Source organism: Hypomesus transpacificus, unplaced genomic scaffold (assembly GCF_021917145.1).
Source record: "Hypomesus transpacificus isolate Combined female unplaced genomic scaffold, fHypTra1 scaffold_127, whole genome shotgun sequence".
Lineage (NCBI taxonomy): Eukaryota > Metazoa > Chordata > Actinopteri > Osmeriformes > Osmeridae > Hypomesus > Hypomesus transpacificus.
In genome coordinates, this window is record NW_025813704.1 from 369,834 (window position 1) to 436,957 (window position 67,124).

Consider the following 67,124-nt stretch of genomic DNA (forward strand, 5'->3'; position numbering starts at 1 on the left):
TACCTGTTCTGTAGCCTAACTACCTGTTCCGTAGCCTAACTACATGTTCCTTAGCCTAACTACCTGTTCCTTAGCCTAACTACCTGTTCTGTAGCCTAACTACCTGTTCTGTAGCCTAACTACCTGTTCTGTAGCCTAACTACCTGTTCTGTAGCCTAACTACCTGTTACTTGGCCTGGCTAATATTTACCTGAAGGCAGGTGTACTGACCTAACCCTGACCCCAACCTCCACCTCAAAATCCTTATTCATCTCATTTTTGCTCTCCTCACCCCAGGGGTGAGGGGGTCAAAGTAAGGAATGGTCGAAGCTGTCAGTAGAAAACAGTGAAACTTTCAGCAGGAAACAGTGAAACTTTTGCGAAGACCCTGCGAAACCTCCTCTGGTAAAACAAAACTAATCTATTCATAAATAAGGGAGAGTCTCCATTGTTTCCCTGAGGCATGAGCTGTGTAGTCAAAGTGTCACTATAAAATAAAACAAACAAGTGCAGTCAAATCAGTTGTGCTCTGTTGTGGTCTTTCCCATCAGATGAAACTAAATGTTCTTTCCACTTTAACGTCACCCTAATCCCTCCAGAAATATGAAAAAAAAGAATTCCCAAGACTGTTTTTTTGTCTGCAAACATGGGTGTGAGAAGAGAGTTAAGTTTCAGTGTGGAGTCTGCAGTAGAGGTGTAATTTAATATATAGAACTGCAAATGCCTCTTATAGGTTCACTGTCCGGGATGTAATAGGCACACTTGTTATTTTAGTGGATCTAAAGAACATGTACGATGATTAACGGTTCTCAAGTAATTTCTTGAAACTTATCCAAAATCATAAACAACTGAACCTAACACTTGAGCTGTTGGCTTTGGTTTCCTATTGTTGCATAATCCAGGTCAGTGTTTGGGAGTCAACAGCGCCCCCCAGAGGCCTCCAGCAGGAATCGTTCTGTTTTGGACAGGAATGATGGGAGAGAAACCAGGCGATAGTTGTTGCCTTCCCAGGGGTCTAATGTTGTTACCAGCAGACTGGGGCTGTCTGGAGCAGGATAGGAACACTGAGTGGGGGGGGGGGGCATTTATGACTGAGGAAAGATGAGGGATGATCTCATCGCTTGTGAAAGTGGACAGAGCTGGTGTGAGAATTTTTGGAACATTTTATTTGTGTATGTAATTTCATTTCAAAAGGTTTTGGAAGCTTTTAAAGCTTTGCGTGCTTTAAAATGTCAAACTCATAAATTAACAATCACTAACTTACTTTTCAGTTTTCTCTAGACACATCTGTAACACAAATGGCACCATTCCTTCAATTGTACCTGCCAGGACAGACTGCCAGTGGAGGAGGCTGGGTCACAGTCTACAGAGTATGAACGTGAGGGACAGCACCATCAACCAACTGCCACGGAAAGTTGCCGAAGCTCCTATTTCACACTGGCAGGGTCCACGTGCAGGATTGGACGGTGCCGGTGTGGGGGTGGGCGCAGGACACATGAGCAATTCCGCAGTGGATTTTGAAATGACATTGTCTTGATCCATCTGTCCTCTCTCCAGAACCCAGTAGAGGTTATCCTTGAAGAAATATGCATTTCCTAGAGGACAATAAAAAACACATAGGGCTAGTCAGCATTTGGGGTAGTTACAACTACACACCTCAATACCACATCTCCCTCCTCAGACCTCACCTCCTTCCCAGGTGATGATGTCATCAGGGTGCGACGGTACCCCTCTCCAGAGGGTGGTGGGTTTGGGGTACCCAGGCTGTGGCTTCCCAGGGGCGTCCCCCTGTGTCTGGGTCTCGTCGAACCTCCAGTACTCGCCCTCGCTGAACAGGTATGTGTTGCCGTTGTGGGCCCACACGAAGGCAGCCTCCACGCGGCCTGGCCCGCGGCCGTCACGTCCTCTCATGCCCCATTCAGCCAGCGACCGGGGGAAGCCAGGCTGGGACTCCGTGTCCTGGAACACCCAGTACTGGTCTCCTACAGGGACCACGACAACGTACGCAACATCATTTGATCTTTTTACGTTATGTTATTTATTTGTCATGCTTCATTGGACAGTTTGTGAGAGAAGTGGGAGGGAGGGAGGCTGGATTCAAACCCAGGTTGCTATGGTAAAGTACACTCACTAATCAGGTGAGCTACACGGGTGCTCATCATCCACTGCAGACGCTTATATCCGAAGCAACGTTACTAATGGTACACAACGTACAGCTGAATATCAAGAGAAAATCTTCTAGCAAACGGGTAGAGTATGTTCCAGGTGTGGCTGTGGGGGGTATGGACGTGGAAGTGGGCGGTACGGGCAGCGTATTCTGTACGAGGTCTTACCAATGAAGAAGATGATGCGGCTGTCCCTCTTCCTCTCGTAGACGGCGTCAATGTTGGCGATGCCGGGAGGAAGGCCCAGCCAGAAGTTGGAGATCAGGGCTGGTCTCAGGGAGACCAGGGAGCCGGTCCTCTGCAACCTCCAGAAGTGTGGGCCTGAACAGGACAACAACAGCTGAGTTCTCTAGACCAGGGGTGGTTGAGTCCTGGTGCTCAGGGTCCACTGCCCTGTATGTCTTAGATGTTTCCCTGCTTCAAATGAATGGGTTGTTAGGCTTCGACAGAGCTTCATAACAACCCATTCCTTTGAATCAACTGGCCTTAAGAGACAAGTCTGTGCTGTTTCCTCGTCCTACCCTTAAAGAAGAACACTTCTCCCCGGATGTTAGCCACGGCGTCAAAGCCGCCCCCACAGCGTTCCTGGAGCGCAGGATCTGGACTGGGACGAGAGAGCAGGTTACAGCACCAGGAGGGGAGAGGATGGTTCAACTTACCATGGTTGCCGGATCGATTGCCGGATCGATTCCCTGCCGTGCCACATGATGTTGTGTCCTTGGGCAAGGCACTTCACCCTACTTTCCTTGCCTTGGGGGGAATGTCCCTGTACTTACTGTAAGTCGCTCTGGATAAGAGCGTCTGCTAAATGACTAAATGTCTAAATGTAAACTACAACCAGTAAAGGAAGTGAAATGAGAAAAAATACAAATTCTAATACAACAAATTCCCCCGTCTCCCCTCTCCCTAAAGGACACTTCAAAGTGCTGAATGTTAGAAACACTTCCCCTTTGTTATTTTAGTGGTTGTTGACATGCCTGGTACAGCGTTCCCTGAACTTACTGCAGTGTGGGGTGGGGGCGTGGGGTCTGGGGCAGCCTGGGCAGGCGGGGGGTGGTGCCTCCCTCTGGCCCGGCTGTGGCTCGGCCCTCTCTCCTCCCTGGGACGACGCACCGCACCAGGAAGGTTGTGAAACACACCAGGACAACTCATTTGTGATGACACATTGATCTGAAATTTAGTTTATCTGGAAATGCTGTTCCTGGATCATAATTGCAGAGTAACTGTGTGAGGAGAGTACAGAGAACTTGCTAGTTTGGGGGATTTTTCATGTGCTGAAACAGTTCTATTGGATAGATAACACTAAAGGATAGATAACACTAGTTGGAACACTAGTTACAACACTAGTTAGGACACTAGTTACAACACTAGTTAGGACACTAGTTACAACACTCATTGCCAGTTAGAATAACAGGGGTCGTGGGGTCAGGGGTTACCGTAGAGCTGCTGGATGGCCAGGGAGTCGTCCACAGGCAGGCTGTATGAGGCCACGTCCCCAGCAGACCCCTGGTAGTACGGCCTCATGATGGAGGGGCTGGAGGATGAGTGGGACAGACCCAGGGCGTGGCCGAACTCATGCACCGCCACGGTGAACAGGTCTGTGCTGCCATCATGTCCTGTTGGGGGTCAGGGAGAGGGGGAGAAGGGGGGGAGAGTTAGGGTCAGGGGGAGGGGTGATATCGGATTCATTGGCTTAGGAGTTGTTCATTGTTCCAATCCCTGTGTGTTGGTGTTTGTCTGCTTGCTTGCATGTCTCGAACCCTAACCCTTACATGTCTGTTAACCCTCGCTACCTGCATGTTGACCTTCCTGCCTGCATGGATGCTTATCTACCTGTCATGACACACGTGCCTCTCATGCCATAAATTTTTTGTTACAAGATTTAAACAGTGGTTATTCTGACATGCATCATGTCCTGAGGCAGGTATGTTTATGCTGGTCTGATCACGCCTTTGGGCTGATCAGTCAGGTGCACCAAAGTCGTAGGCACGTGGTTTGTTCAACCGATCACGTTGTGGAGTCATGATAGAGGTGCCCCACACTGCAGAGCATGTGACAGCCGTGTCATCACAGCGTGTGTAAAGAGACAGACATGAAAGGAGAAGTGGGAGTCAGCATTATTAGGATAACCTATTGAAAGCCTATATTTCTGTACTTTCTCTCGTGGTTTACTGCTTTACCCTCTTCACCACCTGCCCCTCGGCACCCTCACCTCCATAGCTCCAGACCTCGTCGTCATCGAAGTGTGTGTCCCCAGCCACCTGGTCCCTCCCGGGGAAGAAAGCGTGGGCGAGAGTGCCCCCCTTCCCGTCGAAGGGGTAGCCGTCATCGTGGAGCGAGCGAACAAACGACACCCTGATGTCCCCTCCGGCCCCCGGCCCCCCTCCGGCCCCCGGCCCCCCTCCGGCCCCCCCAGGGGTCTGGTGGAAGCTCAGCGGTGCTGCGTCGCTCCAGGCCTTGAAGGCCCGGACCAGAAGGGTCTCCACCAGGTCAGGGGGGAGGGAGGGAGAGACGGAAGGAGAGGGGTAGCTGTGGATGCTGGAGAGTCAGAGATAGAAAGATAGTGAAAAGAGAGAGACAGAAGGAGAGAGAGACAGAAGGAGAGAAATAGACAAAGAGGAGAGAGAGAGACAGAAGGAGAGAGACAAAGAGGAGAGAAAGACAGAGGGAGAGAGAGAGACAAAGAGGAGAGAGAGAGACAGAAGGAGAGAGAGAGACAAAGAGGAGAGAGAGACAGAGGGAGAGAGAGAGACAAAGAGGAGAGAGAGAGACAGAAGGAGAGAGAGAGACAAAGAGGAGAGAGAGTGACAGAAGGAGAGAGAGAGACAAAGAGGAGAGAGAGACAGAAGGAGAGAGAGAGACAAAGAGGAGAGAGAGAGACAGAAGGAGAGAGAGACAAAGAGGAGAGAGATATACAGAGAGAGAGAGAGAGAGAGAGAGAGAGAGAGAGAGAGAGAGAGAGAGAGAGAGAGAGAGAGAGAGAGGGAAGCCCAGTTGTACAGCCTGTTGCGTGTCCTGCCTGGTGTTGCATCAGGGCTGTCACCAGACCAGTTATGCCCTGCAGGAGGTGCAGGTCTGGTGCTGAGGTGAAGCAACTCGCATGGTTCTGGACCGTTTTGTATGCAATTACCACATGACTTTCTGCAAGACTTTGTAATGCAACGTTCTGCACGCAGTGGGGGGGGGGAGGAGGCGGGACACACACCTCCAGGTCAGGTCGGTCTTGTCCCACTTCAGTCCAGAGAGGGCGTACCTCTTCCTCCTCTTCCTCAGCATGTCTTCATGACCCACGATGTCAGGCAGAGAGCACCTGGGCACCGACATCAGCCGGAGGGTCTCACTATCTGGCAGAACATGAAGCACCACAAAGGACGGTTTCACTAAGCGTAGTTAGTTACCAGCTCTTGTTAACAGAGTAGTGTAGTTAGTTACCAGCTCTTGTTAACAGAGTAGTGAAGTTAGTTACCAAGCTCTCGTTAACAGAGTAGTGTAGTTAGTTACCAAGCTCTTGTTAACAGAGTAGTGTAGTTAGTTAGCAGCTCTTGTTAACAGAGTAGTGTAGTTAGTTACCAAGCTCTTGTTAACAGAGTAGTGTAGTTAGTTACCAAGCTCTTGTTAACAGAGTAGTGTAGTTAGTTACCAAGCTCTTGTTAACAGAATAGTGTAGTTAGTTACCAAGCTCTTGTTAACAGGGTAGTGTAGTTAGTTACCAAGCTCTTGTTAACAGAGTAGTGTAGTTAGTTAGCAGCTCTTGTTACCAGAGTAGTGTAGTTAGTTACCAAGCTCTTGTTAACAGAGTAGTGTAGTTAGTTAGCAGCTCTTGTTAACAGAGTAGTGTAGTTAGTTACCAAGCTCTTGTTAACAGAGTAGTGTAGTTAGTTAGCAGCTCTTGTTAACAGAGTAGTGTAGTTAGTTACCAAGCTATTGTTAACAGAGTAGTGTAGTTAGTTACCAAGCTCTTGTTAACAGAGTAGTGTAGTTAGTTACCAAGCTCTTGTTAACAGAGTAGTGTAGTTAGTTACCAGCTCTTGTTAACAGAGTAGTGTAGTTAGTTACCAGCTCTTGTTAACAGAGTAGTGAAGTTAGTTACCAGTTCTTGTTAATAGAGTAGTGTAGTTAGTTAGCAGCTCTTGTTAACAGAGTAGTGTAGTTAGTTACCAGCTCTTGTTAACAGAGTAGTGTAGTTAGTTACCAGTTCTTGTTAACAGAGTAGTGTAGTTAGTTACCAGCTCTTGTTAACAGAGTAGTGAAGTTAGTTACCAGCTCTTGCTAACAGAGTAGTGTAGTTAGTTACCAAGCTCTTGTTAACAGAGTAGTGTAGTTAGTTACCAAGCTCTTGTTAACAGAGTAGTGTAGTTAGTTACCAAGCTCTCCAGTTTCCCTGAGTCCTCCAAACCTCTGCATCACACGGATAGCCCTCTCAAGCCCTTCCTTCGTCTGCAGCTTACTGGTGCGCGGGTCTGGAGGGGGGAGGTACCCGTACCTGCTCAACCAATCCTGTGACAGACAAGGCAGAGAGGCTGTCAGCTATGATGATTGAGACAGGTTTAGCTTGGTGAGCATTTGGCTGCAGATAAAAAGGTCTCAGGTTCAATTCCTGTATTTTGCTTGGGGTGAAAGCATCTGTTGAGCATCATGATCTCAACTAAGTCAAACTGTTATGGACATCTTTATACTTTTCATCTTAATTATAAAAGTTCACAATGTCTGACTTTGGAAATGAAATCTTCTGGTATGCTCCGTAGTTTTAATTGCCCTTTTCATACCAATAAGACAAAAAATGCATGAACACTAATTATAAATAAAAAAATTGTATTAATAATACAATTATGAAAAATTACATATATAACTTCTTGATAATACAATAGATTCTAAGTGTCAATATGCAGATGTTCGAGAACCAGTGCATGTCTGAAAGGAAGACAATAATCTCAGTTTCCTTTCTCTGATGAAATTAAACATGACTTCACTGGAAACACACATCATTCGCCACGAGGTCCAGTTATGAATGTACTGTTCATCATCAATATACACACAAGCTTTTTCACACGCATGTGTATGAGACAGAAGTTCTGTATGCATGCAGCTTATTGATAGGAGTATAAGTGTTTGTATACATGAGCAATTCCCTAAACTGTATTCACTCCTGAGTCTTACACCACAGCCCTTCTTGTGGTTTCACCGTTTTGTGTTTTCGACAACAGTCAGTTGGGTTGTGATGTATCCTAACTAACACGCGGCTCCACCCTTTCACTCGTGCCCACATCCTTGACTGCCTCTAAGATCACTAAATATTATTGACATTTAGTTTCCGTTTTGTAACGTAACTCAACTGAAACGAGGATCTAAACATTTTTATTATAATAGACTCCTGATCTGCCTTTCCCCTTTAGATTAGTTTGCTTGGATGTTTGTATCGAACCTTCTTCTAGTAAATAGGCTGATTTGAATGAACTTTGATTCGGAGTCCCAGTCCTGTGGTTGCTGCATAGGCCAGCTGTGATATAGTTAGATTTCAAATGTAAATGAAATAATAAAAAGTCGCTAAATATAAAACTTTATGAATTTAGACCAAATGCGTGTTTATTGTTTATATATAGCCTATATATAGCCTAATCTACAACACATATTATAATGTGTTTTTAATGAATGATCATGTCCTAGACTTGGAACGAGTTAAATTTCGGACAAGTTTGCAAAAGTCAATCCTTCTGTCAATGCTGGTTAAATTAATAAATAACAAGAGGCATATTGCTGAGATGTACAGTCATATTTAGATTTATAAACAAGCAATGAGAAACTCACCAGTCCTCTAGTATATTGGTCAGGCAAGGTCGCAGATTCTCCGGTTGGGGTGAACACGGGGAGAAGCACGAGTAATAATAGTCCGGACTCCATCCTAAACGTCAGAGAACACTGCCAAACAACCGTTAGCTTTTGGTAGACATCCATGAAACTAAAAAATATTCTAAGCGGAAAAGAACATTTCGCAATTCTTTGGTCTAATTATTATAATAAGTGATGTCATTGATCAACAATGTTCAGAATTTGTATCATACACATTTCTCTTGGACTTTTGCAAGATTCCTGAAGCTAACAAGAGAGATGCTGTATCTTACCGTCTCAGTAGTCTTTCGGCGTTGGCAGTACCTCTGGGGAACAGGATGCTGAACAATCAATACAGATGCTCTCTTTCTCCTCCTCACCCCGCCCTTCCCTCCTACTCACTCTCTCGATTCACGAAGCGGCACATCCTAAACATTTTTGACACTTTTTTTAAACATTTTTATGAATGTAATTTTCTTATTACAGTTAGTATCTAGGCCTATAACCGTTAAACACTACAAATCTCCTTTGTTAATACTGTGTTGTGATATGTTTTTACAGGAATGTGGAGGGGTGAAAGAGAGAAAGAAATAGGTTTCATAAACAGAAAAAAACAGAAGTGATTTTTTTCTCCAGCAATTGCAGCATCTGACCTCCCCTACTCATGGCCCTGATCACAACCATCCTCAACACAGTCGTCTTGTCATGGTCCTGATTACTGTCTTGTTTGCCCTCTCTGCTCAGCATCACTGGTTTCATCTTTCTCTGCTTCCTCCTCATCCTGCACTCCCTTCTCTCTCTCATCCTTCTATCCCCCAGAGCCCAGGGAGAGTAACCATTACACTGTGCTGTGTCTGCAGTGAGGAGAGGCTCTGATGATAGAGGCCCAGAGATGGGCAGGACAGAGAGAGGACAGGAAACAGGAAGGAGAGAGGAGGAGAAAGAGAGAGGCGAGGATGGAGAGGAGAGAGGGAAGGGATCAATGAGAAAATATATTAGTTATTTATGTCCTGATAATATTGTCCTCTTTAGCCAGCTGCTACACATGCATTTAATGACACTATGAAGCAATGGCAATGAACTCCTAATGAAGCTCCTTATGAAGCAGTAACACTCTTAATGAAGCAGTAACACTCTTAATGAAGCAGTAACACTCTTAATGAAGCAGTGACACTGTTAATGAAGCATAATAATGACGTCTGCTTGAGGTGAGATCACATCTTTCACAGACACTGACCTCCTTCACACTTCTCCCACATCGCTACCTTTTATAATAATAATCATAGTTTGGGGTACTTTGGGGAGGAAGAAAAACACATGGTCCAAGTGTGTCATTGCTATTAGAATTGTATTTTCATTAAAGGGTTCCAAAGTCTTCACAAAAGGGTAGACTTCTCACACTGAACTAACACGTCACAGTTTAACATGAAGCACACAAAGGATCACATCATGACAACAGGAATAAATAATAATACAAAAAATAGAGTTATCAGACATTTTATGAGAGATGAAAATGAGATATGCAGACATAGAGTAGCTAACAACATTTTAAAAGGAGGGTGAACATTGGTTTACAAGTCAGAAACAAATCATCAGTAATAATGTACAATAGTGAATTGATTGTAGTAAATGATAGTCAAGGTATGTCCTTTGGTCATGCTCATTGGTCACGTCCATTAATGTGGCAAGCTGTATAGATAGTGACTGATCATTGGCTCTCTTGTAAACTGCTTTGATTGTCATTGGCTCAGGTCCCTGTTTTCTGATTGGTTGCATTTCTAAACAACACTTCTTATAGGCTCGTGGCTCATAGTGCTTGATTGTCATTGGCTGATTGATATGCTCAGGAACACGTCGCAGTGAGAAGATTCACTTGCTAGATTGGAAACTGTGTCTTATGAAAGGTTAAATACTCGGTTGTCTGGACGTTGGATATCAACTACGTGCTTCTTCCATCTGTACAAAAATACTCTGGCTGACCCCTGGTTGACCTCTGGCTGACCCCTGGCTGACCTCTGGCTGACCTCTGGTTGTAGCTGATAGAGATGCTTCAAACAGGGTTAAAACTAGGTCACAGTTGATTGTCTTCATGATCTTCACAGTTTCTTCACTATAAACAACCGTTCACCGTTAAGTGTTTAACATGGAACAATCTGGAACAAGCTGGTCGCAAAGCTGATTCATCTTCGAAAACTCTGATTACATTTCATTTTAAACAAGTGAAATTGGCTGCGTTTCCCAGATTCGTTAAGAAGCTCTTAATGTTCAGAGCTACTTAAGAAGCTCTTAGAGTAATAGCTTGGCGTTAAAAGCTTCTTAATGAATCTGGGAAACGCGGCCATTGTCAGTTACTGCATGTACCAGCTATTTTATAGTAAAATGGGCATTTATCACACAATAAAAGAATTAAGTGTTTTTAACATAAGGATACAAGAAAATGTACAGTTTGGCACCAGTAACCTTCACCCAAATACTGAATAATTTAGAATATAGTACTGTATATTAAAATGTACTTATCGTTATCATATATAGATGTTTTTGGTGCGTATAAGTAAACATGTAAGGTAGGTAACCTTTCATACCAAACAGTAAAATAAAGTGCAACCAACAATGTTCCAGGTTTGTTTGTTTGTAAACATTGAATGCATATTGGGGTGTGCATTGAGTCCCCCCAGCCCTCCAGGGCCCCTCGTCCCCCCAGCCCTCCAGGGCCCCTCGTCCCCCCAGCCCTCCAGGGCCCCTCGTCCCCCCAGCCCTCCAGGGCCCCTCGTCCCCCCAGCCCTCCAAGGCCCCTCGTCCCCCCAGCCCTCCAGGGCCCCTCGTCCCCCCAGCCCTCCAGGGCCCCTCGTCCCCCCAGCCCTCCAAGGCCCCTTGTTCCCCCAGCCCTCCAAGGCCCCTCGTCCCCCCAGCCCTCCAGGGCCCCTCGTCCCCCCAGCCCTCCAAGGCCCCTCGTCCCCCCAGCCCTCCAGGGCCCCTCATCCCCCCAGCCCTCCAGGGCCCCTCGTCCCCCCAGTCCTCCAGGGCCCCTCGTCCCCCCAGCCCTCCAGGGCCCCTCGTCCCCCCAGCCCTCCAAGGCCCCTCGTCCCCCCAGCCCTCCAGGGCCTCTCGTCCCCCCAGTCCTGGGCTCCCTGAACCCATGCATCCTATTCACACTCATAATTTCTCAGTTCCATTTTTTATTAAAATGTTTTCCTCTCCCTCCCGGTTTGATCCTGTATGCTGGTGTCTAAGGTTGTTTTAGGGCACCCCCTCTTACCCTGTCTTCCCCACCCTGCCCTCTCCCCTCACCCTTTCACCCTGTGTTCCCCACCCTGCCCTCTCCCTTCACCCTCTCACCCTGTCTTCCCCACCCTGCCCTCTCCCCTCACCCTCTCATCCTGTCTTCCCCACCCTGCCCTCTCCCCTCACCCTCTCACCCTGTCTTCCCCACCCTGCCCTCTCCCCTTTCCCTCACCCTCTCACCCTGTCTTCCCCACCCTGCCCTCTCCCCTCACCCTCTCACCCTGTCTTCCCCACCCTGCCCTCTCCCCTCTCCCTCTCCCTCACCCTCTCCACCCTTCTCTCTTCTCCTCCAGTCTTACTGCAGCCGGGCCCAGTACTGCCCCAGGCCTTGGCCCATGTTCTGCTCCCCTCCTGGGACCTGCACTGGGACTGACACCCCTGGGGATATGAGCCCTGGAGAGGCAGGAGAGAGAGAGAGAGAGAGAGAGAGAGAGAGAGAGAGAGAGAGAGAGAGAGAGAGAGAGAGAGAGAGAGAGAGAGACAGAGAGAGAAGACGTTAGTTGAAAATGGTGATTGTGTGTGTAGGTGTGGTTAAGGTTACAGTTGTGTGTCTGTGTGTGTCTGTGTGTGTCTGTGTCTGTGTGTGTGTTAGAAAGCTTCACTATGCTACTGAAGCTCCAAGGCAGCAGCCAGACTCACCAGTACTGGAGTTGGAGGAGGGCGGAGGGGGCAGGTGGGGGGAGGCATACGAGGAGGTGTCATAGCTGCGCGGGGTGGAGGGGGAGGGGGGCAGCATGCAGGAGTAGGAGCTGGTAGACTGACAGGACAGAGGTAACGTAAGAGGAAACAGGAAACACATACGAGAAGGAGAGAAGGAAACAGAAGTTGAGAAGTTGTGATATTGGAACTTCATAAGACAATGATGAACACATGTTCATCGAATCCTGTGGTTTTGTCCAAGCCGTATGGAAGTAAATCAGTGACATCATGTTTTGAATTTTAAAAGGCATTGAATTCATATTTTCATATTCTGATCAAAAGAAATTTAGTTTGGAAATTCAGGTTGCTCAAATTTGAACAGTAAAATTCAGATTCCAAAGATTTAATAAAAAAAATCATGCTTCAAAAATTCAAATAGAAATATAGCTGCAAGCAGCAATGTGGTGGCCAAGCAGGTCAGATGACCCAGAAGAAACTTTCGACATCTAGTGACTGCGGTTTACCTGGCTTTCTTTGCAGTGGCTTATAGTCTCGCTAAACAGAGAATCAGAGACATGACAAGCTTGTCAGCTTTGGCTGGATTTGAACCTCTGACGTTGCCAGGACACCAATTTATCCTAGTGAGCTATTCTCAGTGCTGGAAATCAGATTTCAGTGACTGCGTAAAAATATAAAGAATTTTTCCTGTGGCAAGCGGTTGTCAGATTTGTCCCAAGTTTAAACAGCTGTAATTCAGTCCTATTTTGATATGTCAATGTGATTGTGGTCTGAAGATAATCTGTGTAAAAGTTGGTGAATATTTGATACATTTTGAGTAGGACAAAAACGTTTTATTAATTAATGAAAATGGCGGCATCAATTTGGCTGGTATCACAAGTTAACATGTGTCAGACATGGGATCGCCCCCCTAGAGGTTAGAGGACACATATCTGTAAAGCACAATAAATCTGACTCTTCTTGAGTATAGATCCCCTGAGATTGAAACATTATCATTACCATTATGATTATACTGTTAGACAGCTACTGTGGCATACCTGGCTTCACTAAACAGATAAACAAGTATCATGACATGCGTGATGACTTTGGCTGGATTCGAACCTATGACCTTACACTTCAGAGGAACCCGTCTTATCCCAGTGAGCTATTCTCAGTGCAAGGAATTACTGTGTTCAGTTACTATGTAAAAAAAAGTAAGCCGTTTTTCCTGTGGAAAGCGTTGTCAGATTTGAACCAAGTATAAAAATTTGTAATTCAGTCATATTTTGACAAATCGAGGTGATTGTAGTCTGAAAATGATTTGATTACATGTCCATGAAAATAGGAGCAACGGCAAACGAGGAGTTCAAAAAAGTATGTTTTTATGAAAATTCCAAATGGCCGACGCCCAAAATGGTGGACACGGGACAATGTGATATATTTCGACTTGGTATGCCACGTAGAATCAGAAGAGACCAATCTTGTGATTTATGACAAATCTGTTCAGAAGTTATGATGCAAGAAATCCGATGCACTGGCTAGATGTAGATTCACTATATCTACAAAGCACAATAAATCGGATTCTTCATGAGTATAAATCCCCTGAGAATGAAACATTATCGTGGCCATTATGATTATACTGCTCGACAGCTACTGTCACATACCTGGCTTCACTAAACAGATAAACCAGTATCATGACATGCCTGAGACTTTGCCTGGATTCGAACCTACGACCTTGCACTTCAACAGAGCCAGTCTATCCCAGTGAGCCATTATCAGCACTGGGAATTGCTGTGTACAGTTACTGAATACAAAAAGGAAGCCGTTTCTCCTGTGGCACGCATGGTCAGATTTGGCCCGAGTTTAAACAGCTGTAATTCAGTCATATTTTTACATGGCAAGGTGATTGTGGTCTGAAGATAATCTGTGCCAAATCTGGTGAATATTGGATACATTGTGTAGGAGTAAGGAAAAAAGTTTTATTCATTGATTCAAAATGGCGGCCTCATCAATTCGTCTGGTATCACGCGTTAACATGCATCAGACGCGGGATCTCCTAAGATATCACGAGACATAGGAGTTGCTTAAATACGCCAAACAAATCAACAGTTATTGGTCAAAACACAATCCTACCTATTGTAATGCCCCCTAGAGGTCAAATGACACTACCTGTCTCAAACCTCTTAATAAGAGGGCCTTGAGTCCATACACCAAGTTTGGAGTCAATGCATCAAAGCTTGGCTAAGATATTACCTCACTTCCTTTTTCCGGATCAGTTGCTTAATTTGATTGGCTGTAACTAACAAACGGTTGCAGAAATCAAAACGCCATGTGATGTCTTTTGTGAGGCTTGGTCTGAAAATGTTTGCCTATTGCAGCGCCACCTAGAGGTGAAATGGCATGACCTATTTTGGACTTCTTTAGAACAGGGTCCCTCGTCCCTATACCAAATTTGTTGTCAATGCAGTAAAGAGGTGCTGAGATATGACCTCACTTCTTTTATGGTGGCTTGGTTGACGATTTTGATTGGCTGATGACTTTGATTGGCTGTTCCAGTCGAGTGTAGAAAGTCTAAAAAACATGTGATTTCTTTTGTGTGGCTTGGTCTGAAGATGATCTGTGCCAAATTTGGTGAAGATTGGACAAACCTTATAGGAGAGGTAGCGAAAAAACGTTATATTCAAAATGGCGGCCACATCAATTCAGCCACATAAATTTGATGTGGCTGTAACTAACAACGGCAACGGTTGCGAAAATTAAAGCTCCAGGGGATGATTTCTGTGAGGCTTGGTCTGAAGATCATATGTGGCAATTATGAAGAAGATTCGACAAGAATTGTAGGAGGAGTAGCGAAAAAACGCTTTTCCTTTACATTCAAAATGGCGGAGAATCTATAGAGCTGGGTATAATGTCATAGAGTGCGTTGAACTCGTCTTGATCCAGGGAATCCAACGATACCTCATTTTGGACAATGGGGCATATGGTTCAAAAGTAACATGTGTAAACACACCTTCAACTTTGACCCATTGGTGGCGCTAGATGGCTGGAATGGGAGACATGAAACTTGGTGAAATTGATGAGGGGACTGGTCCCAAATAGTGTGCCAAAATTCACAACTTCTGACCATTTGGTTCTAGGGGCTGCCATAGACTCCCATGGCAGAAGAAGATGTATAATAATAATAATAAGATTAGAACAGGGTCCTGAGTCCCTGTACCAAGTTTGATGTCAACGCAGCAAACATTAGATATTACCTCACTTTTATGGCAGCTTCGTTCACAAGTTTTTTTGGCTGTACCTGATAAATGGTTTTGAAAATCTAAAATGACTTTGATAATTTGTGTGAGGATTGCTTTGACTATATCCAGCAAGAATACATGTAGTTAGCGACTGCGTTGTACCTGGCTTCCTTTGCAGTGGCTTACTGTCTCGATAAACAGAAAACCAGTGAGATGGCAGGCTCGTTGGCTTTGGTTGGATTTAGTTTTTCAACTGCTTATATCAACTGTCAGATTTGGCCCAAGTTTAAACAACTGTGATTCAGTACTATTTTGACATGTCAAGGTGATTGTGGTGTGAAGATGATCTGTGCCAAATTTTGTGAATATTGGATACATTTTGTTGGAGGAATAGGGAAAAAACCTTTTATAAAAACATAAAATGGCGGCCGCATCAATCAGCTGGTATCACAATGTGTCAGACACGGGATCGCCCTCTAGCGGTTAGATGACACAACCTTCTGTGGACCTCTTTGGAACAGGGTCCCGAGCACCTGTACCAAGTTTGATGTCAATTCAGCAAAAATTTCCTGAGATATGATCTCAGTTCCTGTTTTGGCGGTTTCATCGCCGACTTTGATCAGCTTTACCGGAAAAACAGTTTTGAAAATCAAAAACCATCTGAAAACGTTTGTGAGGCTTGATCTGAAGATACTTTTTTGCTTATTGCAGTGCCACCTAGAGGTGAAATGGCATGACCTATTGGACCTCTTTAGAACAGGGTCCCTAGTCTTTTTACCAAATTTGGTGTCAATGGAGTAAGGAGGTGCTGAGATATGACTTCACTTCTTTTATGGTGGCTTGGTTGACGACTTTGATTGACTGTTCCAGTCAAAAGGTTTAGAAAATCAAAAAAACGTGATGTCTTTTGTGAGGCTTGGTCTGAAGATGATCTGTGCCAAATTTGGTGAAGATTGGACAACTATATAGGAGAGGTAGCGAAAAAACGTTACATTCATTCAAAATGGCGGCCACATCAATTCGGCTGGTATCACAAGTTAACATGTGTCAGAAACGGGATCTACTAAGATATCATAAGACAAAGGAATCACTTAAATAAGACAAACAAATCAAAAGTTATTGGTCAACACACAATCCTACCTATTGTAGTGCCCCCTAGAGGTCAAATGACACTACCTGTCTCAAACCTTTTAATAAGAGGGCCTTGAGTCCATACACCAAGTTTGGAGTCAATCCATCAAAGATTGGGTAAGATATTACCTCACTTCCCTTTTTCCGGATCAGTTGCTCAATTTGATTGGCTGTAACTAACAAACGGTTGCAAAAATCAAAACGCCATGTGATGTCTTTTGTGAGGCTTGGTCTGAAGATAAATGGTGCCAAATTTTTGCCTATTGCAGCGCCACCTAGGGGTGAAATGGCATGGCCTATTTTGGACTTCTTTAGAACAGGGTCCCTAGTCCCTATACCAAATGTGTTGTCAATGCAGTAAAGAGGTGCTGAGATATGACCTCACTTCTTTTATGGTGGCTTGGTTGACGACTTTGATTGGTAATTGTGAAGAACATTTGACAAAATTTGTAGGAGGAGTAGGCTTTTAAAGGTTTTTGATAAAACCGGAAATAGCGGAAAATCTATATAACCGGAAATTGACGCCATGGTGTGCATTGCACTCGGCTTGATCCAGGGAGTCCAATGGTAACTCACTTTTGAAAATGGGACATACGGTTCAAAAGTTGCGTGTGTAAACACAACTTCAACTTTGACCCGTTGGTGGCGCTAGAGTGCCAAAGTATGGGACATGAAACTTTGTGACTTGAACCAGGGGACTGTCCCTAATGAGTGTACCAAATTTCACAACTTTCGACCAAGCGCTTCTAGGGGCTGCCATAGACACCCAGTCTTAAGAATAATAATAATACTACCAATTACAATAGGTGCCTCGCAGCTTCGCTGCTTGGCCCCTAATAATACTACCAATTACAATAGGTGCCTCGCAGCTTCGCTGCTTGGCCCCTAATAATAATAATAATAAGAAGAAGAATACGTAGAAACACTTAAGGTGGCTTCGCCGCTTCGCGGCTTGGCCACCAACTATATTCAGACTGCTCAAATTCGAATAGTGACAGTAAAAAAAAAAATTATCGAGCCTAAATGCAAACAAACCATCACACTTCTCCAACTGCACCAACTCTCTCCTCAGGCCTCTCTCATCCAGCAGGCAGGCAGTCATGCATGCATACATGCAGATCAGTCCTACAATCACAGCCTGGGGTCTGAGGAGAGAGGTCTGGTCTGAGGCAAGAAATATCTAGGTATCCCGGATGTTGCATCTTTGAAACCAGAAAGTTGAATCTTTCTGGCAGAAGTTTTTCAGTTCAATTTGAGAATGGTTTTCGCACCAATTTTTGGCGTAAATTTTTTTTAACTGAATTTCACCATTCGAATTTGAGCAGCCTGCTCAAATGAATTTCAATAGTAAGTATTTAATGCCTTTTAAAATTCAAAACATGATGCCACTGATTTGCTTCCATAAAGCTGTGTTGGCAGGTACCTTAGCAAAGCCACATATTAAACCACATGAAATGCGCTAAAGACACACTGCGCTAAAGACACACTGCGCTAAAGACACACTGCTCTAAAGACACACTGCTCTAAAGACACACTGCGCTAAAGACACACTGTTGGGCAACTTGAGGTCAACTATTTTGACCCCAAAAGTAACCATCATCACCTTGGTCTTGCTAATCTGTGTGCTTATAGAAACCTGTCAATGGAATCACATTTTCCAATAAAAAAATCCAGAAAGAATGTGCATATCTACTTCAACCAGTAGGTGGCAGCAGAACAAAATGGTTTTACAGTGCGCTCTACTGCAAACTAGTGGATGAATGAAGACTGTCGTCTGGTGTTAAGGACAGATCCCTTTGGCTCCGAAGATGCCTTCAGGACACAGACTGCTTCCTTCAACTTGAACTGCTTTTCAGATGCAGAGAGACAACACAATCTGTGTGCCTACGTCTCTTGTAACATAACTCTTGTAACAACTGTGAAATATATTATGGTTGCTTAAATGTAAAATGTAAATGTAACATCGCTGAAACCATCGGCAACATATGACACAGAGGAAGAACGGTCTCATATTTACCAAGATCGTATAAAGACATTAAAGACGACGTACGTTAAAGAGGTTATAAAGACATTTAAGACGATACACATTGAGGATGTCATAAGGACATTAAAGACAACATCCATTAAAGATGTGACAAGTGACTGGGATGGAAGTAAAGCAGCGTTACCTGAACACCTGTGGAGAACACAGAGAGAGAGCTGTAACTGGGCAGAGCAGACTCCGTCTGACTCAACATGGAGCCTGGAGAGACAGAGACAGGCGGGTCACCACCGCACAGCACAGACACGTCACTGTCACTGTTACTGTCACTGCTGCTCTGTAGAGTACAGCTGTTATTACTGGTGCACGGTGTCTGGTCACTGAGATGTGGTTACTGTGGAATGTGGAATGTAAAAAGGTGGAATGTGGAGCTGGACCTTTTGAGGCTGTCTGACCTGTGCTGCTGCTGGGTTGGTGGTGGTGGTGATAGACAGACGTGTTGAAGGAAGTGCTCAGGGGGGTTTGGGCTTGAGAGCAGGATGTACCGCCCCCAGACCTCCTCTGGTTTCTCAGCTTCTCTTCTCTCCTCCACTTGGCTCTCCGGTTGGAGAACCACACCTGTCAATCATCAAGGTGTGTCAACGACGGATGCCAGGTGGCCTGGGATGTAAACTCCGAGCCACGAGGCTTGTTGAGGTTTGACTGACTGACTGACTGACTGACTGACTGACTGACTGACTGACTGACTGACTGACTGACTGACTGACAGACTGACAGACTGACTGACAGACTGACTGACTGACTGACTGACTGACTGACTGACTGACTGACAGACTGACTGACTGACAGACCAACATAACAAACCTGTATCCGGGCCTCTGGAAGATCAATCTTGTTGGCCAGTCTCTCTCTCGCAAAGACGTCTGGATAATGCGTTCTTTCAAACTCTGTGGAGCATATTGGCAGAATTAAGTTATATTATCATTGCATCATTTGACAAATAAAATGCATCTTCTCTACAGCTGACCTATGCTCAGAGTACAGACACCTCACAAAGAAAACATTTATATTAACACTTGACAACGTATATAAAAACCTAGATTAAAAACCTTATTCTAGAGTTCCCCCTCATCCCCTCACCCCCTCATCCCTCTCACCCCCTCATCCCCTCATCCTCTCATCCTCTCATCCCCCTCATCCCCTCATCCCACCCTTAGCCAGACCTAATCAAGGATACGTTTCTGATCCTGATCAGTTTGTGTTCACACGCCACAAACACCAGAGGCGCACCACAACTTCTGCTTTCCTGTGAAAGAAACTGGAAGTGTTTACTTCCTGTTTCCCCATAATCTGACTTCCTGTTTGTTTCCCCATACTCTGAAGCCCCTGAGAGAAACCCAGTGGACCCCTTGTGTGGCTCCTCCTCTTCCCAGACCCAGTTACATAACCCACATCAGTGCTGCGAGAAATCCATGTTAATGTGCTCAAACAGCCCCTAAAGAGCGCGTCTGGCCAGAAGCAGAGGTCCCATTGGCTAACCTCACAGGAGGCGGAGACAGCCAGGACCCAGAGAGCTGTGATTGGCCGAGGGAGGCGCTGTGTCTGACCTTTCTCCAGGGCCTCGATCTGCTCCTGGGTGAAGCTGGTCCGGTTCCTCTGCAGCTTCCTCTTCAGCTGCAGCCTGAGCTGGGACTCCTCCCCCTCGTCCCTCTCCAACTGACCTCCTCCTCTTCCTCCTCCTCCTCCTCCTCCTCCTCCTGCCTCCACCCCCAGACCTCCATCTGTATCCAATAGACAACCCTCTGACACTGGCCGAGGGAGGATGATAGGAAGCAGCTCAAGTTATCACACGGCAGCGTGAGGGGAACATACATTATTATTATTATAAACAGGAAACACAAACACATCGTGCACATGAACGTCACCGTTAGTGAGGCGAGTCTGTAGACTCCAAACAAGGTCAGGAAATGGAGAAGCAGCGCCACATACTGATAGCTCTGTGAACTGCATCTGGGTGTTGTATATTTTTTTATTTTATCATCAAGCAGCCGCTTTTATATGAAGAAATAAATGAGGCAGGGATTTGAGCCTGGGACCTCTTGAGCTGCTGTGAAATGCTCTAACCACTGAACCATCCCCATCCCCCATACAAACAGTGTCATGTTGTTTTGGGGTGTTTGGAGGAGAGGAGCACAGTGATCCACTCACCTGGGCCCTGTTGGCTCTGGGTCGCAGAGGGCTCATGATACCAGTTGTTGTGTCCGGACCAGTTGGATCCACTCTGCAGGTTCAGCATGGTTAGCTTCTCATACATGCTCCGCCAGGCCTCCCAGCGTCCTGGAACAAGACTCCCCGCCTCAACCTTAAACCCCGACCCCTCAACCCTGTCTCCTCCCCCAGGAGGCTGAAGGGAGGAGCAGGAGGGGGGAAGGAGAGAGGCAGGGTCGGGGGGGGGGGGGTGATGGGAGAGGGGGGGGGGGAGTGGTGTTGCATGAATTCACACATGGCTGGCATTGTGGTGAATTAGCTTCACGCTGACAGACAGAAATGGAGTTAGCTACATGGCGCTGTCAGAGCGCTTGTGTTCTACATTCGCAGGCTAGTAGACCTCAGGGAGATTGGCTACATTAGAACCCACTCTGAGAAACGCAAAGTCATTTCTTATGCTATCTGCTCTTAGCTCCGTGGCCACCGCCAACCGCAAACACACACAGCGGTCGTCTTTGAACCAGCTCAACACCAAAACCTGCTCAGGAGCCTTCTTTGCAGAGCGAGTCGAGTTTGTTCAGTTCATCAGAGCAGTTTCTGACAGCAACTCCCTAACCCTAACCCTAACCCTAACCCTAACCCTAACCCTAACCCTAACCCTAACCCTAACCTACGTCACTATTCTGTCTTGCACCTCTTGCACCGGATTGAATTTGCAGAAATACAAGCAGAACGTTCACTTAACATTTAAAAGTTGACGTACACATTTAAACACAGGGGCAAATCCTGTGACAGAGAAGGAGAACTCACCGAGTGTCGAAGTGAAAGGAGTGAAGTCAGGGCTCCTCTCTGTGGATCTTCAGTTCACAGCTTCACTCCCTCCCCCTCTGTCTTGTTCTTCGGAGTTGTTGACAATACTGAGTTTGTAAAGGTAGGACGGAGAGACGGAGAGATGGAGAGAGGTAGACGGGGTGAGGGAGAGTGAGAGGAAGAGGGAGGGCTCAAGAGAGAAGCGCGTCTGCGGGCACTCTTGTCCTCCAAGCCATGGAGGGGGGGGGAGAGAGAGGGGGGGAGAGAGAGAGGGAGGGAGGGGGGCTAGGGGTGGAGCGAGAGGGAGAGAGAGAGAAAAGAGAGAGTGAGGGGGATGAGAGACGGGGCTGGGGTGAGGGGTGGAGAGGGAGAGGGAGAGAGAGGATGAGTAACAGAGAGAGAGAGAGAGAGAGAGAGAGAGAGAGAGAGAGAGAGAGAGAGAGAGAGAGAGAGAGAGAGAGAGAGAGAGATGATGATGAGAGAGAGAGAGGGAGAGGCAAAGAGGGGTGACAAAGTGAGTCAACATCAGTGTCAGGTTTGAACTTAATGCCAGAGAGAGGGGAAGGAAAGGGGGAGGAAAGGGGAAGGAAAGGAGGAGGGGAGCCTGGAGAGGAGGGGAAAAGCAGAGATAATGGAGAGATAGTGGATGATAAATAGATAAAGAATTCCTTTTTAGTAATATATTTCATATAAATATTAAGCTTTGGCCTCCTCCGCTAATGTATTAGTTTTCAACACAAAGAGACTGGTTTAAGTCATGGAAAAACCTTTCTTTGAACTCATAGTTTAATTTACTTCTCCTGGTCTATAAACTGTTTTATCCTTTTCTATTTCCACATAGATGTCCTGATTGGTGTGCTATCGTATGTATTTAAGAAGAGATAGAGGGACTTCTGTTCATAAAACATCCTGTAGTGTGTTCAGTTTGTGTTAGTGTTTGTGTTAGTGTTCGTGTTAGTGTTTGTGTTAGTGGTGCTGGTCGGCTGAATGGCATCCTCGAGTAAACAAACAGTGGACTGAGACACACAAATAATATCTGCTCAAAAGTGGAGTAAAGCAACAATATAAATAGAGTCATAATGGTATTTTATTTGTCTTGTAATAGATTATTGATAAATATCATTTATATGATATACATGATATACGTATATGTACACAGACAGTGGACTGTATATAGAGAGTTTGTGATTTTCCTTACAGTGTGAACCTGTTTAATCGTGTTACCAGATGTGTTTAATACTTGACCAAATCAATAAGTCTATGATGGAATGGAGCCAACACTGCCATGCACGTAGACGGAAATGACTGTAAAAAGAGACACACGACCAAGATGCATGATAATCCTAAATACTGTAAAATATCTGATACAAATCAAAGTTAGATGTAAGTGGATGAAACCACGGCGATGAGATGTGAGATTAACAGGCTAGGCCAACATCGTGGCTGACGTCCTCATTCAAAATGTAAACTCTTAATATCATTCTTTCCTCCACCAGTGTTGAACCACGCTTCTGCCATGTAACACACACGACTTGAAGCTTGGGGAAGATGGTTTGGTCTGCCTCCTACACCACTCTGACGGAAACCTCAGATAGCACGAGCAGAAAAACGTCCGGGTTCATATCTGAGGCGTAAATAATGACGCAGGTACGACGGCGTGCTTGAATGAAAAGAACAAGAGTTGGGAGAAAGAACTGGGTATAAATATCTCTCTCAAAGGTGTCGAATAGAGGGAGGGAGAGAGAGTGGAAGAGAGGGAGGGAGAGACAGTGGAAGAGAGGGAGGGAGAGAGAGTGGAAGAGAGGGAGGGAGAGTGGAAGAGAGGGAGGGAGAGAGAGGGGAAGAGAGGGAGGGAGAGAGAGTGGAAGCGTGTGACTTTAGGTGGGGTGAAGGGGCTTGGGGATGGGGATGGTGCCAGCTTGTTTTATTTCCGGTTGAAGAGACTTTGCGCTCCCTTTATCTCTGTCGCTCCCTCTCTCTTTCATCCACTGTTTTCTCTTTTCTCTTCCCCCCATACTTTCTTTCCCTCTTTCTCTCTCAATTGTTCTGTTACTTTCTTTCAGGACTTAAAGAAGATAGTGACAGTTGACAGAGACGATGAAAAGAGATGAAGAGGAAGAAAAGACCAAGTACACGAACATAGTGTTGGTACAGATCATGTATACTTAAATTGTGCTTAACGCCAAACTTTAAAAATGTGTATCTGTTGTATCTATATGTATCTACTATGTACACAGGATGGTGGTATTGCTGTATGTCTTTGTTTGTGGCTTAACCTATGATCCTCATGTGCAGAGTACAATTTATGTGTGTGTTTATGTGTCTGCGTGCGTGTGTGTGAGTGTGTCCGTGTGTGAGTGTGTGTGCCCGTGTGTGTGTCTGCGTGTGTGTATCTGCGTGTGTTTCCTTGCAAAGATTCATGTAGCTCTGGGGCATGCATTTTTGTGTGGATCTTGTTAGTTCATTCCTGTCATCCCTCTCTCTCTATCTCTTTCTCTCTCTCTCTATCTCTCTCTCTCTCCCTCCATCCCTCTCTTCTGCAGGGCTGGAAGGGGGGGGGGGGAGTAAGAGCGGTCACCATAGCAACAATGCCATGACAAATATTCGTCAAGTCCTTAAAACAAAAACAATCGGGAGGGCATTATAATTGCTCTTCCTGGATCCTGTGATGCTTTATGACTGAGAGGGCTGAAATGGAGAGGACCTGCACGAAGACACACAATCAACATAAAAAAGAAATAAAGGAGAATATTAATGTAAGGCAGAATACTTTTCCACACATCATCCCTCAACTCTGTTTTCATTTCAGTTGTATCTTTTATTGTAATGTTGATTGTAATTCCTGATCACTCCATTTCTGTTTCTCTCTCTTTGTCCCTCTATCCCTCCCTCCCCCTATACTGTTGTGTAGCCCCAGGCCACCCTGTCATGGGTCCTCCTCTCTCCCTCCCTCCCTCTCTCTGTCCCGCTCTCTGTCCCTGTCACCTTCAATAGCTCTGTGAAACTAGACACACTGCCTGGGGTGGGAGGGAGGGAGGGAGGGAGGGAGGGAGGGAGGGAGGGAGGGAGGGAGGGAGGGAGGGAGGGAGGGAGGGAGGGAGGGAGGGAGGGAGGGAGGGGGCAAAGAGAAAGCGAGAAATAGAAATAGAAAGACAGACTGAAAGAGAAAAGAGTTTTAGTTAAAAATAAACATATGAAGAAAAATAATATTGCAAAAAATGAGCTGTGCATCAGTAATCCAGTAAATCACACATGATATCTGGGTCAAAGTCGATGTTGGCCAATCAAGGGATTTGTTTAGCATGTCGCTTTATTCACAGTGTAAAACACTCCCCATTTTATAGTGTTCCGGTAAAACATGTTCTTCCAGCGGTGACTTCCGACTCGAAGGAGACTCACTAATTTGTAATCTGATGTCATACAGACACGACCGTGTCCCAAACTCAACCATCAACCCTGACAGCCTCTAGCTTCAAAGACCCTTTAACTCGCTTAGCCTCCTAGATTAGTAATAATTTACACAAGTTAAAACAACAAATCAGTTCAAAAGCAGTTAAACACCAGTATCAAAGAAGAAGATGTTAAGGTAAGGTAACAGTCACACCCAAACAGCGTTAACTACCTACCAGCGTCATGATTTCCAAGTAGCGGCGCAGAGAGCGGTGGGTGTAGGCGCTTCTGATTGGCTGTTGATGGCCAGGTATGCAAAGTTTACCAGTTGCCGAAACTTACCTAGACTCATCACGAAACCTGGCGACTATCTGCTGCTTTTAATTGTACCTCCGTCCGTTTAAGCGTGTTTAATTCGTTATTTTGGAAACTAGATTAACTGGGGGACCGGCGGATTTTTTTTGTAACGTTCTTGGGAGTTCGGTCAACTGGTCGAGCCCTACCTGGAGTTTAAAACAACGTTTCTATTGTTGTCCTGCATGAAGTTGGGGTCGTTTTTCGGCGATGTAAAGCGGACTTCCTTAAAGTTAAAGTTCTTGGTGTGCAAATCAGTGTTTGTGATTAGAACTCGTAAACTTGTTCGTGAGGCCAGTGCCACGCAATGCCTACGTATTTTTGTGTTTTCCTTTTTTGGTGTGTGACTGGTAAGTGTTTCATGTCACCAACTAGCAAAATGAAACGTTTTGTTTGTTATTTTCGGTCTCTAAAGAAAATGTTAACAATAGACATTTCAATATATACTAGGGGTGGGGGAAATCGATTCACATTTGAATCGCGATGCAGTCTTCTAGCGATTTACATTGATTCACAAATGTAAAAAAAATCCTAAATACATTTTTTATCGATTTGTGACCCCAACAATCGATTCGAATCGTGAGGTACCAAAAGATTCCCACCCCTTACCTTCCTCTTAATGTTAGAGATCAGAATATATATATTTTGTTTTTTGTGCTTTTGATGGCACAATGTGGCTTTTGTGTGTCCCAATTCAGACATTATCATTTGACCGTGACAAGTCTCAACCATTTTATATTTATTCTGCAGGTGTTTCTGTTAGCCATGCTCAGGAATGCGGTAAGCCACCTATGGGGACCAGAATAGTAGGGGGAGAGCCAGCCACGGACGGTTCCTGGCCGTGGCAGGTGGATATCCAGGTAGGCATCACTACAGGGCTGTTAGACCAGGTAGGCATCACTATAGGGCTGTTAAACCAGGTAGGCATCACTACAGGGCTGTTAGACCAGGTAGGCATCACTACAGGTTAGACAGTCATGCTGTGCACGCCGACCTGCTGTGTTAATCCCTCCGTGGTCTCCCTCTTCCAGGTGAATGGTGTTCACGTCTGTGGAGGTTCCCTCATTAACGAGCAGTGGGTCTTGTCTGCAGCCCATTGCTTCCCAACGTGAGTGTGTCGAACCTCCTCATAACATTGTGGGATGTTTACATTTGACTATGGTAGCAGATGCTTATATACAAAGCAGCGCTGCATATGATGGTCACTGGATATAGCTCAGTGGTAGAGCATGTTACTGCATTGACTAAAAGTGTCTGCTAAAGTGAACACATTCGAGGCTGCATACAGTATATTTGAATATCTTGGTCATCTATGTTTTACTGCTTTGCTTGCAATCAAAAGCACACCAACAATTTTTCTTTGGACAACAGTTTAGAAATATCGTTTCATTGACAATGGGTCTATTATTAAAAATAAACAATGGGTCTATAAACTCAAATGTGTAACAAGTTCCTCTTAGTGTGATACTTTCTCGGCAAGCTCTGAACGGACGTTCCATTCTGAGTGCTGTGCTCTCGCGACAAATTGGCGCCCGCCCTTCTGTTTGTGCAGCGTGGTGGTTTCATGGTCTCTCTCCCCTGTCGTCCCTGCAGGCCCATCAACCAGGCCTCCTACACCATCTACGCTGGCCGGCTCCAGCTCAACGGCTTCAACCAGTACGAGACATCCCACAGCATGAAGAATATCATGATTGCGCCAGGTTACAACACACCCCAGTCAGGGAACGATGTGGCGCTGGTCCAGCTGGACCCTCCGGTCTCCTGGACGAACGTCATCCAGCCGATATGTATCCCGGGATCCGGGGTGAGCTTCTCAGAGGGCCAGTCGTGCTACGTCACAGGCTGGGGTGACATCAGGGATGGGGGTGAGGACAAGTTGTTTTTGTTGATCCTACTTTACATTTGCATTTAGCAGACGCTTTTATCCAAAGCGACTTCCAAGAGAGAGACTTTCTGTACTTCCTCTGAGGAAATGTACACGTTGTTTTAGTCTCTTCTGACAAGTGGAGTTAAATATTAGTAGAGCTCATGGTTGTACTTTGCTCTTTTTATAAGAGCTGACATGGCTGTTGTTTTGGCAATATCACACCTTAGTCTTTTACTACCTCCCTCCCTTTCTGACTGTGTTGTTAATCCCACATCTTCCTCCCTCCCCTCTCTTCATTTAACGTTCTCCCTCTCTCCCTTTCCCTCTCTCTCTCTTCGTTCACTGTTCTCTCCCACCCTCCCTCCTTTTTCAGTGTCCCTGCCTGGGGTAGGAACCCTGCAGCAAGTGGTGGTGCCAATCATTGGACAGACTTCCTGTCAGAACATGTACCAGACAGACGCAGACATCCTGTCTGACATGATCTGTGCTGGGTACCAAGCGGGGGCCAAGGACTCCTGCCAGGTACGCGCGCGTCTGTGCACCTGTTTGTGGATGTATAGTATACGGTCGGTGTGAAATGACACACCATTTCATTTCCCATCTGTGTATGAATAGTGTTGTGTTACTGTTCATGTATGTGAGTTATCCAACCTCCTCCCCTCCCTCTCCTCGTTCCCAGGGGGACTCTGGAGGGCCGCTGGTGTGCCAGATGGCTAACGGGACATGGGTGCAGGCCGGCGTGGTGAGCTTTGGTCTGGGCTGCGCTCAACCAAACCACCCCGGAGTCTATGCCAAAGTCTCCAGCTTCTCTGACTTCATCACCAGCATTGTTCCAGGTCTCCAGCTGTACGGGGGGGCTCCCCAGGCCTGCACAGGGGGGCTGGGGGTGCTACTCAGCTCCCTGGCCACTCTGGTGACGGTCCAGCTGTTGAGATAGGAGCTGGGAGATCATGTGAAGGATGGATGCGGATTGGGGGAGGGAGGGATGGGGATTGGGGGAGGGATGGATGGGGATTGGGGGAGGGATGGATGGGGATTGGGGGAGGGAGGGATGGGGACTGGGGGAGGGAGGGATGGGTGGTGGGGTGCGACCAGGCCATGCCTATTGAAGGAGAACCTTTCTGTATTTGTGTAAACGCCACTCAAAATGTAAGTTGCTGATCATGTGACTTTTAATCACCTAGTTTAAACTAAAGCCATGATAAAAAATAGATTTGTATTTTAATCTACCTGATGCATTTACTTGTGCCTTTTCATAATGCTTTTGTAATTTAGTGGATTCAATAAAAATGTAAATAAAACTATTCCTATTTTTATTGCTTTCCTACAGGTACACCTGCACTTAGAGATTAATGTTGTGTAATTTTAACTTGTTTAACTACATGCTCTTATGGTTTCTTCCCTTTAGCACTATTTTTTGGTTGTTCACAATACGTACTTCTTGTTTTTGACTACCCGCAATGCTGTGGGGCTATCTTGTTGTTATTATCAGTGACCTATGCACTTTGTAAAGCTCTCTTGGAAGTCGCTTTGGATAAAAGCGTCTGCTAAATGAATAAATGTAAATGTATTTCTGATTAATGAATACCAATGTATGTTTTTCTTCTAAGTTCTGTGGTCTTCATCAAAGTTAAAACAATCTACCGTTTGTCTCTGCATGACAGTGTAATAAGTCACGACAGCACTAACAACAGTTGCGGAACTCGTTAAACAGGGCTCCCATATGCCGTTGTTCTGTTCCTGGAAATGATACTGCCAAACACCCATTTTCCAGTGAAGTCGAATCATGAAACTCCCAGACAAGCCATTACACAATTCATTTTATTAAATAGAAAGCTAGAAAACCATGGCACATGCAACATGCGCTGTAGTCTTCATGACTACAGCTAACAAACGTGCGTCATATTTAATGTCATTTCTTCTATGGGAGCTCCTTTTCAATCCTTGGTAACAAGTCCCGTGTGAGGGGGGGTTTGGGAGTCAGGTGTCAGGAGGTATGGTATCAGAGAGGATCATGGGAGATCCCAGCTGCAGCTCCTGTTGAAGAGATTCCAAGTCTGCCGGGGTCATGCGGTGGACTTCCAGCCAATCAGACAGCAGTGAGGCGGAGAGTGGGGCGGAGTCACTGTAACTGATGGAGAAGAAGGGAGGGTTAGGGTTATGATGAAGAGATCTGTTCCTCTGGAACATCAAGGGTTAGGGGGATGTTCCTCAAATATTTTAAAACTTTAGAACCTTATGACTAGATTTACAATAGAATAGCTTCCGTTTTTGTTGGGTCATTTAAAGCAGTGGTCTCATGGTCCTTATGCCCTGAGAAGAAATGTAGTAATCTTTGATTCAGAATAATGATTGAAAAAACAAATTAATTCAGTCGTTAAAAGTTATCTTTTGATTCAAATTAATAAATTGTTATCAGGCGTGTTGGATCTAAACCACTAAAGACCAGGATTACAAACCACAGATTTAAATACAGGCCTCCCCAGTCTCACTGAGGTATGAGTGAGTGTACGAACTGTACCGACTCACCAGTCTCTGAGGTCAGTGTGCTGGAGGTCGGTGAGAGACTGGTTGAGGAGGTCGTCCAGGTCGAAGCCCACTCCATAGCCTGCCCCGCTGCCCTTGGGAGTGGTCGAGAACACTGGAGGCAACACGTCCTCCACCTGAGAAACAGCAACAACATGCTCAGAGGAGTCGACTTATCAAATGTTCTACACCGTGTTGAATATCAATGAGTATATTGACCTGTGACTTGGACAGCTGCAGGGTGACTGTGTGGATGTCAGGGGCCCCCGCGGGCCCGGGCTGCCCAGTGTCGGTGAAGACCTGGCTGGGCTGGGGCTGAGACGAGGCCCCTGAACCCCCACAGGCCTGGTTCTGCTGTCGGGCTCCGGGCGGCTCTCCCACAGAGGAGCCCAGCTTCCCCAGGGGCCCAGCGACAGCAGCTGCTGGGTGGGTGTTGCCATTGACATGTAACAGGGATGGGGCTTTGCTCAAAAAGGTTTCCAGTGACAGAAGTTGAGGTTGGGGTGGATGGTGAGGTTGAGACAGGGGCTGAGGTAGGGGCTGGGGCAGGGGCTGGGGCAAACAAGTCTGGGGCTCCTGGGATGGCCTGGTTAAAGGAAGTTGTTGCTGGGATGAACTGGACCTGACCTGCTGGCCGGGCCAAACCCCCAGAGAGCTGCAGCCACCCAGAGAGCTGCAGCCACCCAGGCCTCCGCTCTCTCCCTGGGGTTGGAGGTGGCTGTTCACCAGGCCAACCGTGGCCCCCGTTCCATCCACACCTCCATTCACAGCCACCATGCCAATCTCCAAGCACTTTGTCTGGGTGACAGAGTGAAGTAACTGGGTGCTGGAAGGAAGAAAGATCCCTGGAAGATGGTCCTCCACTGGTTTCTGAGGCGGGAAACTCCTCGAATCCTTGTCCTTCTGTAGAGGGTTCGACCCTCCCGCTGCTCTGAGGCAGCTGTCCAACTCAGCTCTTGAGTGGCAGTTCATTCCGCAGTCTTTCGCTTTCGCTCTGTCAGCATCCGAGGCTTGCAATTTGTCGTTGCGAGCGTCCATCATTTTTTTCCAGCGTTCCAATAGGCTCTTGTCGTTGTCACTCAAGATGACCCCGCCTAGACAGTCCCCGTGCTTCCCCTCCTTCCTCTCCTTCTCCTGGATCTTTCTCTCTCGCTCCCTCGCTCTCTCCTGCCGCCTCCGCCTCTTCGCCTCCCTCTCTCTCTGACGTCCCTGGGCTGTGACTGGCCGCCGCTCAGAGAGGGAGGAGGAGGAGAGGGAGGAGGAGGAGAGGGAGGAGGAGAGGCCTGCACCCATCTCCAAGCCTAACGCCGTACAGCCACCATCTGAAAGGAGGAGAAAAATAATAAAGAACTACAACTACAACAGCTACATACATTGAGATGACGTGTGAGTACTGTGGGAGACCAATAAGACTGGTGGTATATGCTATTCAATGCAGATCCTACCTCTGGCTTTGTTTCTCAGAGCAGACTTGAGCAAAGCAGCTTTGAGGGCTGCTTTTGTGTCAGCTGATATGGTTCCCTCTTTCCTGGTTCCCTCTCCGGCCCCCGTGGGGGCCCTGGCCCCCCTGGAGAGGGTCTGGGAGAGGGTCTGGGACAGGGCCTGGGCCTGGGCCTGAGACATGGCCAGGGAGGGCACGGGGGAGAGAGACTGGGAGAGGGTCTGGGAGAGGGTCTGGGACAGGGCCTGGGCCTGAGACATGGCCAGGGAGGGCACGGGGGAGAGAGACTGGGAGAGGGTCTGGGACAGGGCCTGGGCCTGGGCCTGAGACATGGCCAGGGAGGGCACGGGGGAGAGGAAGGGAGCCATGGTGTGTGTTGAGGTGGAGAGCGTCTGACACATGGGCTGGCTCCGCGAGGCCTCACCCAGACGTTTGTCCTCCCCCTTGGACTCCCTCATGGAGGTGGAGGGAGACGTCTCCCGGCTGGACACAGGTGTGGTCAGGTCGATGGTTTCCGGCTGGCCGCTGTCCGAGCTGGCACTGGGCATGTCCACATCCTGGCAGCTCTCCGTTTTCTTCAAGCAGGGCAACGCGTGGGTCAAGGGGGGTGGAGTCACTTCCACAAGTGGGATGCCTTGTTCGTTGAAGTCGGCAAAAGCCTGGCTTCCTTCAGGTCGTTTGTGGATCTCGCTGTTGCTCTGCGTCTGCTGTTGAGCGCTTTCTACGAGAGCCGCGTGCCGCTGTGATGGGATAGCGGTCTGCAGAGGCTGGGACAGGGTCGCCAGGGAGCAGCTGGCCACCACGGAGTCCTGAGAGTTCCTCTGGTCCGCACCCCGCGCCCCTCCCCCCCCGCCCCCATCCCCCCTGGTCAGGGGCCTGAACTGCAGCCTCTGTTGGCTGCCCTGCTTCCTGTGGTGGAAGTCCTGGATCTCCCCCAGGATGGCGTCCTTGATCTGATCTTTGTTCATGGGCTGCTCGTCAAACTCAAAGTCGAACGCGGGCACACAGACGGGCTCGTCGTCCGGGTCGTGGTACTTGGCCAGGTACGGGTGCTGCAGAGCCTGAGCCACGCCTATCCTCCCCCGGGGCTCGAAGCACAGCATGGCCTCCAGGAGGCTGAGGGCCTCCGCCTCCACCTGGGGGTACAGCTTGGCCAGGGACACAGGGGCGCGGGGCGGAAGGTTCCGGATGAAGGCCCGCACCCGGTCCGAGCCGATGGCCTCTGTCACGCTGTCCGGCGGGGATCCCAGCACGGACATGATGAGCTGCAGCTGGTGGATGTAGTGCCTCCCGGGGAACAGCTGCTTGCGGCCCAGCATCTCTGCAAAGATACAGCCCACGGACCAGAGGTCGATGGCCAGGCTGTAGTGGTGCAGGGAGAGCATGAGCTCCGGGGCACGGTACCAACGCGTGGCCACGTACTCCGTCATGTACGGGTGGGACTCCTCCGGGTGAGAGCTGAGGCCGCGCGCCATGCCGAAGTCGCCGATCTTCAGCTCGCAGTTCTCATTGACCAGCAGGTTGGAGGGCTTGAGGTCGCGGTGGATGACGTTGGCTGAGTGCACGTACTTCAGGCCTCGGAGCAGCTGGTACAAGAAGTAGCGGGTGTGCTCAGAGGTCAGTGGCTGGCGGGAGTGGATGATCTGATGCAGGTCACTCTCCATCAGGTCCAGGACCACGTACCTGGGGAGACGCGGAGCAGAGCGGAGAGACGGAGTAAGAAACAGGAGAACTGTTCACATTCTTTATCTGGAAAAACTTGTTGTTGTGAGAGTGAAAAGTCATCTAAGATAACAATCTTTCTAGTCCATGACAGCAAATTGCCAGTCTGTATGCAACAAATAACTTTATTGTATAAGATGTTCCAGACTCAACATTTAGCCTATTGAGATGAGCACTATTAGATTAAGATATTATCATTTTAATTATTATCAATGATGTTATTATGAATCAGTACACATACACGGAGTGGAATGCTGAGTGAGGGAGGCTTGGCTGCAGGATGTCTTTGATTGCGATAATGTTGTCATGCTTGAAGTGTTTGAGGATTTTCAGTTCTCTCAACGTGCGCTTGGCGTTTGTCAGAACCTCAAAGGCATTGGGAATCTTCTTAATTGCAACCTTTTGACCTGAGAGGAAAAAGTTACAAAATACAGGGAAAGATATGACTTCAAAGGTCAAGTTTAAGAAACATTTTGAAATTCTTTAAAGGGGACTACAACATTAATCATAATAAATAATGATTGTATAATAATTAAATTATACAATCGTCCTCATGTCTACAGTACCCAATTAGTATCTGTCGGCTATCTTACCGTTATCCCGTCTCTGAGCAGAGGACACAACTCCATAAGCCCCGGTACCGATGGTCTCTATGACTTCATACTCGTCCCCAACCTCGAAGTTCACGTCCAGCGAGTGGGCCTTGAGCAAAGCTGCAGCCGTGATGGTGCCGGCAGTATCGCCCGTTTCTCCTGCTACCTCGTCCCCATGCTCCCGGTTGTTGTCTTTGTCGCAGTGACCGGCCATCGACATTTGTGTTGCCATGGCCACGGGTTTAGCAGCCTCGGCCCCGCCTCCTCCTCCTCCCTCGCGGGATGACATGGTCCTGAAACCAACCAGGTGAAGAGGGAAACAAAACTATGATCAGATTAGTGGACAGATATATAGCGACTTTTCACGTGCCCGTGTGGTTTCAGTTTGTATAGCTATAACATAGCCTATGGGGTTTGGGTTCTGCTGAAGCGAAGACTAATAACGGCATTCTATAAAACTGGATGGGAGGCAGAAACTTCCACCTGAGAACCGATCACTTCAAAGTTCCGTTAGAACTATTAAAAAAAATATCACGTGGAATTCACCTGTTAACTTGACACAGGCAAATTCTGAGAGTTGGCGACAACAACAAAAAACAGTAGAATGTAGCGCACACCACCTACAGTAATCGGAACAGACCTCTCTTAAAAGTCACATGAGTGCACATTTGTAATAGAATTAGGCTTACTTCTACTCGATTTTACGGAGGGGCGTACTAGGTTTAGGCTACTTGTGTTACCTCCGTTGACTGAAAGCAAGGTAGACAACAATAGCCAAAGCTATTGAATATATAACACATATTTATCTGTAAAAGAACCACGGTCCATAATTTTTTTCCAGATAGCCTACGCATAAGAAATAACAAATAAATGTATATTAACCTTAATTCAACTATAATGGCTGTAATGTTTCCAGTCCGGGAAATATGGCATGTCAATTCCTGGGTTTGTCGACTATTTAGAGATGTAGGCTACTTCCTCATTTTCTTCCGTAGTCTTTTTGATTGACAGGTTACTGACCAATCATATTTGAGCATTCACTGACAAACACCAATGAAAAACGGGAAATCCTTACTGGGCGGGTTAAATTCTAGTCCAGATTTCTCTTCTCGATTGTTGGGCGGTGTCAGCTAGTAGCTTTGTACACTGGTGTTCGTGCCTCTTCACCGGTACACGTTTTGAGTAGCCTAAATAAGACTACTTTCGGACGTCAGAATGAAAGGAACGTCGTCCAGAACATGATCATCTAAACTAATTCTCAAAATAACATTTACGGAATTATTAGTCAGGCACTGACCTAAATGGGTAAATTATGCGCCGGTGCCACCTCTGGTGTAAACCAACCTATACAACTATCCAATAGTCTGCAGCCTGCGCCATCCAATCACAAGCCGGAGTATGGATTTTAACACGTAGCGTAAACTGTTTAGGTAACTGATTCTAAGAATTCCTAAAAACGTCGATTTTGTTTTTCTAGAAGGCAGTTCCGCCCATAGACTACATTTAGTTGGACATTTTATTAAATAAGCCACATTGTCATCTGAGACGTTGCTCTGACTCCCGACGGATAAGAGCGATCACTGTTTGACACTGATTTTGTGTAGAGATCAGTTCAAAAATAACCCCAACATGACTTCTAAAAGTGATGTTGGAATTCCAAAATGGGAGCGCAAAACGCGCATAACTTTGTGCACAGTAGGCCTGGTGCTGTCAGTTTACGCTCTCCATGTTGAACTTTCCCGAGAGAGAGATCCTGAATATCGAGCGATGTGTGATTTGGGAGATTCCGTTAGCTGTTCCAAAGTTTTTACCTCCAGGTAACGGCTGTTTATGTGTTGTTGTTGCCTGTTTATGCATATCGTTTAGTATATTGTGCAATGCCATCCGAGTTTTTCCTAATAGCTAATAATGTAGCTAGAGTGTAGCCTATACAGCATGTGTCCCAAATTACAAATGTAGATAATGAATGCCTTTAGGACGAATTATCTTGGCAGTTCCATTACTGTGCCACGTATTGACATGACAACTGACATGAAATGAAATACATAGGTTGGCACTGAGGCATGACAAACCCATCACCATCAATTAGTCTAAGGAACATATGAAAATAACGTCTGCAGTCCTAAACCTTTGCTATTGTGTTTCTCTTCGACAGATGGGGACGTGGCTTTGGGCTGGTTCAGTATTTCGCGGAAAAAGACAGTGCCCTTAACCAGCCAAATAGTGTGCTGGGGATCATTTTCTACACCCTGCAACTCGCCTTGGGTCAGTATATCATGTCATTTAACCAGAGTAGTACCTACACACTTCCTCCAGTCAAGTAGAAGTATAGATACTCATGTTTAAAAAGACGATTAAAAGTTGAAGTGTTGATTATGACATTACAGTTGGACCTGACAATGCTAATGGCCTACATTAATACAAAAAAAAACAATTGACACGCAGCGTATTTGCCAGGAATAATGTCCCTTCACCAAAAGCTTAGTAAGGTTTAAAAAATAATTAAGACAAAAAGTTAAAAAAAATCTACACTTTATTTTGTGTCTTGTGTGTGGAAACATAAAAAATATATACATATATATTTGATCAACCTTTTCAGACTTTTTCACACTCAGAATAATGTCCATGTCTGTGTGTGCTGTATAGGCCAGTCAGGCTCCGCCAGGGCAGCGGTCCTCCTGGTCGCAGCCTCCTGGGTCTCTGTTGCAGGCTCCCTCTACCTGGCCAGCATCCTGGCCTTTGTCCTGGGAGACTTCTGCATGGTCTGTGTCTCTACCTACGTTGTCAACTTCGCCCTGCTCTACACCAATCAGAGGAGACGGACGGGGATGGAAGGAGCCAAGGAGAAGACTGGGTAGAGAGTGCTGGTTACGAGATGCGTCTAGCTAGTCTAGTGGATTCAGGGATGAGTACAGCAACAACAGAGTGAGAGGTGACAGGTTGTAATCCCCCTCCCTTTACATTGCTATGAACATAAACATTTGGTAAATTAACTTGTTAGATTAGATTGCCCCCTTGTCTTGTGCTCCTTCCTCAGGAACAGATCTGACTGTGCTTGATAAGTGTAGGTCTGTCCTCTGAGAAAGCTTTGTGGACTGCTTCTACCTCCTCAGATCACAGGGAATAAGGAGACACTGAGTGGGTGCTAGGTAAAACCCTCCTTTATCGTCGGAGGAAACACATGTGATGTAGTACAACTATTTAATTCTGTCTTATGTGCTGTATAATTTTTTTAAACTTCAGCATTCAACTCAGTCATGCACGGGATCGACACAGTAAACCTGTTGACCAAACACATTAAATAAAATATGATGATCTGGTTCTTGTTTGTTGTATTTCTTAAAACATAATTGATAATGACAGTATAGTGACATTCTCTCCGTATATCCCCAGCACTCAAATGTTGAACCATTTCCTGCCACTAGGTGGAGCCAAATACGTTTGCTCGGAGAGAATAAATCAACAGACCACGCTTGAAAGAATTTGTTAGCGATACAATGTTAGCATTGGCATGTTTAATGTGGAAAACTATTGTTTTCATGCTTGAGGTCTCTAGCATGATCTGTAATAGTGTAAATGTCTCATGGTGGTACTCAAGGTTGTACTTTTCTGTCACAGAGTGTTCTATGGAAAGCTGTGTGTGTATGTAAGCACGTATACATACATAACAAACTGGCTCAACTGGTTCAGAAGTTATGGGAACGCATTTTCTTCCAGTCTTACACCCTTCCCATCCTCATACCCTTGTTTGAACACCATCACTTAGGGCACACAAACCAGCCTAACTGGAGAAAGATTCCAGAGACCTGTGCACAAAAATGTTCTCATAAAAAAGTAGGCTACTGTAATTAAGAAATAATCATGCAGAACGTAGCTGTCATTTAGAATTAAGTTGTCGTACAGAATGTTGGAACTGAGAAGGTCACAGGTGAGAAGGCTTACTGGTCGCTGATGTTTTGAAGGGAACACATGAAGTGAGAATGTTGTGGGATGCACAAGCCGAGGCTGATGCTGCTTGTCGCACGTTTACTCTGTCCCCACGGCTACACACCCTCTGTTTAGACTCAATAGAAAAAATGATAAATTCACGTAGCTTGGACCCACCAGCTGGGTTCCTTGGAAGTCATACCGTATGTTTATAGATTTAGTCTTATGGATTTAGTCTTAAATAACAATATTGCAGGGAAGGACAGGTTTGCGTTTTTTTGTTATTTTAGTTGATTTGGAAAGCAGGTTGTCAGCTGTGAATTTAAGTGAACAGCCGGCAGAAGTTGTTGCTCATTCCTTTTTTCCTGGAGTTATTTCAGAACAGATGTTGATAGAAATCCAGTTACTAAAAACAATGATTAACCCTTCAGCCTTTTGAATGATTAACAGGAAGTGACTGGTGTAATGTTGTTTATTTCCATGAGAATTGAGAAACTGCATTGTAGTTATGATGATGATCTATTTACACATGTCAATCACAGCAACATGTCATATTTCACATTTAGCTGTGGTTAGCCTATCATCTTTACCTAATGGTTGACATGTCATAAGATATTTCGTAATGTTAATGTTTTATGCGACATGTGCTCTGTGTACAGTGTGTGGTTAATAGATCAGATACTAGATCAGAGAATAGGACAAGAGTCAAGAGAAAATGGTGTTAGGGAATATGTGTACTGCTGTTAAGTAAGCTGGCCTCATGCATATCTTATGATGTACTAAACACTATTTGATTAATCAGAATCAGAAATGGATTTATTCGCCATGAATGTTTACATGTTGCTTTGGCAGGGAGGTGCATACAATAAACATATAAGAATCTTAAATTTAAATGTGGTCTAACTATACTAAGGATACATAAACTAGCAATACTAAGTGGAATGATACATAAACTAGCGATACTAAGTGGAGTACTAGCAATGCTAAGTGGAATACAATTAAAATAAAATATACAATAAAAATTCAGATTGTTTTCAGAGCATTACTTTGATATCGTTCACCTCTTTGTCTCTGTCGAACAGGCCTTCATCCACTGGAAAGGGGGAACCATTTAACAAATCTTACTTTGTCATTAACACTTTAAAAATTTGTTTATTTTCTTAACACGTCTCATGAACACACACACACACACACACACACTCACACACCATGACCAAGCAGGACAACCTCCCAGTGACAAATCTAAAACAAAGTAAAGTATTGCTCAAATGATGTTGGCTATTTGTTTTCAGCCATACAAGAAGCATAGATACACAATCATGAACAGAAGGATCTTATGTTTAAGAACACACAAGGAAGTAACCCTCTTGCTCTGGACATCCTATGTTGTACAGGCAGCATGGACAGTGGGGAACGTATACAATAATATGTTCAATACAATAAGCAGATGCTTTATAGATGGTTTTATAGATGGTTTTATAGAGCATTTGAGTACCGATGTGGGGTTGGAAAACTGTGCCTGCTACGTAAATGCATAATTTGGTAACACTTTTTAATAATGGTCCATTGTTAACAAGTAGCTATGCAGGAAGTAATAGGTAGTTCTACATTAACACCGAATTTAATACTATTAACTAATATGGAACCAAGATTAACTAAGCAGTAAGTAATAGCTAATTTACAACAAAGGTAGTTCCTTGGTAGGTATTTAGTTATTACTAAATAAATGTATCCTCTTGAGAACTACTTGTGAACTATGACCAATTAAGAAAGAATAACCAATTAATTACTAATCACAAAAGTAACATGTCTAAAAAGTGAAAAATGTGGTTGTTTTACTCATAACATGGTCATAACTTTTCAGAAGCTTGTACCTCAAATGGGTTCTTTGTGGAAACCAGTTTATGAATATTATATTCCCCCAAATACGTTAACTACAGGTTGAGATTTTGCCTACTCTTACCAAAGGATGGAGGAATGTTCTCTGTTTATTTCAAACTTAAACATAGCATAATACAAATAATGATAATTTGTTAAAACATAATAATAATTAGGAAGTGATGCTGACACTCATGTTTGTATTAGTTTACTATTATGAGCTCTTGAGTGTCAGTTCAATGTCTCAGACTCCAAAGACCTACCTTTATGTTACAGTAGCCACCTGAGGAGGACTTCTCTTTAGGATATGAATATAAACATTGATGTTCTCTTTTCAAAAACAATTTGCATCCTGCATTTATGTTGCGATAAGCGCAAAACCAAATCTTCCAGATTACAATGTTTGTTAGAATATCACTAGTGCCTCACAGAAATGTATGCCTGTACCGTATTTGTCAAATATAAAATTAGACTTATTATAGGCCTATTACTTGAGAAAACCAGTATAACTCTTCACTAATTACTCAAGCTTTACCTTGTCATCCTGCAGGAACTACTTGTGATGTGGACCATTATTTTAAAGTGACAAACATGTTAATTCCTCACTAATTACTCAAGTGTTACATAGTCATCCTGCAGGAACTACTTGTGATGTGGAACATTATTTTAAAGTGACAAACATGTTAACTCCTCACTAATTACTCAAGCGTTACCTTGTAATCCTGCAGTAACTACTTGTGATGTGGACCATTATTTTAAAGTGACAAACATGTTAACTCTTCACTAATTACTCAAGAGTTACCTTATCATCCCGCAGTAACTGTTATCTGGACCATTATTTCAAAGTGAAAAACATGTCAACACCTCACTAACATGTCACCTCACAAGATAAACAACATAAAACAACTGCAGTGATTGGATAACATTTCTTTTAATTATATCCACTGGAAGATTTCCATGAAGTCGTAAAAGAAAATCCTACATAATGCAAAAATGCACATGGGCATGCAAGAATAAAGCATTTTGTAAAATATGTCTGAATTAAACATTCTTTTCTTTTATTCGTTTTGCACAATGATGAAACCTAGCATTTAAACAAAAAATCTGTATTTTGGAATGAAACATTCAACACACTCAACAAAATGTGATGATAAACTGAGTCAAACATAATGGCTAAATAAGTAATAAGTAAGTACATGGCTAACCCTAACCCAAATCAACGTATAGGCCTATCCACTACAACAGTAACGCTCCCAAAGGAATGTAAATGATTAAGGAAGAAAGAACAAATGGCAGGACTGTAAAATAACTTGCTAGATAACCCAATTCAGAGAACAGGAACATGGCCCAAAACGCTAGCTACAGTTGTTGCTAGCTGTAAAGCCAGACTATAGCTGTCGGCTAGCTTGTAAAAAGTCCCTCATACAAACTGTATAGTATTGCAATCGAAATTTGCACTATTTCTACAATTCGAAATTCTAGTGAAATTCACCTGGTCGTTGTTGTTGTATGTTAGCCAAATACTGGATATTTACAATCCATAAAAATGTGCCACTGCCAAATGAGTTCGCGCTCCAAACTCACTCGTTGAAGTTGCACCAGTATAGGTTTAGAGGAAAACATGACATGGATTCAGGACAAATAGGTTTTGGTAAGCCAAGTGGACTGGATTTGGAAAACGGACCGGCCGTGATTTGATATTTTCTGAGCTGCAGAAAGACCTAATAGCAGACACATCGAAATTGCCCGCATAATCATACAGTATGATCAAATATTGGGGAGGACGTGTCCCATAATCATACAGTGTGATCAAATATTGGGGGGACCTGTCCCATAATCATACAGGGACGTGTTATAACGTTAATATTCATAAACTGGTTTCCACAAAGAACTCATTTCAGGCACAAGCTTTTGAAATGTTATGACCCTGTTAAGAGTAAAAAAAAAACTATTGTTCACTTTGTAGACGTTATTTTGTGATTAGTAATTCATTGGTTATTCTTTCTTAATTGGTCATAGTTCACAAGTAGTTCTCAATGAGGATATATTTACGTTACGTATTTACGTTAGTAATAAAAAATCAAATACCTACCAAGGAACTACCTTTGTACTGAATTCGCTATTACTTACTGCTTAGTTAATCTTGGTTCCATATTAGTTAATAGTATTAAATTCAGTGTTAATGTAGAACTACCTATTACTTCCTGCATAGCTACTCATTAACAACGGACCATTATTCTAAAGTGTTACCCATAATTTTTATCACCTTTTTTGTTCCACCACTGGTCCACCTGTGTTCACCTGGTAGGTACTGGAACAAGGAAGTAGGAGTGAACAGTGTGTTTGGAGTTCTGAGACGGACTTCCTTGGTGTTCCAGGTCTCTGGTGTAGGCAGGATACAATACTTAAGCAATGGGTTGAGGTTTGTGTGTCAGTGTATCTGAGGCAGTCTAACATACAGTGTTTTAATTGAATGATTAAATGGAATCATACCACTCTGACGAGATTGCGTGAGTAAATAGGTGCTCAGGAATCTGTGCCGTGATCGTACCACTGGATGCTGTCATCCACCAGCTACGACTGTGACTCACCTGCCCTTCATGTGGTCTTTGTCTTGGCTATCTTACACAGTCAAGGAAGTAGAACGATTTTGCAACATGTCAGCCATCACCTCATTGTGCTCACTGCTTTCATATTTTTGTACTTTCTGTGTAAGAACGACTTTAACCTTTGCAAACACAATCTAGTTATTAGTCAACTACTTATGTAATGGGATGTGGAAAGTAAAATCTATTATTTCAGACAACAGCCATGCTATCTGACCATCTTTATAAAATACATCTTTCTACAAATCACCAAGGAAAAACATTTTCTAGTAAAATATTGGATTTGTTTTTGTTGTTTTTTTGGGGGGGGGGAGGACTCGAATATAATTGTTAATTTTAGTAGAATTTGAACCTGGAAGCTCTGGATCTGAAGTCAAACACTCCGCCACAGAGATACTACACATGGACATTCCATAAAGTTTGATTTACTGAAGTAGTACTCTCTACTGTAGCACTCTGTGTGTTGGTGTGTGAGGGCGTGTGTGTTTAGGGGTGTGTGTGCATGTGTGTGCGAAGTAGTACTCTCTACTGTAGCACTCTGTGTGTTGGTGTGTGAGGGCGTGTGTGTTTAGGGGTGTGTGAGGGCGTGTGTGTTTAGGGGTGTGTGAGGGCGTGTGTGTTTAGGGGTGTGTGTGCATGTGTGTGCGAAGTGGTACTCTCTACTGTAGTACATCATCTGCAGAACAAGCGGAAGTTTGTTCCACTGCAAAGCAGGAACGAGTTTAATGCGAGCACACAACAGAGCTGGTATGCTCTAGTAACAGTGAAAGCAGGCTGATAGATGAACCTGGTGAAAGAGCAACAATCTTCACAGGGATTTCTCTGTATGTCCACATACCATTGTTGCTCCCTGTGAGTTGACGCTGTGTGACCTGTTGATAGGGATCCCTCCACAACACTGCACACATTCCTTCCAGGGTGGTTAATGCTGCAGTGATTTGTAAGTGAGGGGAGTGCTGGATGTACACCAGAACATGCGCTATGCAGTATCTAACGCTTCCACTAACATTTTGACTACTGTAGCTTATCTATTTTCTAGTGAAACCAGAAACTAACTGTAGGTGGATAAGGAAAGTTCCAGATAAAACAATGCAGAATGTTGCATGGTGGCATATTAGGTTGTATGTATGTGTAATTCAACAACAGATAAGATGAACCATGGCCAAGACCTGTGTTTTGCAGACACCTTATGCGGAGCAGTTTAATGACTGGAATCCAGCCATCTTATCTTACAGAGAAACGCTCCTTCTGCTATGTGTACAGCATAGTGCCTGAAAGGCCATCATGCCGGTGACTAGTCAGTCACGTTCTGGTGTTGTTAGGGTATCAAATATCCTACCAGCTCAAGTACATTCCATACCATCCACCACCACCATCAACGACCCATTACACAGAAAAACAGACAGACCGACTGCATCGTTCGTTAGAACCATGACTCAACACAATCTCAACCTGTAGTGTGAACCCAAGAGAGCTGTTCATAGATATGGAAGATCCTTTAAGGTATAAAAAAGGGCACATATACATATTGTTTTATAAATGAGGTGCTAGTGGGGGTGAAACCGTGGTAGTACTGCTTTTAACAGATATATACCTAAAAAAAGAAGATAAAAATATTCTGTTTGCATGACTGACTCTTTTGTCAAACGTAATGTCATCCACAGACCAAAGCATAGCAAGACATGCTAAACACAGATTTCTTAAGGAGGCCAGCTAATCCATTGTGTCTTTATGAAGGTATGCAGGTGCTGACAGAATAATTACTTCACACAACACCAACAGACACCTTTTTTTGTTTTGTAACCCCTCCCCAAAATGTTCAACTCTTAGGTGCTGTATTACCCAACCTGAAACCATTACACCCTCCCAGCCTCGGAGTGTAGCCTGTTGTTTTAATGCCTTTGATAAAGTTAAGGTTCAGGCTAACTCCTGTTTCAATATTTACAGAGCAACGGATTCCTACTGTTGACATATAATGCAGGAACAGAGGAACAAACTGTCTTTGGTGTTAGTATACATGCTCAACAACTAACTACACTGCTGGGTCACCAGTCTCCTCCAGTTCCGTTCTGATCAGTTTAATCATATAGATACATTACATGAAGGGTAATAGTAAATAATATATATATTTTTTTTTTCTGGGGTAGTTCAGATGCCTTAGTTTCCCCTCCCAGTTGTGTCTGCCGAGGACAAGTTTTAATTAATACATTTACCATGTTTCCTTTTATTTATTTATGTATTTATTCATAAAAGTTTTTGCTATATAGTTTTGTCGTCATTGTTATAGATTTGTACCTAGCTCAAAAAGGATAGAAGAATACAGAATAAATGTAAGAATAGATATTTGTTTGAACTCCTCTAGAACAATGTCACTACTTATTGTTTGTAAGTTTCACCACACGCAAAATGACTAAATGAGCCATAACATTTTGAAGGAGGGGAAAAAGCAAGCGAGTATGTTCCAGGAAGGAGGGTGTTACAGTAACGGGTATTTAAAGAGTGACTAACCTAAAGACCACAGTTCACATGATGGCGCTGCAGACATGGGTGTGTGTGCTGGCTGTGTCAAGTATTCTAGTTCAAGGTAAGTGTGGTTCAGGGGACAGTTGTTTCTTTTTACTTTAACACTTAAATTTTGTTAAGGTTGAAATGGAAAGAGATTTTAAATCACTCAAAGAACCCATTTGTCAAAAACATCTATACTATGCTGAATGCAAAAGTGTTTATTCTTAATGTAAAAACTTAACAAGAAACTTTAATTTATTTCACAGAATCAAACTCTCAACTTTATGGTGAGTGAATTTGTAAACATTTATAAACATTTACCTTTGGATTGCAGTAACAACTAACTCTCGCAAAAGATTTGTTCTAGAACCAGATACAAAACTGTTTAACGTTCAATATAGTCAGAAATGTAACAACGCGTCTGTGTCAAAACAAAAACATTTGTTACATAACGTTTAACTATAAGATATAATGGCTTTCATCAAATCTTTCCAGATATACGTACTTTAATGCAGGTTTTCATTTTAGGCCCTGTGAATATTTATGTATTTCAGTGTGCGGCACAACCCCACTCAACAACAGAATAGTGGGGGGTGAGGATGCCCCAGCAGGAAGCTGGCCCTGGCAAGCCAGCCTGCACAGATTTGGTGGCCATGTTTGTGGTGGATCCCTCATCAACAAGGAGTGGGTGATCTCCGCAGCCCACTGCTTTAACAGGTGAGCAGTAAATGAAAAAAATATTCTTTAGGTAAATTCCGAGCCTTGAAGATGTGTGTAGTTTGTAAACCATTTCGATAACATTATTTTAAGGTGGTTTAATGTGTTCACTGTGTTAACTGCTTTCACAAACCCAAGTGTTAAAATGTTTTCATAGACTCAGTACCAGAGGTTGGAAAATATTTTTGGGACGACAAAACCAAAAGGGCAGAAACCCGAAGCAGATAAGGAGAACCGTGTCTAAAATCATCAAACATCCAGCTTATGACAAAGACACCAATGACAACGACATTGCTCTGATCAGACTCTCCTCACCTGTCAGATTCACTGACTACATCAGACCTGTCTGTCTGGCTGCCACTGACAGTGTTTTCAACAGTGGTACAGACAGCTGGGTCACGGGCTGGGGTACCATCAAAGAAGGAGGTGAGGACCTAGTTTATCTTGGCAAAATATATTTTGAAGGTGCCGGTTTCTCAGAAACAGCACCTCTTGTTGTGATAGTGAAGGGATGACACACGGTTTTTGATCTTGTTGTATTTAATGTGTTGTTTCGGCCTTTAACAAATCTTACTCTCCACCACAGTCCCTTTGCCGTCCCCACAAGCTCTGCAGGAAGTGGAGGTTCCAGTTCTGGGGAACAGACAGTGTAACTGCCTCAATGGGGTTGGCTCCATCACAGACAACATGATCTGTGCAGGTCTTCTGGCAGGAGGCAAAGACTCGTGTCAGGTTGGCCAACTCTCTTGCCCTAGAGATTTAGGATTTGACAAAACTTCTGTGATTCAAAATTTGAAAGTCTTGCCAAACTGTTTTCTCAGGGTGACGCTGGAAGTCCAATGGTGAACAAGCAGAAGTCTGTCTGGATCCAGTCTGGAATTGTTAGTTTTGGTTTTGGCTGTGGTCGGCCCAATCTTCCCGGAGTCTACACCAGAGTGTCCAGTTACCAGTCCTGGATCAACTCCAAGATCAGCACCGACAAGCCAGGCTTCGTCCAGTTCACCTCCAGTGGGGTGGATGCTGACAGCAGTTACACCTGCCCTGGGCTGCCTCCCCCTGCCACTGCAGGTCCTGCAGTTATCACCTCATCTGGTTCTACAACTACAGCACCTGCCATAATTGTTACAACTACAGCTCCTGCCATACTTGTTACAAGTGCTGAGGGTGAGTGTCACATTATAGGTGTTTTAGATCCACAATGAGATGTCCAGTAGATTGTATGGTTGGTTATTGGTTTTACCCTCATAAGGAAAATCTGTTTTTCCAATTTTCCAGTGTGTGGAAGAACCCCACTCAACAACAGAATAGTGGGGGGTGAGGATGCCCCAGCAGGAAGCTGGCCCTGGCAGGCCAGCCTGCAGTTATTTGGTGGCCATGTTTGTGGTGGATCCCTCATCAACAAGGAGTGGGTGATCTCCGCAGCCCACTGCTTTGACAGGTTGGTGAGACAAACTGTAGACGTAAAACGCTGAATGAAAGAATAAATATAATGAAAAAAAATGAGTCTAAGCATATTGGTGTTGAATCAGTTTTGGACTTATGTGACGTACCCTGTGTTGATTATTAGCCATATTACAAATATACAGGCTCAAAGTTTTTTTTCTGGCTATTTTCTTCCAAATGCTAAAGTTATGTCTCTCACAGCTCAAACCCAAGGGGCTGGACAGTTGTCTTGGGCCAACAGAACCTGGAGGGTAGTAATCCCAACGAAGAGTCCAGAACTGTTGCTGAGATTGTCCTCCATCCAGCTTATAACAGCGACACCAGTAACAACGACATCGCTCTGCTCAGACTCTCCTCACCTGTTGGCTTCACTGACTACATCAGACCTGTCTGTCTGGCTGCCACTGACAGTGTTTTCAACAGTGGCATTGACAGCTGGGTCACTGGCTGGGGTGCCATCAGAGAAGGAGGTGAGGACTTAGTTTAATAGTTAAATGTTATAAATACTGTTTAAATCCCATTTACAAGAGATAGAACCTGTTGTGGATGAGTTAAATTCATGTCATATTTAAAAATTCCTTCTCTGTATCTCCCTCAGTGGCTCTGCCCTCCCCACAAGCTCTGCAGGAAGTGGAGGTTCCAGTTCTGGGGAACAGACAGTGTAACTGCCTCAATGGGGTCGGCTCCATCACAGACAACATGATCTGTGCAGGTCTTCTGGCTGGAGGAAAAGACTCGTGTCAGGTTGGCTAACTCACTTGTCTTACAAAATGTAATTATAACATAACCTTTGTGATTCACTATAAAAAGTGTTGCAACACTATTTTCTCAGGGTGACTCTGGAGGTCCAATGGTGAACAAGCAGAAGTCTGTCTGGATCCAGTCTGGAATCGTTAGTTTTGGTTTCGGCTGTGCTAGGCCCAATCTTCCCGGAGTCTACACCAGAGTGTCCAGTTACAAGTCCTGGATCAACTCCAAGATCAGCACCGACAAGCCAGGCTTCGTCCAGTTCACCTCCAGTGGGGTGGATGCTGACAGCAGTTACACTTGCCCTGGTCTACCACCCCGTGCCAATGTTATGCTTGCCTTTACTTCACCAACTGTTTCTACAACGAAAGCACCTGCCATAATTGTTACAAGTGCTGAGGGTGAGTATCATATTACAGGTGTTTTAGATCCACAACAAAATGTCCAGTAGATTGTATGCTTGGTTATTGGTTTTACCTTTATAAGGAAAATCTGTTTTTCCAATTCCCCAGTGTGTGGAAAAACCCCACTCAACAACAGAATAGTGGGGGGTGAGGATGCCCCAGCAGGAAGCTGGCCCTGGCAGGCCAGCCTGCAGAATTTTGGCGGCCATGTTTGTGGTGGATCCCTCATCAACAAGGAGTGGGTGATCTCTGCAGCCCACTGCTTTGACAGGTGTGTGGTCATCTAAAACAGTGGTCAATTTATATCTGTACGTGCGCACGCATTGAAATAACTTAACCCATTTCTGTTCATTGTACTTTTTTTCTTTGTAGATCTTTTGATCCTGACCTTGCCACTGATAAGGTTGTTACTTTAATAAGTATGTCTAAAAAGCTTGGTTTCTTCCACTACAGCTCAAGCACTGTTGGTTGGAGTGTATCCTTGGGCCGACAGAACCTGGAGGGTAGTAATCCCAATGAAGAGTCCAGAACTGTTGCTGAGATTGTCCTCCATCCAGCTTATAACAGCGGCACCAGTAACAACGACATCGCTCTGCTCAGACTCTCCTCACCTGTTGGCTTCACTGACTACATCAGACCTGTCTGTCTGGCTGCCACTGACAGTGTTTTCAACAGTGGTACAGACAGCTGGGTCACTGGCTGGGGTGCCATCAGAGAAGGAGGTGAGGACCTAGTTCAACAGTTCCATGTTATAAATATTGTTTAAATCCCATTTACAAGAGATACAACCTCTTGTGGATAAGTTGAATTCATTTCATTAAAAAAATTCCTTCTCTGTATCTCCCTCAGTTCCTCTGCCCTCCCCACAAGCTCTGCAGGAAGTGGAGGTTCCAGTTCTGGGGAACAGACAGTGTAACTGCCTCAATGGGGTTGGCTCCATCACAGACAACATGATCTGTGCAGGTCTTCTGGCAGGAGGCAAAGACTCGTGTCAGGTAGAATTACTCCTAAATCACAAGTTTAATATTAATTAAACGTGGAAGTGTAGAGATAACTAACTTGAGATCTTTCATCTCAGGGTGACTCTGGAGGTCCAATGGTGAACAAGCAGAAGTCTGTCTGGATCCAGTCTGGAATTGTTAGTTTTGGTTTCGGCTGTGCCCGGCCCAATCTTCCTGGAGTCTACGCCAGAGTGTCCAGTTACCAGTCCTGGATCAACTCCAAAATCAGCACCGACAAGCCAGGCTTCGTCCAGTTCACCTCCAGTGGGGTGGATGCTGACAGCAGTTACACCTGCCCTGGGCTGCCTCCCCCTGCCACTGCAGGTCCTGCAGTTATCGCCTCATATGGTTCTACAACTACAGCACCTGCCATAATTGTTACAACTACAGCACCTGCCGCACTTGTTACAAGTGCTGAGGTTGAGTGTCATATTATAAGTGTTTTAGATCCACAACTAAACGTCCAGTAGATTGTATCATTGGTTACTGGTTTTACCCTCATAAGGAAAATCTGTTTTTCCAATTCCCCAGTTTGTGGAAGAACCCCACTCAACAACAGAATAGTGGGGGGTGAGGATGCCCCAGCAGGAAGCTGGCCCTGGCAGGCCAGCCTGCAGAATTTTGGCGGCCATGTTTGTGGTGGATCCCTCATCAACAAGGAGTGGGTGATCTCTGCAGCCCACTGCTTTGACAGGTGTGTGGTCATCTAAAACAGTGGTCAATTTATATCTGTACGTGCGCACGCATTGAAATAACTTAACCCATTTCTGTTCATTGTACTTTTTTTCTTTGTAGATCTTTTGATCCTGACCTTGCCACTGATAAGGTTGTTACTTTAATAAGTATGTCTAAAAAGCTTGGTTTCTTCCACTACAGCTCAAGCACTGTTGGTTGGAGTGTATCCTTGGGCCGACAGAACCTGGAGGGTAGTAATCCCAATGAAGAGTCCAGAACTGTTGCTGAGATTGTCCTCCATCCAGCTTATAACAGCGGCACCAGTAACAACGACATCGCTCTGCTCAGACTCTCCTCACCTGTTGGCTTCACTGACTACATCAGACCTGTCTGTCTGGCTGCCACTGACAGTGTTTTCAACAGTGGTACAGACAGCTGGGTCACTGGCTGGGGTGCCATCAGAGAAGGAGGTGAGGACCTAGTTCAACAGTTCCTTGTTATAAATATTGTTTAAATCCCATTTACAAGAGATACAACCTCTTGTGGATAAGTTGAATTCATTTCATTAAAAAAAATCCTTCTCTGTATCTCCCTCAGTTCCTCTGCCCTCCCCACAAGCTCTGCAGGAAGTGGAGGTTCCAGTTCTGGGGAACAGACAGTGTAACTGCCTCAATGGGGTCGGCTCCATCACAGACAACATGATCTGTGCAGGTCTTCTGGCAGGAGGCAAAGACTCGTGTCAGGTAGAATTACTCCTAAATCACAAGTTTAATATTAATTAAACGTGGAAGTGTAGAGATAACTAACTTGAGATCTTTCATCTCAGGGTGACTCTGGAGGTCCAATGGTGAACAAGCAGAAGTCTGTCTGGATCCAGTCTGGAATTGTTAGTTTTGGTTTCGGCTGTGCCCGGCCCAATCTTCCCGGAGTCTACGCCAGAGTGTCCAGTTACCAGTCCTGGATCAACTCCAAAATCAGCACCGACAAGCCAGGCTTCGTCCAGTTCACCTCCAGTGGGGTGGATGCTGACAGCAGTTACACCTGCCCTGGGCTGCCTCCCCCTGCCACTGCAGGTCCTGCAGTTATCGCCTCATCTGGTTCTACAACTACAGCACCTGCCATAATTGTTACAACTACAGCACCTGCCGCACTTGTTACAAGTGCTGAGGGTGAGTGTCATATTATAAGTGTTTTAGATCCACAACTAAACGTCCAGTAGATTGTATCGTTGGTTACTGGTTTTACCCTCATAAGGAAAATCTGTTTTTCCAATTCCCCAGTTTGTGGAAGAACCCCATTCAACAACAGAATACTGGGGGGTGAGGATGCCCCAGCAGGAAGCTGGCCCTGGCAGGCCAGCCTGAAGCGATTTGGCGGCCATGTTTGTGGTGGATCCGTCATCAACAAGGAGTGGGTGATCTCTGCAGCCCACTGCTTCTCAAGGTAGGCCATCACATCATGCTTTCATAGAGAAATGTCCAGGACACAAACCCTCACGTAATGTTATACAGGCTACAGCAAATTCTGACCCATCAGTCATTGTGACCCACCTACGTATTGCGACAACTTAAACGCATACAAAAACAAAGTGAAGCTTTTTCTTTTAACCGTCGGGCTGTCTCAGACCCCACACATCGCAAAGGTTAAAAGAAAAAGGTTAAAAGAAAAAGTTAAAAGAAATTGAAGTTTCTCGAGTAACTTCTCTTCTTTGCATACCAACATTGACTATACAGGTCCTTCTAAAAAAATTAGCATATTGTGATAAAGTTCATTATTTTCCATAATGTAACAATAAAAATTAAACTTTCATATATTTTAGAATCATTGCACACCAACTGAAATATTTCAGGTCTTTTATTGTTTTAATACTGATGATTTTGGCATACAGCTCATGAAAACCCCAAATTCCTATCTCAAAAAATTAGCATATCATGAAAAGGGTCTGTAAACGAGCTATTAACCTAATCATCTGAATCAACTAATTAACTCTAAACACCTGCAAAATATTCCTGAGGCTTTTAAAAACTCCCAGCCTGTTTCATTACTCAAAACCGCAATCATGGGTAAGACTGCCGACCTGACTGCTGTCCAGAAGGCCATCATTGACACCCTCAAGCAAGAGGGTAAGACACAGAAATAAATTTCTGAACAAATAGGCTGTTCCCAGAGTGCTGTATCAAGGCACCTCAGTGGGAAGTCTGTGGGAAGGAAAAAGTGTGGCAAAAAACGCTGCACAACGAGAAGAGGTGACCGGACCCTGAGGAAGATTGTGGAGAAGGACCGATTCCAGACCTTGGGGGACCTGCGGAAGCAGTGGACTGAGTCTGGAGTAGAAACATCCAGAGCCACCGTGCACAGGCGTGTGCAGGAAATGGGCTACAGGTGCCGCATTCCCCAGGTCAAGCCACTTTTGAACCAGAAACAGCGGCAGAAGCGCCTGACCTGGGCTACAGAGAAGCAGCACTGGACTGTTGCTCAGTGGTCCAAAGTACTTTTTTCGGATGAAAGCAAATGTTGCATATCATTCGGAAATCAAGGTGCCAGAGTCTGGAGGAAGACTGGGGAGAAGGAAATGCCAAAATGCCTGAAGTCCAGTGTCAAGTACCCACAGTCAGTGATGGTCTGGGGTGCCATGTCAGCTGCTGGTGTTGGTCCACTGTGTTTTATCAAGGGCAGGGTCAATGCAGCTAGCTATCAGGAGATTTTGGAGCACTTCATGCTTCCATCTGCTGAAAAGCTTTATGGAGATGAAGATTTCATTTTTCAGCACGACCTGGCACCTGCTCACAGTGCCAAAACCACTGGTAAATGGTTTACTGACCATGGTATTACTGTGCTCAATTGGCCTGCCAACTCTCCTGACCTGAACCCCATAGAGAATCTGTGGGATATTGCGAAGAGAAAGTTGAGAGACGCAAGACCCAACACTCTGGCTGAGCTTAAGGCCGCTATCGAAGCATCCTGGGCCTCCATAACACCTCAGCAGTGCCACAGGCTGATTGCCTCCATGCCACGCCGCATTGAAGCAGTCATTTCTGCAAAAGGATTCCCGACCAAGTATTGAGTGCATAACTGAACATAATTATTTGAAGGTTGACTTTTTTTGTATTAAAAACACTTCTTTTATTGGTCAGATGAAATATGCTAATTTTTTGAGATAGGAATTTGGGGTTTTCATGAGCTGTATGCCAAAATCATCAGTATTAAAACAATAAAAGACCTGAAATATTTCAGTTGGTGTGCAATGAATCTAAAATATATGAAAGTTTAATTTTATCATTACATTATGGAAAATAATGAACTTTATCACAATATGCTAATTTTTTGAGAAGGACCTGTATAAACCTTTTCTTGTCTAATCTCCCCGAGTTGTAACCGGCACAAGATCGAACAAATTTGCTAACGTTAACTGTAGCCTCTATTCATGCGCTAAACAAGCAGTCCTTGCGCGACCTAGCCTACCTATTGCTTGTTAAAAAACAAACTACTAATGTCCGACTACAGTTTCGTCTCCATCAGATCAAATTAGTAATCACAAACCGTCCCCCCTCAAATGTCCTACTTTGCTGCCAGATGAAGTGGTGTAGCTTGACGCTCTTTTGTCTTTGTGTTTTACAGTTCAATTTAAAAATAAATCCCCACAAATTCACGCAGGATAACGTTCTTCATATTTAGCGTAGTAGCTAATTGCACACATTTAAAGCTTCCGATTTGGAGTAGTCTACAACTCCTCTAAGACTCAGATCATTTTCACGGACATCTAGTTTTCAATTTGAACTTGGTTTCCCATAGGAAATACAAATAAATATTCAAATAACACCTGTTAATATGTATTTACACTCTGCTCATTTAGAATTAGGGATGGGTAGTTTGCTAATGAGCCTCTTGTAGGTGAACGTCGGGAGCTGGTTCGCAAATCTAAAGAGCAGACTCTACTTTTAATAGATTAATATAGCCTATATAAATTAAATGATTATGTAATAATGAAATAATTGATGATTTGAATTGTATTTAAAATAATTCTCTACTTCAAAGAACCAAAAAAAAATATCTATAGGCCTGAAGGCGCACACACATTCGTTTCGACTGTCTGATCAGCCTCACATTCTGTTTCTGTCAATCAAACACGCGGTGTCAACCAATGATACTGAAATGAGGGAAGGCCGAGCCAACTCACACACAGTCAGACGAGTAGTCAAAACTCGGAGGAGAGCCATAACAAATCAATGCATCTTTAAATACATTGTGGTTTAGGTAGAGTATGACTTCATTTAATATTTTAATTAGAATTGTTTTCACACCTATCATAGTCAAAGTCATAGTTAAAACATTTATGTTTTAAAGAGCCGTTTGGGAGCCAAAAGAGCCGGCTCTTTTCAGTGAGCTGAGTCAAACAAGCCGGCTCAACTAAAGGAGCCGGAATGCCCAACACTATTTAGAACCAATGTTCATTCTCTTTTTTTTATTGCGCACCACAAATAAGATTTGTCACACACGGCTCATTCACCCAATAGGATGCCGATGCTGAAAAATAACCATTTGCTAATTTAATCCATTCTGTTATTACAAAGACAATTACAATACAATATTGCAGGGATGTGAATACTTCTTTGTCCTTTCTCAGCTCAAGCACGGTTGGTTGGAGTGTATCCTTGGGCCAACAGAACCTGGAGGGTAGTAATCCCAACGAAGAGTCCAGAACTGTTGCTGAGATTGTCCTCCATCCAGCTTATAACAGCGGCACCAGTAACAACGACATCGCTCTGCTCAGACTCTCCTCACCTGTTGGCTTCACTGACTACATCAGACCTGTCTGTCTGGCTGCCACTGACAGTGTTTTCAACAGTGGTACAGACAGCTGGGTCACTGGCTGGGGTACCATCAAAGAAGGAGGTGAGGACCTAGTTTATCTTGGCAAAATATATTTTGAAGGTGCCGGTTTCTCAGAAACAGCACCTCTTGTTGTGATAGTGAAGGGATGACACACGGTTTTTGATCTTGTTGTATTTAATGTGTTGTTTCGGCCTTTAACAAATCTTACTCTCCACCACAGTCCCTTTGCCGTCCCCACAAGCTCTGCAGGAAGTGGAGGTTCCAGTTCTGGGGAACAGACAGTGTAACTGCCTCAATGGGGTTGGCTCAATCACAGACAACATGATCTGTGCAGGTCTTCTGGCAGGAGGCAAAGACTCGTGTCAGGTTGGCTAACTCACTTGTCCTACAGAGTTACAATTTAAAATAACCTTTGGGATTCACTATAGTCTTGCCAAACTATTCTCTCAGGGTGACTCTGGAGGTCCAATGGTGAACAAGCAGAAGTCTGTCTGGATCCAGTCTGGAATCGTTAGTTTTGGTTTCGGCTGTGCTAGGCCCAATCTTCCCGGAGTCTACACCAGAGTGTCCAGTTACAAGTCCTGGATCAACTCCAAGATCAGCACCGACAAGCCAGGCTTCGTCCAGTTCACCTCCAGTGGGGTGGATGCTGACAGCAGTTACACCTGCCCTGGGCTGTCTCCCCCTGCTACTACAACTATCTACACGTCCAAACCAACCTTGGCCTCCACTGCGTCCTCAGCTCGTGAGTGTTTAGTTTCATAAATCTTTGCCCAACTTACTCAAACTGACTTTATATCTTTTTTACCTCGTCATTGAAAATACAAGCTCTTTCAGGTGTCATCTGACCATGGAGAATGCATGACTGTCCAGAACTCAGGCTAATATATTTTTATTCCCAAACCCCTGGACTCTTCCATAGGCACAGTGTGTGGGAAGAACACGGTCAGTCCTGGCATAGGTCCCCTTGTTGCCGCGGGAACCTGGCCCTGGATGGTTAGTCTCCATAGAAACGGATCACATGTTTGCAGTGGAACTGTAATCACTCAGCAGTTCGTCCTCAGCGCTGCCCAGTGCTTCCCCAGGTACATTCCTGTTACACCTGGGGTGGAGTCGAGTTGGTTTATATGTTCAGTTTGTTTAGTTCTGTAAATCATGTTTTTTTTCCCTCCCTCCCAGCTCACATTTGAATGTGAGTGACTGGACCGTATACCTGGGATACCAGCTGCTCCAAGTTTCCATGAGCGTTGTGAACATCTCACTGAGCAACCAGACAGGCCCCAATGTGGCAGTGCTGCAGCTGGCTGAGCCTATCAACTACAGCGACCTCATCCAGCCTGTGTGCGTGGACCAGGATGACGTGCAGGCCTTCCCCTCTGGCTCCAAGTGCTGGCTGGTGGGCTGGACTGGGAATGGCTCAGGTGAGAGACTGTGTTTGCCACCATGATGTGAAGCCCATCATTTTTGGTTGATGTTTTAACATGAGATATCATTTCAACAGAGTTGGCCAAAGTACACACATCCTTCACTCAAGTAGAAGTACATATACTCATGATTAAAAAGACTCTGGTCGAAGTTGAAGTACTGACTACACTTTTTCACTTCACTCTCAGTTAAAGTAAAGAAGTGTGGGCTCTCTGACATATAGTTAAGTAAAAAGTAGCCATTACTATACCTGTTTTAGAGTCACACAGGTAATTGGACCTCACATCATATTAATACAAAAATACACTCTGCACATTTGCCAGGAATCCTTTTTGACAGTGAGAATTTCAAACATCTCCGTCTATATTCTCAGTCATGTCGACATCACTAACTCCCTCTGTCTCATCCATAACGTAACTTTTTGTAAATGTTATTATTTTGCATGTTCAAAAACATTTGTTCAACCTTTCTTATTTTAGCATTTTCTTTCTCACTTTTCAAACATTTTTTTTTAACGTTTTTCCCCCAAAGAAATAGTTAACTTTTTGTCAAAGTTTTTCTGATACCAGAAACATCTACAAAAGTATTTGTACTTTGTTACTTCCCATCTCTGCATTTCAATGATGTAGTTAGCCAAGTAGCATGTACAGGTATACTCATCTATTGAATCCTCCTACACAAAGCTAAATCTGTCATGAGCGAAATGGAAACCAATGTGACGAGCTGTGGGAACATGTCCTCCACTGGGAACATCTGCACCAGCTTCATCAACATCCAACAGGTACAGAACCACTTCCTTAGTTGAGAGACACTGGGTTCAGAGTGTGCATTTGAAATTGAGGGCAACACAACATTCATTTATCCTTACACCATTATCCATTCAACCAATCTACCTACCTACCCACCTACCTACCCACCTGTCTGGGATAAGGGCGGCGTATTGTAAAGTGGTGCAGTGTTTCATAAAGCCAACCTGTTGCTGTGTTCACAGGGAGACCAGGGAGGCCCGTTGATGTGCCAGTCTGGCTCCTCCTGGTTCCAAGCAGGACTGATCACTACAGACAACAGCAGAGCAGCACGTGCTGAGAAAATACAGACGTTTGCCATGACATCTGTGTTTGGGGCGTTCCTGAAGGAGACAGTGGGCGATATGCCCTCCCCGGCCACCGTCGCTCCCGCCGTGGGAAAGGCAGCCCACATCTTCCTCCCCCTCTTCTTCTCTCTCTCTCTCCCCATTCTTTCCATCTTCCTGCTTTCTGGTTGATAGTTCTCTCTCTCCATTCTCTCTATCCTCCTGATTTCTGGGTGATGGTTCGTCTAAACAGCACAAGGTTACAGCACTGAAGTTGGAAATTCCCCTACCATTTGTAACCTTTCACACCACTACCAGGGAGATTTGATCTGGTTTGGTTACATGTGTTCTACCAAAGACAAACAGAAGCACTTTTAACAGTTTGACAATATGAAGGAAACTAGGTTTGTTGTAGCATGTGCTAGCCACAATCAACACATGGAAATCAATAGAAATGTTGTATTTACTAATGTTGCCTTAAGATACTGTATGAACATAAAATGAAGTCTAGTCACTGATTTGTGCAACCTCAATATGAAGATATTCTCAGTGGAGAAATCTTACCGTTTGCATATTGTTGACTTTTGAAAGGAATGAATAAATAATTAATAATGACACAGCATTAAAATGTATGTTTTTATGTCATTTCTACAATATATTGTATTATAATTTACAAATTCAGAAAATGAAATGCTCAAGCACCCCTAAAATGCTGATGCTGGTAGTTCATGAAGAAAAAGGGAGATCCTTCGTTTTTTCATTAATTAATTCAATATTTTGCATTCAAATATTGTGGGGGGGTCGTGGCGGGTCGTGGTCGTGGCCAACACAGCATTTTACCCGTGCTTCCCAACTTTACAACTGGCTCTGGAACCAATCGTCATTCCTAATGCATAAGCCTCACAGCCAATCAGAGGCAGCGTGGGGAGAGGTTTACAGACCCATTTTACATAATCTAGTAAAAACCATTTTAATAAAGGGGTTTAGCACTTTTGCAAAGCACTGTATTCATGTCACATTCTCATTGGGGGCTGAGCACCCCTAAAGGTCTGATCCCAGAATAGCCCCTACCCCACCACCTGATTTAATGAACAATAATAAACTGTGTGAAGTGATAAGGACATAATCTGCAAGTTACAGAAATGTAATCTACAACATTGGTACTGTCAGAGATAGCAACATTTAGTAGCTGTGACTTGTTAATGACACGTGTCCCCTCTTCCTCCCTCCTCCTCTTCCTTCTTGTGGAAAACCTTGCTCTGCTGCCTTCATCTGGGGACATAGTCAAAAGAATATCCTGCCCGCGGGCACGTTGGTCTTAGATGGAGCAGAAAAACGTGCTACTACATTTATTTCATTTGCATAAAGTATACAGTGTATTTTTCCTAGCTAGGTTCTCATGCATAAACATATTAATGATCATGATTTACAACAACAATACATATCAAGAACCACAAAACAAGATAAATAATGACAACAACCAGTAAGTAACAACAGCCAGTAACGTTGCCAACACACTCCAGAAACGTTACTGCACCTCTGAGCCACTATTGCAACACCCAACATAGATAAAGTCCAGTTTTCTTAAATTACTCAAGTAGAGAACAGGCATGATAGCGCTTCCTGCAGAGATGAGGATGAACATTGGAAAAATCACTCTGCATATGAACTCACGGATTGGAATACATTTTTGTAAAGACATTGCTAACAGTGGAGGAAGGTAGGTAATGACCGTCATGACCAGGCTGTTGATGATGATCTGAAGAGCCTTCTTCTTCTGGGGGTGGAGGTCTCGTCCTGCAGGGTCAGAACTCTTCAGAGCCCGGAGGATGAAGAAGTCACAGACCCCTATGGTGGGCAGGGTGATGAGATACGGTACAAAAGTGAAGTGACTATATAAAAAACCATCAACAATAATGAATGTAATCCCATAAGCCAGAGTGACAGCCCATACACAGATGGACATCAGAATCCTGGAGGTCAGACCCTTCCTGGCTCTGTACATGATTGGATGAACCACAGCCAGGTAGCAGTCCAGACAGATACAGGTCATGAAGAGAGGTCGGCCACTGACACTGAAACCATAGAAGAAGTTAAAAAAGGTTTCAAAAGTCCAGTTGTGCCAAAAGAGGTAGTTGCATACAGTGGTAGGCATGAATCCTAAGAAAACAGAGTCCATGACTGTGAGGTTCAGCATGAAGACGTCGTTGGGGGTGGTGGGGGTTCCTCTCCTGTGTTTCTGAAACAGCTCCCAGAGAACGGTGACACACGCAGGGAACCCAAACAGAGACAAGACTACAATGGAACAAGCCCAGAACACAACACCCTCATACATGTCACTGCATATTGTAAAATAATCTGTCTCCATGGAGTCGGTGGAGTTGATGGTTGAATTCAGAAACTGAGAGGTCATGTTGAGCAGCATAACTGATCAGTGATGATCCCTCTACAATCCACAAATGCTGAATCTGACAAATTGAATCAACATTAGGAAAACACATTAAGATCTTCAATGCAAATAACAACACGTTTACAGAATACGATTATTTCTGGAATGCGTGTTTCTCATTTGGTGCGTCTTCTGTTGAAATCAGAGAACTGACCTCTAGGTGATGACAGGGTGTCTCGTTGAGTTCCTATCCAGACTCTGTCTCTAAATGCTCAGGTGAGGCTGGACAGCTGTAAGAGAACTCAGATCACATGAAACACCTGCTCATGGATACCCTGACGGTGCTACACAGGCTTGGAGAATCATATGCAGAGTTGTTACAGGCACCAAGACCTGACCTTTCATTGGAGGAGACGTTGATGTTGGTGAATATTTTACCATAAAACATCATGCTTTCAAATATAATCAGTATACTACTACTGTGAAGTGTTCTTATACCATGCATGGTGTCTTATTATTTTCTGATAATGGACACCTACTTAGTAGTTCAAGGGAAACTGTCTGTTCACAGTTCTAAATCAACGCTCTGGCTACATAGTCTAAGCCTGTTTCTTAAAATGAGTAACCAAGGAAGTCAGGTGGCTGAACGGTTAGGGAATTGCGCCTGTAATCCAAAGGTTGTTGGTTCGATTCCTGGCCGTGCCAAATGACGTTGTGTCCTTGTGCAAGACACTTCCCCTATTTGCCTCAGGGGAATGTCCCTGTACTTACTGTAAGTTGCTCTGGATAAGAGCGTCTGCTAAAAATGACTAATGTAAATAGCAACTGGGACGCAGTCAAAACTTCTGTTTAGAGATTTTTGAAACACTTCAACAAGCTAAAATCTAATTACAACAATAAGTGAATTTAACATTTATTTGAACTTATTTGGATATTAATTAACAAATTCTGATGAAAATCGATGGCAAGTGAGATAATGTCCTTTGAGGAGCCCATTATCATAAAATAATGCCTCTGCTCCACTGCGTGCTGGACGGATCATGCCTCCACATCCTCCATTATCACATCATCAGGCTTTATACCTTATAAACGTAAAACAATTGTTTCACTTGAAGATAAGTTATTTTGCAAGAGCTTAGGTAAGTATGGTTAATGATGCATTGAAAGTGATTACCAAGGGCAGGGGTGAATTTACATGTGAGCTGGTCTGTGTTTATGTTGATCCTCTCTTCAACCTGTCAGGCTTCACTGGGTCCGGTAAAAGACTCCATGCAAACCCAACACACCTTGTTCATTTTACATTTTACATTCATGCATTTAGCAGACGCTTTTATCCAAAGCGACTTCAAGAGAGAGCTTTACAAAAGAGCAGAGGTCACTGATCATAACAAGGAGGTAGCCCCGAACATTGCAAGCAGCGAAAAACATAAAGCATACATTGTGAAAAACCAAATAAGTGGTTTTTCACATGGTCTTATGGAAGAACCATAAGAGCATGTAGTTAATCAAGTTACAATTAAACAACATGAAACTCAAAAAGTGCAGGAGTGTACCTGTAGAAAAACAATCAACAGTAAAATATTTTACAGCGAGTACAAGAGTTTAAATCCGTTATAACTAACCAACAAGAGCAACAAGTTTCTCAGTAAGGGTAATTGTGATCCTGGAGGAAACTAACATCAGGTCCAGCCAATCATTCCTAAGTGCCGTTGTACTCCCGAAACAAGTGCGTCTTGAGCCTTTTCTTGAAGGTGGAGAGACAGTCAGTGTCCCTGATGGAGGTGGGGAGTTGATTCCACCATTGGGGGGCCAGACAGGAGAAGAGCTTGTGTTGTTCACCGGAAGTCTAAATCTAGATGTACATCATTCATTCAAAATGACAAACATGTAAACTGATATCTGATCTACTCTAATAACATTATATAATATCCACTATGTAGATAAAACGCTGCCACACAAGAAGAGAGGTCGTCCAAACCAGTTAAAACTCTTGAGGATGTGGGTACTTTTCAACACAGGGGCACTTCTTCAGACAAAATAGTTAATTAAAGAAAACGGAATGAAACCTAAGAAAATCCATAACTGTGAGGTTCAGCATGAAGACGTTGTTGGGGGTGGTGGGGGTTCCTCTCCTGTGTCTCTGAAACAGCTCCCAGAGAACGGTGACATACAGAAATGAGGCTGTGTTCAGTACAACACTCTACAGAAGGTCCTGACAGAAGAAATATGAGAAGACTTTGTTAGTTGAGTCGCTGCTTGAATAGTTTGAGTTGCTCCAGTTCAGTTCCGAGGATCGTAGGGCCTGCATCTTTAGTAACGAAGTAACGAAGGAAAAAAAATGATATATGATGTTAGCGATCAGATACAAAGTGAATCAAGGACATCAGAAAGGAATCCAACCAAGACAGCAAAAATCCCATTGCACATACATTTTTAGGATGGTTCTCAAAGTAGGCTACTGTATTTTCCATATGCATCATTTATATGTGTCTTTGGATGAAAGCGTTCACTAAATGAATCAAATGTTGAAAAAAATAAACATCAAAACAAAGGCCTACCTTTAATTTTGATGAGAGGCTGGTGGTGGTGTGTGAAGCGAGCGTCTCCAAATCCAGCCAACCTCCAAAAGGCAGCAATATATTAGAAAGATTGACATACAATGAGGACATACACAGGGTCTCTGCATTCACAATCATCAGAAAGGCTTTCAAATAAAATACAGAAATGTGTTTAACTTAAACAAAGGACACAAAACATGCCCCACCCTGTTAGTGAGAAACAATTTAGCCTATGGAGCCAGTGACGATTTTAGACCCTTTTAGGGGTGCTCAAGCACACATACATGTCATCTCAGCACCCCTAAAAATATATATATTTTTTTTTTAATTAAAATGATAATTAAAACAATGTTTATTTATTGTTGACACATCATTATCATTTCATTTGATGCTGGTAGTTCATGAAGATACGGACTTTCTTAGTTTTTTCATTCATTCAATATTTTGCATAACAATAATTAAATGTATTAATTGTTATCCAGTGATTTAAGGATTTATTAGCAAGGGGATTTAACACTTTTGTAAGGCATTGTATCCATGTCACATTCTCATTGGGGGCTAAGCACCCCTAAAGGTCTGATCCTAGAATGGCCCGTGTATTGAGCTGGGAAAAGGATAGTTAATGATGCATTAAAACGGATGCCAATGGTGAGATGAATTTACATGAGAGCTGGTGAGGTCATGATCTCGACTTGAGCATGACATGTAGGCTTCTGGTTATTGCTCAGTCGTTAGAGCATTTGCATGCAGATCAATAGGTTACAGGTTCACATCCCACCTGACTTTGGGGAAAAAACGCCCGCTCTGCTAAATGAACGCACTATTTATTCATTGTTTTGTTACTTATGGAAATCAAGAATTGAATACGATAAGCCTTGTGTCTTAAATATTAGCAATTTGGCAACTTCATGAGGACATCAAATAGATGAGGAGTGTATCGTCAACACTTAACCAAAGCAACCGCTGAAGCTATTACGATTGGAATGTAAATGTATCAATAATAAGCAATGATACACCAGCACTCAAACAAACTGTTTTCATATGGTCGTTGTAGCCTACTGAAAACTAAAAAAGACTTTATCATGTTCAGGATCATTGCTAAACGAGGAGGGTGAATGAAAACCTAGTGATCGTCCTGGCCCTTAACTGGGCCATATTAATACATGTAACTGGGCCACATTAATACATGTATTAATATTTATAAAAGATTTTCCCCAACGTCAGTATTTATCCTTTATGTTTTGGAGCTTCGACTCTAGTGTCCAATAAGAGGCGAGACACCGGAAGCCAGCCTGACTCCGTGAGTGCTTGACATTGTTTCAGCTCTACTCACATTATTGCTTGTTCGCTACATGGTAACTTTTAATCGCAACGAATATAAAACGTGCAGTTTATACTTTCTACAGACTAACTCGTGTTGAATATCTGTCCATATATTATGTAATCGTAGTACGTTGCACTTGACTTGCAGCTAATGAGACTGTAGATTGCTGGCTAGCTAGCCGGTCTGCTAGCCAGCTGGGGTCTGGCTCGTTGGCATTTGAAGTGAGTTAGCTAGTTTTTAATGTGTGAAGCACTGTCCTCGCTAGCCTAGATTACCTTAGCACTGCGTATCTTGGTGTTGCAGAACTGGTTAGGGAAGCCATCATAGTTAGCAATTTTGGCTTGGCTTGCCACCTAAGGTACCCTACAGCAAACACATGTTAGCGAACCAAGACAGTATGGGGATAGTATGGGAAGTCGCAGGTTCAAATTCCCTCTAATACTTCACTTTGGATGAAATAACCTCCTAAATTAATTGTATACATTACAGTAATGTCACAGCCTGATTCAAACCTTAAATATTTGTTGTTTTCCTTCTACTCAGGAACACACCCATGTTGTGCAGGAGTGCTGCTCTGAGAGCACTACCACTGACCTGCTGTAGGCGCTGCTACAGGAATACCCTCCTCTTTCCCCCTCTCACCTGTTTCTCTCCCCCTTTCACTTCCTCCCTCTCTCCCTCTCTGTCATCTTCCCTCTCAAACACCAGCAGCTGTAGGACTCCTCTCTCTCCTCCTCACCCCCCTCTCATCTCTCCCCCCTCCATCTCTCGCTCCTTCTCTCATAGCCCTCGTCCAACCGGCCCGATGGACCTACAGGAGGTTCTGAAGGTTCTGGAGCAGCTAGCTCCCCTGTCATTGGCTGAGTCATGGGACAATGTAGGCCTATTGGTCCAGCCCAGCAAGGCTCGGCCTATCAGAACCATCCTGTTGACCAATGATCTGACAGAGCCTGTTATGGAGGAAGCGGAAGCCATGAAGTGTGACCTCATCGTATCCTATCACCCTCCACTGTTTCGGCCAATAAAACGTCTGGTGCAGGGAGATTGGAAGCAGCGATTGGCTGTGCGGGCAGTGGAGGCGGGCATGGCGGTGTTCTCTCCCCACACCTCGTGGGACAGCGTGGACGGAGGAGTAAACGACTGGCTGGTGGGAGGACTGGGTGAGGAGAGACAGGCTGGTGGGAGGACTGGGTGAGGAGAGACAGGCTGGTGGAAGGACTGGGTGAGGAGAGACAGGCTGGTGGGAGGATTGGGTGAGGAGAGACAGGCTGGTGGGAGGACTGGGTGAGGAGAGACAGGCTGGTGGGAGGACTGGGGGAGGAGAGACAGGCTGGTGGGAGGACTGAGTGAGGAGAGACAGGCTGGTGGGAGGACTGGGTGAGGAGAGACAGGCTGGTGGAAGGACTGGGTGAGGAGAGACAGGCTGGTGGGAGGACTGGGGGAGGAGAGACAGGCTGGTGGGAGGACTGGGTGAGGAGAGACAGGCTGGCCTGGGGAAACACGTTTGCCATGGTGACATTACCAACCAGCAGTATCTGCTACTGTAGCAGGTGTAGTTGCCTTCATCCAAAGTGACAAACAAATAGTGCCTGCAGAAAATCCAAGATCAAAAGTGTTCTAACAATGTTTAAAGTTATGAACCGGTCTGCTTCAAATAATGTTTAGAGTTCTGAACCGCTCTGCTTCCTTCTCTGCCTGGTGTCTTCTTTAGGTAGTGGCCGGGTGTCGGTGCTGAGTCAAGCGCTCGCTAGCGCCCCCCAGAGACACAGACTGGAGTTTGAGGCCAGCAGTGAGGAGGAACTGAGGGCTCTGATGTCAGAACTGAAGCAGGGAGAGAAAGGAGCTCTCCTTCAACACTCAGTCACAAGGTACTTCACCATGACAGTCTGGTGTGTGTGTGTGTCGTGTTTGTGTTGTTCATGTACATTGTTCACCTGTGCAGCTTGGAGACTGGGGGCTACCGAGTGTGTCTGAGCTGCCCTGACTCCGAGCTGCCCCCTGCTGTTCAGACGCTACTACGACACCCTGGTCCCAATCAGTCACTCAGCATCCTGCAAACACAAAAGGTAGAACAAGTCAAATATTTTTGAGACCCCACCTGTCTGTCTCTCGACCCCCCCTCCCTCAGTCAGACCTCCCCACCTGTCTGTCTTTCTACCCCCCTCCCTCAGTCAGATCTCCCCACCTGTCTGTCTGTCTCTCTACCCCCCCCCCCCCCCGGTCAGACCTCCCTACCTGTCTCTCTCTAACCTCTACCTGTCTCTCTCTCCAGCCTCCTCTTCCAGGCCGTGGCGCAGGGCGACTCTGTGTTTTGGATCAGCCGGTCACCGTAGCAACAGCTGTCCAGAAGATGAAGGTCCACCTGGGTCTGAGTCACCTGCGTCTGGCGCTCGGAGCACAGAGACACCTGGGTGAGGGGGGGGGGGGCACAGAGACACCTGGGTGAGGGGGGGGGGGGGCACAGAGACACCTGGGTGAGGGGGGGGGGCGGCAGAGAGACACCTGGGTGAGGGGGGGGGGCGGCACAGAGACACCTGGGTGAGGGGGGGGGGGCGGCACAGAGACACCTGGGTGAGGGGGGATTATGGTTGAATGGGGAGCTATTCATGGTAGTGATGAGTTTGCACTGTTGGTGGTGTGTTAGTGGTACGTTAGTGGTGTGTTAGTGGTGTGTTAGTGTGTTGTGTGTTTCAGAGTCCATGGTGTCCACTGCAGCAGTGTGTGCTGGGTCTGGAGCATCAGTGTTAGATGGAATCAGAGCAGACCTCTACATCACAGGTACACACACAGATACATACACACAGAGGTACACACTCACAGGCACACACCCGTAGGTACTCAATCCTGTTAAACACACACCTTTTGATTCCTATCTGTTGGCCTGTCCGTCCATTTCCTAGGTGAAATGTCCCATCATGAAGTCTTGGATGCAGTCGCCAAGGGAACCTGCGTCATCCTCAGTGACCATAGCAACAGTGAGCGTGGTTTTCTGGCGGTGTTCAAGGAGAGGCTGGCAGTGTGCCTTCCCGACTCGGTTAACGTGGTGACGTCCCGGGCCGACAGAGACCCACTGGAGGTGGTCTGAACCCGCCCGCCCGCCGTTACCATGACTTCAACGGTTGTTGTCAACGGCGATGACGACGCAAGAAATAATTCACTGTGTATGACTGAGGATTGAAGACGATTGTATCTGTCTGATACGATATGTCTCCCTGATACGATATGTCTGTCTATCTGATATGATATGTCTGTCTGATATGATATGTCTGTCTGATACGATATGTCTGTCTATCTGATATATGTCTGTCTGCTTTTCAATAAAGTTTCCCAAGTACCAACATGCCGAGATGAAAAAGACTGATTATATGTTAGTATATCAAATGTCATACAGTATTATGAGGTAGAATGTGGTAGAACAATCCTGCATCTAGAGTCTAGTAGAGTGCTTCAAACTGATCAATCCAGCACTGAGTAGTTTACACACACACACACACACGCTACACTGACTGGACCCCTGCAAGCTGGAGAGCATTTAGCACCTACATGGCAGAGCAGGGGGTTGTGGTAGTAGAGACAGAACAAAACATTCACCCCTCAGCCCCCAGCCTCACCCCTCAACCTCAGCTCTAAGCCCCCAGCCTCGGCCCCCAGCCTCAACCCAAGCTTCAGTCACAGCTCATAATGGAGTCTGCTGGACCGAGGCTTCTGCCACACCTGTCAGCTAATAAAAACATTAACAGCTGTCACCCCTCGCCATCCTTATCCCAAATGGATCATCTAGGTAACAACCTTCCCCCCCCTCCCTCCCCCTCCTCACACCTCCACTTCCCCTCCAGTCCTCTGGATGTCTTTCATCCCACTCTCTCTCCCTCCCCCCTCTCTCCTTCCCTCTGCAAATGGAGAAAGTCAACAACAACTAGAACAACAGTGTCTCTCTCTCCCATCCTGATGTCTGATGTCCCATCAGTCTTCTGGGAGGAGGGGTTGTTGTAGAGTTGTTTCATGATGACCATGAGCTTAGTACATGCATGGATATTCTATACACTCAATTATCTATGTAGCACTTTTCATAGGTGATGTTTATTAATACACTGATGTGTTTAGCATCTCTATCATCCCTCAGTCGTATAACATTGAAAACATCGAAATACCTTTCAACATCCACCAGCGATGGATTTTCACCTGTACATCATTTGAAGACAACCTGTTTGAAACACTGCACAGTGATCTGTAATATAACAGTTACCATTATACTGTTGCATCATGCTTGGTAGCTGAGATGTTACTTTACACTGTGTCTGGTAGCTGAGATGTTACTTGACACTGTGTCTGGTAAATACAGGCCGTTCCTTGACTCTGACCACCAAAATACTGTTAGAACTCTGCACTACTGATCCTTGATCTGCTGTACACTATTTGTATGTGGCTTTGGATTAAAACATCTGCTAAATTATTAAAAAGTATAATCTT

The 67,124-nt window shown here is 44.8% G+C and overlaps 7 protein-coding genes across 13 annotated transcripts; 4 read left to right on the forward strand and 3 right to left on the reverse strand.

Moving 5' to 3' along the window:
- Window positions 1-1,030: 1,030 nt before the first annotated feature.
- On the reverse strand, window positions 1,031-8,507 carry mmp25b (matrix metallopeptidase 25b). 2 transcript variants are annotated; one of them, XM_047050766.1, is made up of 11 exons: window positions 8,264-8,507; window positions 7,950-8,060; window positions 6,509-6,641; window positions 5,350-5,488; window positions 4,357-4,682; window positions 3,581-3,760; window positions 3,147-3,243; window positions 2,666-2,748; window positions 2,313-2,465; window positions 1,668-1,961; window positions 1,031-1,574 (listed from the first exon to the last, which is right to left on the reverse strand). In XM_047050766.1, exons 2-11 carry the CDS (start codon window positions 8,040-8,042, stop codon window positions 1,336-1,338), a joined length of 1,737 nt encoding a protein of 578 aa, XP_046906722.1. In that variant the 5' UTR covers window positions 8,043-8,060; window positions 8,264-8,507; the 3' UTR covers window positions 1,031-1,335. The 2 variants fall into 2 exon arrangements, with proteins under 2 accessions (XP_046906722.1, XP_046906721.1); XM_047050765.1 differs by having other exon boundaries at window positions 7,950-8,507.
- Window positions 8,508-11,523: 3,016 nt separating this feature from the next.
- Window positions 11,524-21,458, reverse strand: LOC124488208 (paired box protein Pax-6-like). Its single transcript, XM_047050767.1, has 8 exons — window positions 21,258-21,458; window positions 20,448-20,643; window positions 19,847-20,047; window positions 19,104-19,186; window positions 18,695-18,857; window positions 18,427-18,500; window positions 11,892-12,009; window positions 11,524-11,645 (listed from the first exon to the last, which is right to left on the reverse strand). The coding sequence occupies exons 2-8, from the start codon at window positions 20,551-20,553 to the stop codon at window positions 11,548-11,550; spliced, it is 843 nt and encodes a 280-aa protein (XP_046906723.1). The 5' UTR covers window positions 20,554-20,643; window positions 21,258-21,458; the 3' UTR covers window positions 11,524-11,547.
- Window positions 21,459-24,677: 3,219 nt separating this feature from the next.
- On the forward strand, window positions 24,678-27,866 carry zgc:92313 (uncharacterized protein LOC436869 homolog). 2 transcript variants are annotated; one of them, XM_047050752.1, is made up of 6 exons: window positions 24,678-24,843; window positions 25,752-25,861; window positions 26,033-26,109; window positions 26,595-26,866; window positions 27,242-27,390; window positions 27,548-27,866. In XM_047050752.1, exons 2-6 carry the CDS (start codon window positions 25,793-25,795, stop codon window positions 27,803-27,805), a joined length of 825 nt encoding a protein of 274 aa, XP_046906708.1. In that variant the 5' UTR covers window positions 24,678-24,843; window positions 25,752-25,792; the 3' UTR covers window positions 27,806-27,866. The 2 variants fall into 2 exon arrangements, with proteins under 2 accessions (XP_046906708.1, XP_046906707.1); XM_047050751.1 differs by lacking the exon at window positions 24,678-24,843 and adding an exon at window positions 24,962-25,351 and having other exon boundaries at window positions 27,548-27,865.
- An 809-nt stretch (window positions 27,867-28,675) lies between these two features.
- On the reverse strand, window positions 28,676-34,155 carry mapk7 (mitogen-activated protein kinase 7). Its single transcript, XM_047050763.1, has 7 exons — window positions 34,033-34,155; window positions 33,151-33,443; window positions 32,799-32,964; window positions 30,840-32,518; window positions 29,614-30,716; window positions 29,398-29,531; window positions 28,676-28,999 (listed from the first exon to the last, which is right to left on the reverse strand). The coding sequence occupies exons 2-7, from the start codon at window positions 33,437-33,439 to the stop codon at window positions 28,849-28,851; spliced, it is 3,522 nt and encodes a 1,173-aa protein (XP_046906719.1). The 5' UTR covers window positions 33,440-33,443; window positions 34,033-34,155; the 3' UTR covers window positions 28,676-28,848.
- Window positions 34,156-34,242: 87 nt separating this feature from the next.
- vkorc1 (vitamin K epoxide reductase complex, subunit 1) lies at window positions 34,243-36,470 on the forward strand. The gene is made up of 3 exons (XM_047050764.1): window positions 34,243-34,967; window positions 35,306-35,415; window positions 35,797-36,470. The coding sequence occupies exons 1-3, from the start codon at window positions 34,780-34,782 to the stop codon at window positions 36,006-36,008; spliced, it is 510 nt and encodes a 169-aa protein (XP_046906720.1). The 5' UTR covers window positions 34,243-34,779; the 3' UTR covers window positions 36,009-36,470.
- Window positions 36,471-44,055: 7,585 nt separating this feature from the next.
- si:dkey-32n7.7 (transmembrane protease serine 9) lies at window positions 44,056-56,998 on the forward strand. 3 transcript variants are annotated; one of them, XM_047050736.1, is made up of 26 exons: window positions 44,056-44,145; window positions 44,333-44,353; window positions 44,621-44,783; window positions 44,941-45,209; window positions 45,370-45,515; window positions 45,605-45,947; window positions 46,059-46,221; window positions 46,428-46,696; window positions 46,825-46,970; window positions 47,059-47,374; window positions 47,486-47,648; window positions 47,831-48,099; window positions 48,227-48,372; window positions 48,456-48,798; window positions 48,910-49,072; window positions 49,255-49,523; window positions 49,651-49,796; window positions 49,880-50,222; window positions 50,334-50,496; window positions 53,678-53,946; window positions 54,107-54,252; window positions 54,337-54,631; window positions 54,809-54,971; window positions 55,066-55,307; window positions 55,995-56,092; window positions 56,303-56,998. In XM_047050736.1, exons 1-26 carry the CDS (start codon window positions 44,088-44,090, stop codon window positions 56,573-56,575), a joined length of 5,385 nt encoding a protein of 1,794 aa, XP_046906692.1. In that variant the 5' UTR covers window positions 44,056-44,087; the 3' UTR covers window positions 56,576-56,998. The 3 variants fall into 3 exon arrangements, with proteins under 3 accessions (XP_046906692.1, XP_046906693.1, XP_046906694.1); XM_047050737.1 differs by having other exon boundaries at window positions 48,456-48,702; XM_047050738.1 differs by lacking the exons at window positions 45,605-45,947; window positions 46,059-46,221; window positions 46,428-46,696; window positions 46,825-46,970.
- A 5,547-nt stretch (window positions 56,999-62,545) lies between these two features.
- nif3l1 (NIF3 NGG1 interacting factor 3-like 1 (S. cerevisiae)) lies at window positions 62,546-65,996 on the forward strand. Of its 3 annotated transcripts, none has more exons than XM_047050755.1 (7): window positions 62,546-62,630; window positions 63,198-63,814; window positions 64,366-64,522; window positions 64,597-64,720; window positions 64,927-65,065; window positions 65,349-65,432; window positions 65,555-65,996. In XM_047050755.1, exons 2-7 carry the CDS (start codon window positions 63,208-63,210, stop codon window positions 65,737-65,739), a joined length of 1,296 nt encoding a protein of 431 aa, XP_046906711.1. In that variant the 5' UTR covers window positions 62,546-62,630; window positions 63,198-63,207; the 3' UTR covers window positions 65,740-65,996. The 3 variants fall into 3 exon arrangements, with proteins under 3 accessions (XP_046906711.1, XP_046906712.1, XP_046906713.1); XM_047050756.1 differs by having other exon boundaries at window positions 62,587-62,685; XM_047050757.1 differs by lacking the exon at window positions 62,546-62,630 and adding an exon at window positions 62,805-62,875.
- The last annotated feature ends 1,128 nt before the right edge of the window (window positions 65,997-67,124 follow it).

Coding starts and splice junctions, on each gene's coding strand:
- mapk7 (XM_047050763.1), bottom strand. CDS start 33,439: ATGTCATCCCGCGAGGGAGGAGGAGGAGGCGGGGCCGAGGCTGCTAAA. Junction 32,965..33,150: donor TGCTCAGAGACGGGATAACG/GTAAGATAGCCG, acceptor TTTTCCTCTCAG/GTCAAAAGGTTGCAATTAAG. Junction 32,519..32,798: donor CACTCAGCATTCCACTCCGT/GTATGTGTACTG, acceptor GCGTCTCCCCAG/GTACGTGGTCCTGGACCTGA.
- zgc:92313 (XM_047050751.1), top strand. CDS start 25,309: ATGCCTACGTATTTTTGTGTTTTCCTTTTTTGGTGTGTGACTG. Junction 26,867..27,241: donor GGGTGACATCAGGGATGGGG/GTGAGGACAAGT, acceptor CTCCTTTTTCAG/TGTCCCTGCCTGGGGTAGGA. Junction 27,391..27,547: donor GGGCCAAGGACTCCTGCCAG/GTACGCGCGCGT, acceptor CCTCGTTCCCAG/GGGGACTCTGGAGGGCCGCT.
- si:dkey-32n7.7 (XM_047050736.1), top strand. CDS start 44,088: ATGATGGCGCTGCAGACATGGGTGTGTGTGCTGGCTGTGTCAAGTATT. Junction 45,948..46,058: donor ACTTGTTACAAGTGCTGAGG/GTGAGTGTCACA, acceptor CCAATTTTCCAG/TGTGTGGAAGAACCCCACTC. Junction 56,093..56,302: donor GCTTCATCAACATCCAACAG/GTACAGAACCAC, acceptor CTGTGTTCACAG/GGAGACCAGGGAGGCCCGTT.
- vkorc1 (XM_047050764.1), top strand. CDS start 34,780: ATGACTTCTAAAAGTGATGTTGGAATTCCAAAATGGGAGCGCAAAACG. Junction 34,968..35,305: donor TCCAAAGTTTTTACCTCCAG/GTAACGGCTGTT, acceptor TCTCTTCGACAG/ATGGGGACGTGGCTTTGGGC. Junction 35,416..35,796: donor CACCCTGCAACTCGCCTTGG/GTCAGTATATCA, acceptor TGTGCTGTATAG/GCCAGTCAGGCTCCGCCAGG.
- LOC124488208 (XM_047050767.1), bottom strand. CDS start 20,553: ATGTATGAGAAGCTAACCATGCTGAACCTGCAGAGTGGATCCAACTGG. Junction 18,858..19,103: donor TTCCAGAGGCCCGGATACAG/GTTTGTTATGTT, acceptor GATGATTGACAG/GTGTGGTTCTCCAACCGGAG. Junction 12,010..18,426: donor TGTTCTCCACAGGTGTTCAG/GTAACGCTGCTT, acceptor CTGTCCTGTCAG/TCTACCAGCTCCTACTCCTG.
- mmp25b (XM_047050765.1), bottom strand. CDS start 8,096: ATGGATGTCTACCAAAAGCTAACGGTTGTTTGGCAGTGTTCTCTGACG. Junction 2,466..2,665: donor AGAAGTGTTCTTCTTTAAGG/GTAGGACGAGGA, acceptor TGTCCTGTTCAG/GCCCACACTTCTGGAGGTTG. Junction 1,575..1,667: donor CATCATCACCTGGGAAGGAG/GTGAGGTCTGAG, acceptor ATTGTCCTCTAG/GAAATGCATATTTCTTCAAG.
- nif3l1 (XM_047050755.1), top strand. CDS start 63,208: ATGTTGTGCAGGAGTGCTGCTCTGAGAGCACTACCACTGACCTGCTGT. Junction 64,721..64,926: donor GCATCCTGCAAACACAAAAG/GTAGAACAAGTC, acceptor CTCTCTCTCCAG/CCTCCTCTTCCAGGCCGTGG. Junction 65,433..65,554: donor AGCAGACCTCTACATCACAG/GTACACACACAG, acceptor TCCATTTCCTAG/GTGAAATGTCCCATCATGAA.